The sequence below is a fragment of the Lycium ferocissimum genome, unplaced genomic scaffold, assembly GCF_029784015.1.
Source record: "Lycium ferocissimum isolate CSIRO_LF1 unplaced genomic scaffold, AGI_CSIRO_Lferr_CH_V1 ctg3740, whole genome shotgun sequence".
NCBI classification, from domain to species: Eukaryota; Viridiplantae; Streptophyta; class Magnoliopsida; order Solanales; family Solanaceae; genus Lycium; species Lycium ferocissimum.
The window spans coordinates 1-61,002 of NW_026725478.1; the positions used below are offsets into that span (position 1 = coordinate 1).

Genomic DNA, 61,002 nt, shown 5'->3' on the forward strand with positions numbered 1-61,002 from the left:
ATACACTTGTTTGCTTGGTTTATTGTTATCTTATTGAGCTACCTACGACGAATAAGGGAATTGGAGAATCTAATGGCTCCAGCCCAAGTACATACACCGCTAAGCTTTATGCTTAGCGATAGTTGTTTTCTATCGTAGGTAAGGTGCAAGATGAGATGTGAAGATGGCCGATTAGGAGTAGATTTTTGGGAGCCCTTGTGAAGATCACATTTGCATTTTGCATGCGGTTCTTGTAAAATTTTGGGGACTTGTACATGATACACGTGTGACACTTATGTATGAAATTTTTGAAGGCTTGTGGAAAACAAGACCATATGCTTGCAACATGAACTTGGTGACTTGTTTTGCCATTTTAGGGTGTGCTTTTAACTTAAGTCATGCCATGTACCGGGTCTATATTTTTGTCTTGAAATTATGTACAAAGAAAGACAATAGTTTTGCGATAATCACTAGTTTGAGTTTTATGTATTTTATGGGCCTGCAATGGTCTTGGATTTGGAAGCGAAATTTCAAAACGAATTTTCTTAAATAAGTTGAATATTTGAGAAGGGAATTACCACTTTAAAATGATACCCTGATATTACATTTTATCTAAGAAATTTTTGAAGGGCGTAATGAAAAAAAGAAGAATGCCGCACTTTTTCCCCTTTTTCGCGTGGCCCTTTTTTTCCGCTGTTAAACCTATTCGTGAATATCCTTTGGCATAAGCTTCTTCTAAAGGTCGTAAGTGTAAAATTAGCTTTGATTCGAAGGTGGCACCCTCCCAAAGGGATGCTACGGGAGTAAGCAACAATATCACGTGAGCTGGTAAGCCGCCGCAAACTCTCGCCCTCCTCATCTAAAAACTCTTCGGAGGCTCGGGGGACTCGGCGCGTTGCGACCGAGCTGCCCCAGTGAGCCCCGCCTCCGGTTTCTTCTTTGCTCCCCTGCCTCTATCACGGCCACGACCCCTAGCTTGTCCTCTTCCTCCACGAGCTTTTGCTACAGCGGCCTGAACTCCTTCGCGAGCTACGGCCCTAGCGGTCGGCAAGGGTGCCTCGTTTGCTGCTGCTGCCGCACGAGTCCTCACCATCTGTGAGAGAATAGAAAGAAAAGTCAGATACCAATTTGAATCATCTAGATACCAATTGGAATCAAGTAGCACGAAAGAAAGAAAGAAATTGAAGTTTCCTAGTGTCCCATAGCCTCCCGAAAATAAGTACAAGCGTCTCCGTACCGATCCACAGTACTTTACTAGACATGTCCTAGTACGATGAGATCAACGAACCTAAAGCTCCGATACCAACTTTGTCACGTGCCAAACAGACGTGAGTGGCACCCACACTAGTCCTATAGTGGGCGAACCAATCCCTTAACCCATTATCAAACCAATGCCAATTTCTTAAACCAAAACACTGCTAATAAATAATACCATAAAATGTCTAAAAATAAAATAAACTAAATAGTAAGTGTGGAAGTCTAGCTATTACATCCCCAAAATCAAATAGTCACCGTACAAGGACTTTAAGTAATAATGTCTAAAGAAGAGGTACTGTCTAAAAATAACATAATGTCTGGGATGAAAATAGACATCTGAAATAAAGAAAGATCTTCAGGCGGCATGGCACGGATAAAAGCTCATCCTCGATCTTGATGTGAACAACCTCAACTAGATGTGTGGTCTGAAAGACGTCTCTGGCTCAAAATCTGCACTCACAGAAAAAGTGCAGCAAGTGTAGGTCAGTACAAACAACACGTACTGGTAGTTATCATAGGCCGACTAAGATTAGTATCATAATTATATACATAAAATAAACGAAATAGGCAGACAGGCACAACAAACATGTAACCCAAATAAGATCCTCAATTTATCCACTCGCAGAATAAGTCACCAATTATCAACAATGAAATACCAATGCTTAAGCCAAAGAAAGTAATATAAACAATAAAGTTCCAACTCTGTCACAAATCTGTACACACATGCAAAATGGTAATGTTTTCCCGAAATAGCCATGACCTATCGGGGACCCATGGTGTCCATGTACCACTCGTTCCGAAAAGAACCTCAGACCACGAGCTCACAACTAGGCTACATCGTCACCCTTGTCAAATGTGCCTTAAGAGTTGTATATGTTCCATCTCAATTATCATCAACAACGTCTCATAATCAAATCACAAGGGATGACTCAAGAACACGTATCAAGTCAACATCAATGAAGTATAATCAATAACACAAGTCACAAGTTGACCCACAAATAATCAGCTCAATGAGAATATAATATGAAGCTATCTCAATCAGTCTCTGAAGGGTATATATGAATACCTTCATTACAATGGTCTAAAGAATTCAATTCAAGTTTATCAACCTCAACAATGGGGAAACACTTCACACAATTTAATCACACAACTAACAACAATCACCCAAACTCAATTTCCAAAGTCCTAGACATGCTTTCTCTAATAGATTCTACGACATATACAATCAACTAATCAAAGTCTAATTCAAGTAGACCGTAACCTACCTCAGAGCCGAACTGGAACAATGCAATCACTTCGCAATAGCTTTTTCTTCCCTCAAACCTTTGGAACGTTCAAAGTCTAGAATTACAATTCTAATTTAGTAAAGGATCATCAACTTAATAATAACAAATTAGGGATGACAATCCTACCAATTCTACCCTTAATCAAATTGTTTAATTATCCTTAGGGTCATAATCATCCTAATGCTAGTCTCAAGCATCATATTGAATCAATTAATGGGTTCTCTAATCATTTTAACCCTTCCAATCTGATTTCTAGCCAAAGTTCACAGTTTTATTGGAACCCTAGGTCTCAACAACCAATTTCCATCATTGAATATCAAGTTCTCATGCTATGAAGCGATAATCTCTACTCCTAGATAGTCGAACAATCAATAAACAACAATCAATAATACTCATTAATATTCTAGGGTTTCCTTGGTATTTGTGCTCTACCTTTCAATTCCCCTTAAATGTCCTTTGATTGAAACAAGAATCACAAAGAACATTACGCGTAGAAAGTTAGTGATTAAGGCTTACCTTTGATGAAGAATAGTGACCTAGCCTTAGAATGTCGCCTCTATGCTCTTGGGAATTATTTTTGGGATTATGTGAGGAGTGGGGTCTAAATAAGGTATTTAAATTGGGATTCTGACTTACTGAGGTCCGCTGCAGCGGTCCTCGATTTGCTGCAACGAGACACCCCCTCGCTGCAGAGACCATTTTGAAATTAACTCTTCGCTGCAGCTGTCACGACCCAACCCCGTAGGCCATGACTAGTTCCCGAGCTGGGCACTCGTACATACCTGCTAACTATAATCAGCATACGAATAACTTAAACATATACGAAAGTCGGACGCCGTCTCAGCCTGTCACATACAAACATATATATACGCACAGTAGCCGGCAAGGCTGTCATAATACACACAATATGTCCGAACATATATACACGCGACCGACGAGGGCCGCCACGCGGACGGACCGCCCCAAAAACACAAATCGCGCGGTACATAGCCGTATTTTAACTACTCACAACCCACTTATGTGTCTACAGACCTCTAACAATTATAACAGAATCATATGACGGGACAGGGCCCTGCCGTACCCCTAAATAAACATTCATATATACAACAGAGGGATCTGTACCAAAATATGGGCCCCGGACAAGGGAGCGCTCCAAAGCAGCAGAATCGGTGTCCTAGACTGGCGGGTCACCAAATCGATCGTCTGTACCTGCGGGCATGAAACGCAGCCCCCGAAGAAAGGGGTCGGTACGGAATATGCATCGAGTATGTAAAGCATGAAATACAAAGAACCGTAATCGTCCAGAAGCAAGGAGTATGGAACATGAGTACAAGAACTGTAAATCACAAGGCTTACCTTTGAAACACAAATCATGCATGTCCATGTCATAAACATAAATAAATAATCATCATATACATATGCATATACATAACGTGTCCCGGCCCTCTAGTGAGGGACTCGGTGAGTAAAATCATCATATACATATGCATATAGCGTGTCCCGGCCCTCTAGTGAGGGACTCGGTGAATGGAATCATCATATGCCATCCTGGCCACCATCCCCATATCATCACATCATCATATCATCATATATATATATATATATAGCGTGTCCCGGCCCTCTAGTGAGGGACTCGGTGAATAATGCAGAGGAGTGTGCACGAATGCGTGTCCTGGCCCGGGACTCAGTGAAAGACATATTGAGCTTTGCACGAAGTAGTGAGTGAGAAACTATATGCACATAAATCATCATTACACTAATGGATAAGTAAGTAGTCGACGCTCGAGAGTTAAAACGGCAAACATGTTAAGTCTTTCAAAAAAAGTCGTCAAGACTAAACAAAGAAAAAAATCTTGGGACCACGGATGTGCATCAAACCCATCCGGGCCCGCCCATGAAAGTTAAAGTCATTATACGTTATAGAACTTTCTACGAAGGTTTCAAAGCAATCCGGTTCTATCTATGAAAGTTACGGACATTTTTAGACATAAAATCCTTTAGGAACAAATCCGTTTATACAATATTTCAAATCCAATCATATCATAGACATAAGGACCATATTTCTACTACATTAAGAATACCAATATCATGAGATGGATAAGGATCGTAAACATAATCGGATCATAGGAATAGAATTACCTCGAAGATCGTGTCATAACTTACTTACACTAAGACATGCCAAAAGAAAGGGAGGGTAAGCTTTACATACCTCGTCCGCTTCCTAAGCTAGTCCAAACTTAAGTCTCGGGCTGCCCACGATCTACAACAACATCATTATATACCAAACATTAGCTATAGACACTTAGAACTCCAATCCCAAACTAGCACTTTGTCTACGGAAATTCGGGCAGCATTTCCCCTACAAATTCACCAACCCCGAGAATTCAACTCGGCCAAAATCATCAACAACAACACCAACAACCATACTAACAACATCAATGATCAATTCAAAACGCATTAGTTACTCTTTTCTACATACTTTGACAACATTCCAATTACATTCAATTCCACTACATACATTCAAACTAACATCAACGCATACATGTTCGAGTACTAATCCGGGAGCATTCAAACAAGATTCAAAAACGCTTTAAAGATCCGCACAATATTTCAAACAATCCAAACAATATATAATGCCACCCGAAATCACCCCAAACCCGAGATCAACACAACAACACATTTCTTTCTTCCAAATTCATCAACTACGCCAACAATCCACACATTAACAATGTCATTATAATAAATATGAAATCTACATAAGAATTACATTAACTTCCAAATCAGCCCACAACCATTACAACTTCAACTTGATTCATTAAACCTTCATTATCATCATATATTCCACAACAACAACAACAAAAAATTCTAAATAAAATTAGTTCAACATGCCTATACCAAATCAGCCCATGTTCGGCCACAACATCAACTCCAATATTTTATGAGTTTCATTCATTTCTACGCATTACAACAACACACAAACATGCTAAATACAATTAATTCATCACTCCTACACACCACCACACACACACGGCCAAACACCCACACACACGGTTCAACACCAACATCCATATTTTCATGATTTTCATTCATTTCTACATACTACAACATCCACAAACCATCCATAACATATAAAAGAGAAGATTGAACCTTACCTTTTTCACTTAGTTCTTCAACTTGGCTAAGGTTGATGCTTGAACTAATACTTGTTCTTACTACTCCAACAACCACTCCATGTTGTTATACACCTTCTAAGGAGTTGAATTGCTTGAGGAATATATTTTTTGATCAAGTTTTCCAAGGTTCTTTCTTGGTGAGCTATGGCCGAATGGCCCTATATTTTTTTCCTCCAAGTTTCTTGAAATTTCTAAGGGATGAAGATGTTGAATATGATGACTTAGTCATCTTTTATTTACATATATTAGCCCTCCATGTGGCCCTTGGCCCACTCCATAGTGGCCGGCCAACTTGCCCCTTTTTTTTTCTCCTTTTTATTTTTATTTTTTATTACCAACTTTCTAAAATTCACTCTTAACCCCAAGTTTTTCCTAATATTCGATGCCAACAAATTCACAAGCAACTTATGCCTAAAAACAAAATCGTAGTTAAAGTCTCGACTTCGTATCCCGGAATAGTTTTGTTCCTAACTTATCATGGTTAGCCCGGATTGTCCCAATGTACGAAATACGGGATATAACATCCTTCCCCCCTTTAGAACATTTGTCCTCGAATGTTCAACTAATCTCGTAAGGTCTTATAAGGATCTCGGGGGTTTCCTTTATTACCATAACATGCAGTCTCATCTACTGATTGTATTTCTTCTTCATCCCCTCTTTAGCTTCTCGAGTCATCTCTTTATTTTTAACTCGAACTCTTCTATCGTCCTTTTGTTCAGATCTTGCTCTCGACTTTCCGGTCACACATTATGTTGCAATCCTTACAAGAGTATGCGAAGGTGCTCAATTTAGCCCAAATGCCTTGGCGTGACTTCACCAATCCTTATGTTTTACTTTGTCTTTGGTTCTCCTCTCTTATAGCCGATATCGGAATAAACCTTTGGTTCGACCATAGCTATGTCCTATTGCCTCTAGTACTAGTTCTATCTTAGTGATTTAGCTCGACCCATCTTTACATCTATCTTTAATGCACCCAAATATTATCACCATATTGTTATTACCGAATCCAAACTTTTCTCATTAACTATTCGTTTGGTCTTATCCCTAGCATATAATTATTCACAGGTAATATACTACTCTTATAAGACTTGTATGAAGTATATCTCATCTTAGCCTCTAATCCAGCACCGTAGTATCACCCTTCACAACGTCCCTGTAAGTTACTCATTATCGTTTTTACTGCCATTTTCTCTTTTAAACCTCCACTTTCAATGTCATATCATTCAAAGCCTCCCCAATTAATTTTCAGTACTATCTCAAGTACCATCCTAACTTCTACCCCCTTTGTTGGTTTTTAGATCTTACTAACTTGTCTTGGCAAGGAGTCTTACCTGTAGCCCGAGCATCCGTATTAGACATATTGTAGTGTTGATTATCTCCATTTTTCCTGTGCATCTCTCACACCCGCTTCCCCCCTTTAAGGGGTGTGCTTATACTATTACCCAATTATACTCTGCCCTATGTCCGCATTTCCAACCTCAATTAGGCGGTACTTTTATTCCGACATTCTGATCCCTTTGCCATTCATCTACTTATTTTCTTTCTCTTCCAAATATCATTGTGTTAGTACTTCCCAAGCTTAACCTGTAGTGAAAACGGCATCAGCTTGCCTTGTAACATTCGTGCTATTTATTTTTCTTTTCGCTTGAACTGCGTTACCCTGTCCGATTAATACCTTCCATATACCGCTACGTTGACTGCCGGAATACACAGATCCGCTGATATTGCCATATACGGAACATCATATGCATACCTATATAAACATGATTACTACTATCTTGCTTACAAAATATTTCCAAACACTATTCAAACTCACCCTGATTCTAAAGCTGTAATGCACCTTTTTCCTCTTCAACGGTCTAATCCGCCTCGGCCTACGCGACCTCTTAAGGTTTCCACCCACTCTGTACATTCTAATTTCCCTTAGACTATTCTAACTTCCCATTTGACTCTCCTGTGGGTGACTTTATAGGATTTTTAGTAAACTTCCCAGGGGGTCACCCATCCTGAAATTTCTCTCACTCCAGCACGCTTAACCTTGAAACTTCGATGAAATACGGTGCTTTAATACTAGTATGATCGCGTCCACCTCACCGCATGACCTTCATCACCTAATCTGGAGTAAATTGAAGTCTTAACAAATTTCCAAACACTCTCATAACACAATTACTATTTTAGCCCTCCTTCAATCCTCAATATTAACTTTTCACCTATGGGTCTGACTGCTTTCCATCCTAGACTTCCAAATTCCCAATGGTGGTGAACACACCTTAATCGCCGTTACTTATAAATACTCGACTATCGGCCTTTGAATTTCTGCTTACCGCTATTACGTAACAATCGTACAGCAAACACACACACGTAAAAATATAAATTCCAAGAAGATGATCTGTATATACCGAGGCCGCATCCGGTGACGCTCCGATCCTCGTCTACGTCACAAAGCATAGATGCAAGGTTCGAAGGACCGCTAGAACCGGGGACTCCGCCGCGACCTCTACCGCCGCCCGCCGGTGTCGGATACCTTGCCCAGGGCGTACGGCCACCGAAGAAGACGAACCACAATCGACCCGCAAGGCTAAGCCGCACCACCGGGCTACCCCCATACGACACTCCTCATGATACGGCCTCTGACGGCCGCAAGCAAAACAAGCACCTCGTAACATAACGGCACCCCCGGACGCGCGCCCGCCGCACCGAGGGCACCGAGGCATAGATGGCCTCGACCGACTCGAACTCCCACGCACCCGTGAACTCGAAGCCCGGGAGCTCGACCGGCTCCCCACGCCGTGGTCACAATCTCCCCCGCCCGGAACCGTGGGGGGTGCACTCCGTGCCGGGCCGAGGAATACCCAAGATACCGCCGAGGCGCCCGCCCTCGAACTCCCCCCGAATAACTTCGCCGATCTAGCCCTTCGTCGGCCCCCCCGTAATCTCTCGTCGGCCGACGCCCTCTATGTCTATCCTCCATACCCTGGGCATGTGCCTGTACCCGTGCAATATCCATCCCTGACTGGGCCGCCATCACCAAACAGCTGTCAACCAAGTAATGATCCAGCCCCATCACATACCGGTGCATCCGGTCGGGGTCATACGCCTACTGCAGCGGGTGCATATCCGGCCAAGGAGTCAAACTCTAAATCGCATTTCGAACACCCGCCATTCTCGCCGACGCCAGAATCTATCAACTCTGGCCCGCCTCATCTCCGGAGGTAGAAAATGGCCAAGAAAGGCCTCCACAAACTCGTCCCACACTGCTGGAGGAGCATCCTTGCCCCTCAACAACTCCCAGGACTCGTATCAATTAGCCGCTACATCATGCAATCGGTATGAAGCGCGACAGACTCGGACTCTCGAAGCCTTAATCAACCGCAACGTACGCTGCATCTGCCGAATAAACTCCTGGGGATCCTCCGCGGGCTTTGACCCGAAGAACTCTGGAGGATTACAAGTCAGAAAATCACGGGCCCTCAAACTATCATGTCGGTCCGCATGCTCACCTCCTAATCCGTGCCTGTGAACCTGCCCCGCTACCAATCTAGTCAACAACTGGACCGCATCTCGCATAGCCCTATCCTCCGCCCCTGGCTGAGGAGCTGGAGGCTCGGGTACTCGAACCTCGGGAGCTGGCGGTGGAGCCGCCCGACCCGGCACTCGGCTCGTTTGCTCCAAGTCCCTCTGACAATGGCGGTGTAGCAGAACTGGCTGTCGGGGGCACAACCTCAGGCACAGGCTCAGCACGGGCCCTGGTAACTCTCCGGGCCTGGCTAGTCTCCCCCGCTGCTGTAGACTTGCCCTTCTGGGCAGCTGTCGTGGCCTTCGTGAGGCATCGCGAAAACATAGCAAGTCGTTAGGGAGGAGTCATCCTGATAAAACAGCTCTATCGCACGATCTAAGATCAGAAGGAAAGATAACATCCTAAATGTCCTGCAGCCTCCTGTTTATAGATGTGGTGCACAACACACCGATAAACAAGACTCTACTAGACACGGTATGTAGACACTCCGAGGACGAACCGCTCTGATACCACTTTTGTCACGACCCAACACCGTAGGCCATGACTAGTGCCCGAGCTGGGCACTCGTACATACCTGCTAACTATAATCAGCATACGAATAACTTAAACATATACGAAAGTCGGAACTTTCACATACAAACATATATACGCAAAAGAGGTAAAAGCGCCGTCATAATATACACAATATGTCCGAACATATATACACGCAGCCGACGAGGCTGCCACGGCGGACGGGACTGCCCAAAACACAAATCGCGCAGACATAGCCGTACAGTAACTACTCACAACCCACTTACATGTGTCGCGTACCTCTAACAATTATAAAGAATCATATGACGGGGCAGTGGCCCCGCCGTACCCCCGAATAAACATTCATATATCAACCGTAGGGATCCGTACCAAAAAATATGGGCCCCGACAAGGGAGCGCTCCAAAGCAGCAGAATCGGTGTCCTAGACTGGCGGGTCACCAAATCGATCGTCTGTACCTGCGGGCATGAAACGCAGCCCCCGAAGAAAGGGGGTCAGTACGAAATATGTGCTGAGTATGTAAAGCATGAAATACAGTAACCAGAATCGTACTGAAGCAAGGAGTATGGAACATGAGTACAGTAACCAGAAATCACAAGGCTTACCTTTGAAACACAAATCATGCATGTCCATGTCATAAACATAAATAAATAATCATCATATATATATGCATACACATAACGCGTCCCGGCCCTCTAGTGAGGGACTCGGTGAGTAAAATCATCATATACATGTACATATAGCGTGTCCCGGCCCTCTAGTGAGGGACTCGGTGAATGGAATCATCATATGCCATCCTGGCCACCATCCCCATATCATCACATCATCATATCATCATCATCATATATATATATATATATATATATATATATATATATATATATATATATATATATATATAGTGTGTCCCGGCCTCTAGTGAGGGACTCGGTGAATAATGCAGAGGAGTGTGCACGAATGCGTGTCCTGGCCCGGGACTCAGTGAAAGACATATTGAGCTTTGCACGAGCAGAGTAGTGAGAAACCATATGCACATAAATCATCATTACAGACTCAATGGATAAGTAAGTAGTCGACGCTCGAGAGTTAAAACGGCAAACATGTTAAGTCTTTCAAAAAGTCGTCAAGACTAAACAAAGGAAAAATCTCGGGGACCACGGATGTGCATCAAACCCATCCGGGCCCGCCCATGAAAGTTAAAGTCATTATACGTTATAGAACTTTCTACGAAGGTTTCAAAGCAATCCGGTTCTATCTATGAAAGTTACGGACATTTTTAGACATAAAATCCTTTAGGAACAAAACCGTTTATATAATATTTCAAATCCAATTATATCATAGACATAAGGACCATATTTCTACTACATTAAGAATACCAATATCATGAGATGGATAAGGATCGTAAACATAATCAGATCATAGGAATAGAATTACTTCGAAGATCGTGTTATAACTTACTTACACTAAGACATGCCAAAAGAAAGGGAGGGTAAGCTTTACATACCTCGTCCGCTTCCTAAGCTAGTCCAAACTTAAGTTTCGGGCTGCCCACGATCTACAACAACATCATTATATACCAAACATTAGCTATAGACACTTAGAACTCCAATCCCAAACTAGCACTTTGTCTACGAAAATTCGGGTAAAAGATTTCCCCTACAAATTCACCAACCCCGAGAATTCAACTCGGCCAAAATCATCAACAACAACACCAACAACCATACTAACAACATCAATGATCAATTCAAAACGCATTAGTAACTCTTTTCTACATACTTTGACAACATTCCAATTACATTCAATTCCACTACATTCATTCAAACTAACATCAACGCCTAAATGTTCGAGTACTAATCCGGGAGCATTCAAACAAGATTCAAGAACGCTTTAAACAATCCGCACAATATTTCAAACAATCCAAACAATATATAATGCCACTCGAAATCACCCCAAACCCGAGATCAACACAACAACACATTTCTTTCTTCCAAATTCATCAACTACGCCAACAATCCACACATTAACAATGTCATTATCATAAATATGAAATCTACATAAGAATTACATTAACTTCCAAATCAGCCCACAACCATTACAACTTCAACTTGATTCATTAAACCTTCATTATCATCATAGATTCCACAACAACAACAACCAAAAATTCTAAATAAAATTAGTTCAACATGCCTATACCAAATCAGCCCATGTTCGGCCACAACATCAACTCCAATATTTTATGAGTTTCATTCATTTCTACGCATTACAACAACACACAAACATGCTAAATACAATTAATTCATCACTCCTACACACCACCACACACACACGGCCAGAGACCCACACACACGGTTCAACACCAACATCCATATTTTCATGATTTTCATTCATTTCTACATACTATAACATCCACAAACCATCCATAACATATAAAAGAGAAGATTGAACCTTACCTTTTTCACTTAGTTCTTCAACTTGGCTAAGGTTGATTGTCACGACCCAGCCCCGTGGGCCGCGACTGGCGCCCTATTTGGACACCCAAACAGACTCTCATATCAAATCATCATAATATAGCTTGATTCAAATATCATATTCATCATTCATAGCAGAATGAAAATAAATACTGTCTTAGGCGGTCGCGCGTACAAAAGTATCATATCAAAGTCGGAGAGGCGGCGGAATATACATCGCCGAACATATATACACATATCCAAATACAAAGGCCATTATGGCCACCATAACAGACAGGACCGCGCTAAGATGCAAATCATGAACAAACGAACACATACGTGACCCATGACCCACATATATGACTACAGGCCTCTACAAACGGAACAGAACATACGAACAAATGACGGGACAGGGCCCCGCCGTACCCGTACAGTCACAAATGTACAGAAAATACATAGCAAAACATATATACCAAATGTGGGCTCCGGATCGAAGGGAGCACTCTGTAATGGCGGAATGTGTGGCCTACACTGGCAAATCACGAACCTCTGTACCTGCGGGCATGAAACGCAGCCCCCCCCGAAGAAAGGGGGTCAGTACGAAAGATGTACTGAGTATGTAAAGCATAAAGTACAGAAATCCAAACCATAACTGAAATGAAAGGTACAGAGAAGGAATACCGGATCAATATACATCAAACCTGTACTGGAGACATATGTACATAATGCAAATAGAAAATCATGCATAAGGCTCAGGAACGTGGTCACCACTCCGACGCTGGTGCCACAACACAAAGATACCCGGAAGGTTTCAAATCTCCGTACACCCCAAATACAACATATCGTATCATCAAACATATCATATCATCAAACATATCATAAGCCATATCACAGCATAACTCCATAAGCGGAACCCGGCCCTATGGCGAGGTCTCGGGAACCGTAACACAGCATACTGCCGAATTTGTCATAGTGCGCACGATCACAAACCGGCCCGGGAACCGGCGAACGATATCATAGTATAGGCACGAGCAGAGTAGTGCAGAAGCCATATGCATATACATAATTAAGTTCCAAGACTCGACGAATAAATACATATACATATTCATATTAAGATCAAAAGACTCAATGTAAATAGCGAGTCTGTCGGAATTAATATACAAAAGATGCGAGCCTTTAGATTTTCAAAACTTTCGGAAAGTACTTCACGAACTATTTTCAGAAAATTTAGCGTCGTTCACATTTAGAAGCTCTCAAATAACTTATGAAACAAAACAAACGGAGTCTCAAACTCATAGGCAAAGGCCCTCCCTTTATATCATACAAAAATAGGTTAAGTAAGACAAACGAAAGAAACCTTGGCTAGTGGGCCCACCTCGGGTCAAGTCGAGGTGGCAGACATAAATTACGAACTTTCGACTCTATGGAGTTGTTTATGCAAGCCTCGAAATAATTCTATCACATTTGCGCAAATTATGGACGTTCGAGTAGTTTTCCAACAAAACATAGGGATTATGATTCAATTGTATTGAATGAATAGTAGCTAAAATCAAACTCGGGTTTCGAGGAGCAGGATAACCCCCGAGGCTCAAATTCAAACCTAGTATCTCTAGGACATGCCAAAAGAAGAAAAGGGATAGCTTTACATACCTTGCATGCGTCCTACGCTCTCTTAAACTCAATTCCCGTTTGCTCCAAAATCTACAAATGGTCACAATTACCAAATGTGAATTCAAGCTTTAGGAATCCCATCTTAGTTCCATATTTGTTTACAAAAATTTGGGCAGCATCTCCCCTATAAATTCAACGTCCCCGAGACTTAGCTCGGCCATAATATTAACAACAGCAACCCCAACAATGACAACAATCATCAAAATTACACTAAAACGCATTTTTGTATAATTATTCTTCCTTTCTACATAAGGCAACAATTTCCATTCCAACTTCACAATTCCAAACTAATATCAATATTTCCATATTCATTTACTAATCAAAATCACTCCAACATCATTCGAAAGCATTCCACACCATTATACAAAATATTCGCAAAATATACAAAAATCCCACCGAATTCATAATTCATTCAAAACTTCCATTCTTCGACACAAACGTTCATAACACATTTTCATTTCCCAAATTCATCAACAACGACCATAATTCACCATTTAAAACCTTACTTCCATATTTATGTAATAATCATATAAAATTCACATAAATTCCCATAATTACATACAAGCAACTTTAATGCCAATTCAAGTCATTAAACTTTTACTTGCCTTACTAAGATCACAACAACACAACTAACAAACTAATTGAACTTGAATTCATTTCTCTTCCATGTCCATATGGCTCACGGCCACACCACCAACACACACACACATGCACGGCTTCACACACACACATCACACTCCCATAATTCTCATCCAATTTTAATCATTCTAACATACAAACTTATTCCATAACACAAGAAGTGGAATTCTTACCTTTTCTTTAAATTTCAACCTTCCACAAACGTCGCTCTTTCGCTCAACTAATTATACCACGTTGAAGAGCGTCTTGAGCTTGTTAAGAATTCAAGAAGAACAAGAATTTTGGATTGAAGTTGAAGACTTGGAAATTTTTTTTTTCCTTTTTCTTGTTCGGCCGAATGGCCATGGTTGTGGTGTTCTTCAAATTTTTTTCTTGCTTCTTGAATTTTCTTGAACATCACTTCTCTTTATATTAGATGGTCACATGCTTGATCACATGACCATTTAAGTGGGTTTGGGCCATGGCCTATGGCCGGCCACCCCCCTCACTTTGGGCCTCAATTTTCATTCATTTTTTTTTAGCCCAATTAATTGCGAATCTTATTTTGTGATTCCCGAAACTAATTTTCAAAATTCCAATTTTGCCCTTAGCCTTCCCCCGACGCTTCCGCGTCAACACTTTTCATAAGCAACAACATATGTATCAAATGGAGTCAAAATATGGCCTTATTCCTTACAAGTCACAATTATTCCAAAATTTCCGAATATGCGAAAGTACGGGATATAACATCCTCCCCCCCTTTAGAACATTCGTCCTCGAATGTTAAATTAGCCTTATAGGGTCTCACAAGCATGGCGGGGGAGTCTCTCGTCATGAACGGCACGCATAAGTCACCTATCAATCAATATAGCAGATTTAGAGAATTCAAATTACCTGTAAGTGTAGGGAACAAGCGAAGGTACCTCTTCTTCACTCCATCCCTTGCTTCCTTGATCGTTTCTTCTCTATTATTGTTGTGCCATACAACCTCGATAGAGGGTATGTTCCTGGTACGCGATCTCCTCACCTGACAATTCCGAATGGCTACAGGTTGCTTCTCATAAGACAATTTCTCACCCATTAAATGTCATCTACTGGAAATATCCCAGGAGGGTCATCAACACATTTACGGAACACGGATACACGGAATATCGGATACACTGACTCCGGATCAGATGGTAAGTCTAACTCATAGGCGATCTCGCCTACCTTTCAAATAGTCTGATACGGTTCGACACATCGCGGACGGGGCTCACCCTTTTTACCGAACCTCAGCACACACTTCATAAGGGACACCTTTAGAGATAGCCAGTCATTAATCTGGGATTCTAACGGTTGGCATCGTTTATCTGTATATAATTTCTGTTAACTCTGAGTAGTCAGCAACCACCCCCGAGTGAGCCTTTATCTTACTAGCTACTTGTTGAACCATACTTGGTCCGATCAACTTTGCTTTACCCATATCGAACCAACCAATCAGAGATCTGCATTTTCATACAGGGTCTCGTATTTGTATGATATCATTTGAATGTTGGGACGGTAACTATTATTATTGTAGGCCGATTCAAATTAACGGTAAATGATCACCGCGCTCCCAATCCTTCTTAAGACGATCTCCAGAAATTAGCCATAAGCTAAGCACCTCTGTTGGTTATAACAGATACAGGAGTCCCATGAAATCTTATTATCTCTTTAATATGCAATTTAGCATAATCCTCAGCCGAATAAATAGTTCTATCCGGAAGAAAATGGGCTGATTTCGTCGATCTTTGACAACAATCCAATTAAAATGGTACCTGCGCAGAGTGCGCGGTAAACTTATAATAAACTCCATGTTAATGGTCTCTCATTTCCAAACTGAAACTTTCGTTTCCTGTAGAAATCCGCCGAGCTCTTAATGCTCGATGTTGGACTGGCTGGCATTTGATCAACGAACTCTGTAGTGCCTCTTTCCATACCGTCCTTACCCACATAAACATTTAAAATAGTAATATATATATATTAGCAGACCCAAGATAAATAGAATTCTGAGTATCATGCTTCGTTCATAATTGATCGCTGCAGCCCTGCAGCGTCAGACACACATAGTCTACCTCTGTATTAGAATGGAATCCTCGAATTGACGCCGCTTCGCCTTTTCCCATGATCGACGATCCAGCAACTTCTCGGACAGAATTCCCCAATATATATTAAACTGTAATACGTGCTGGAAGAACTTATTTTTAGATTGTAAATAATGTCATGGATAAAGCCTATAATGCTTGAAAGAAAAATTCCTGGCTCGCATTATGTTGCTAAGCTGTGAAGATGTCACAAGGAATTTTACTCATAAGATTACCCAAACTCTATAGGATGCTCTCAAATATAAGTGTAGTAGCACTACGGTTACCAAACTTAAGGTCATAAGTTGACTAATGAGCACCAAGTTCAAGCGATTATCCGTTTCTTGCCTCAAATTTAGGAGCATATGAAGATGCACCTGACTCATAATAAATGTAATAGTACATTTTATGATATGAGCAACACCTAGAGTTAGAAGAGGATCGGCATAAGGCTACCAAATAAGGTGCAAAAGTGCACAAAATAATTTCTAGTAAATGGTTTTAGATGGAAAATCAGAGGAAACTGAAAAGTAAAGGCTCAACCAAATAAGAATCCTAAAATGATAACCTACAAGATGATAGAAAGTGAAAAAAAAATTGTGATTAAAGTGAAATGCTTCAATTGTGATCAAAAGAGTTACCATGCTAGTGATTGCACTAAGCCTAATAAAGCACTTCATAATGAGTCTAAAAAGGTACTTCATGTTCCTTACGCTAGTAATATATGTGTTGCTAGTTGTGTTTTTCTTTTCTTTTTTTCTTTTTTTTCCTAAGTCTAGTCTTTCATCGTAATTGACTTAGGAGTTGTGTACCACATTGTGAGGGAAATGAAGTCTTTGTGGACTTTCAATGGGTCCCACATATGTAATGTGGGTATATGCAGGAAACGACATTAAGCTTGTTAAAAGGATCGAATCATTTAGTTTTACATGAAAACCGAGACTTTATCCTACATAATACTTTAATTACTCCTTACACATTCAAGGATATTGCTTTGTGTTGGTTTATTATATTTAGGTTTCAATTGTAATTTTCATGACATTAAGTAGGGGTGTCAAATGGGCGGGTTGGGCTGAAATTGACCCAATAAATATGGGCTGAGGTAATAAATGGGTTGGGCAAACATTGGCCCAAAAGTTATTTGGGCTGAATTGGGTTGGGCTGAAATGGACTAAAAATGGGTTGGGTCATGACCCGCCCAACTTGACCCAGTTTTTTTGAAGGGTCTATTTTCTAGGAAAAAAATTTTTTGGAAAGTATTTTTTAGAGATACATTTTTCGCGAAAAATATTTTCCTGAAAATTATTTTTACGGATTTTTCGTGGAAAATATTTTTTAAGAAAACAATTTTCGTGGTAAATATTTTTCGAGAAAAACATTTTTCGTGAAAAATATTTCCCTTCATATTGAACACACCACAAACTTATAAGATACATGATACAAGAATAAACTAAATCTCAAGCAATAAACCCAAATTTAAGTAAATCTTAAAAATGGGCTAGAATTGGTCTAGTATTGGGCTAAGTTGGAGATCACTTTAAAATGGGCTATGTTGGGTTAAACGAAATCAGCCCAATATAAAATTATCTTGAGCCCAACCCATAAAAGTTTGGGCGGGTTGGGCGGGTCATCACCTTTTGGGCCAAATTTGACACCCCTAACATTAAGGCATAGGAACAACTTATTTTGATTCTGATTTTGTCAAAAAAAAATTATCTTTAATAGATTTTGGATATTATTTTCTTAATCCAATTGTTAGCTTCCCCAATTGCCTTATCATATAATCACAAGGATGATGTGAAATTTGGCGTGCTGGACTCGATCATATGGGCCTATGACTTGTGGATAAGTCAAATTGTAAATATTATCTAGTTCGAAAAGATAAAGAAAATCATTTAATAACACCACCAAGACTGATTTTTCATTGCATAGATTCATTCTAAAGTTGCATTTCCATGAATGTGAAAATGTGGCAAAGAGCTTCTGATTTCATCATATTAATTGATAAAATTACTTGTTTTGCTGATGTCCATTTGATGTCAGATACTCTAAGGCAACAAGTTGTTTTAAGAAGTATGTGAAAAAGATGGGAAATTAATTGGACAAATCAATAAAAGTAACCAGTTGATCGAGGTCATGAATATGTCTTGGACCCATTAAGCGAGTTTTTGATGATGAAAATGGAATTTTTAATAAGTTGACTATTCCAATATTTCACAATAAAAGGTGTTGTGGAAAACCAAAATAGAATGCTCCTTGAAATGATTAGATCAATAATGGCGCAAGTAAGTTACATGTTTCCTATTGGATATGTTTTGTACTAATTTGTTGCCTACGTTCTTAATCGTGTACCAACGGAATCAGTTACATCTACACCAAATGAGTTATGGAGTAATAGAAATCTCAAGTATTTTGTGAGACCTCTGTGATACACAGCTTATGTATATATTTTTTTCTCATGGCATATTGAGCCTAAGAGGAAGCAAAAGTTTCTATATGAGATACTGTAAATTACATATTTATGGAGCTACATAACATCACAGTGGGAGCGTAACTGAATTCGACTAAAGAAATTCACATTTTTAGAAAACGAATAACCCAGAATGTCGAGATAAGTTAAGACTTGTCTCCTTATGAACCTAAGGACCAAGATTAAATAGGATCCCTTCATTCGAGTGGGAGATTTTTACGTGATAAAGGATTAATTTCTCATCAAGATCAACCTTCATCATCGGATGCGAATGAAAGTGATCCTTCTCCGAGTGGGAGCGACAATAACCTTCTCATTCCAAATGGGAGTGAGATGAATATTGTTCCACGTGGGAGCGAGATGAATAGTTCTGGTCCAAGTAGGAACAAAATTAATCCAAATGGGATCAATATGAGATTTTATGAATGTCAGGCCCCGAACCATGGCCTGGGTGTAACACGACACTAGGTGCCTTACTATATGTGACTGAGCAAACCACATGGCTTGCTGAATCAACATGGGGCATGAGCTGATGCAATATAATATAAACATGCATGACTTGAGATAAACTTGGGAATCAATAGTCATAAGTCTGAAAATAATAATATATCACAAACGCGTAATAGTCTGAAAACATAGTAAGTAATGAGCCAATACTGGCTATACAACTCTGAACATCTAACATGACATAACTAACTAGTCTATGAAGCCTCTGACATGAGTCTGACTGCTAAACTGTTTACCAAGACAAGGCCGCCGGCATATCTTAACGGCATAACTAACATAAAAGTAAAGTAAGGATAACACCTCGAATGGAATAGGGCTTACCAATAGCTGATACGAGCACAATCCTAACGAGCTAATCCGTCATCCTATAACTCTGCATCATGAAATGCGAGCTCCGGGGAAATAAAAGGGGACATCAGTACACTTGAATTGTACTGGTATGTAAAGCAACTGAATGAACTAAGCATGGCACTTGAAATAATAGAACTGAAACTGAAACTATATCTATAAGCTGAACATGAACATGAACATCATCTGACATGAATATGTGTATATATATATATATATATATATATATATATAACATGAGTAAAACATTATAAATGGGAGAGCCTTTGTATAACCGACATGTAACCACCACGTAAGTACGTGGTGTCTGATTTCTACCCGACCAGCTAAGTCATCCTGTACTTTGCCGGGGTACAAGACATGAACATGAACATGAATGGATCAAAATAACCCGAAATGGGTAAACATAAAAGTATCGTCCTAACTGGGCGGAGCGATCCTTATCTTACATTGGCATATGTAGTTTCAGGCTATCTGAGCCTTCTCGGTAATCTGTGCAACTCCCAAAAATATGAACATGGATATATTTGACTTAGTAGCCCATGAAGTATATAAACATGATTCGTGATTGTATTATAACATGAAGATAAATATATAATATAACTTGTATGAAAACATGGAAACATGTAGAAGTTCATGAAAATTAACATATAAGTTCATATCTTGCATTTAATAACCCATGGAATACAAAGTATGGGTTTCATGGATTATGGACAGATTCTCAATAACCAAAATGGAATAATAAGAACACAATAACGAATTATTAATACAACATGTATATATCATGGTACATGTACTTAGGGTTATCATGAACATGGTTGGAAACCCTAGTTTTGGTGAAATTTCGTATAATCATGGAAGAACTGGGGGTGGGGAAGAACAATTATGTTCCCACACATAGATAGAAACCCCACATACATGTAATTGCTCCAATCCAACGAACTAAACTGCTTCTCTCACGAAGAACACCGAAACTCTAGCTTTGAATCTCTTGAGAAGGATTTACCTTGGAAATCCTATGCTTTGGTTGAAGAATCTGTTACTAATCAGGAATTAATGTTAGAATTACTTAGGAATCGTTAGAGCGATCTTACCCTGACGTGGCAGGATGAGGAGAGCAGGAAAATGGCTGCTTAGGGCTTTAGAACGAAGTTGGAATGTCTGATAAATGAAATTTCGAGTTATAGTCTTGAATTTATAGCACAGACATTTTTGTCCCCCGGGCTCGCTGAGCGCGATCTAAGGCGAGCCCTTGCCTCGCTTTGGAGAGAACTCAGCGAGCTCCCTTGACATTTTGGACTTAAATGATTTTTTCTCATTTTTTCACTTTTGGACCCATACCTCGCTGAGCGCGGTCTATGGCCAGCCCCCGCCTCGCTTTGGGGCGAGCTCCCCTGTCCATTTTACACTTAGTCAAAATTTTACGTTTTTCTGCTCGTTAACAGCGTTCAGTAAAATGCATACAACTCCTAGCATAGAGCTCTATTTAGCCTCCACAATATACTGTTGGAAAGGTATTTCAAAGGGCTACAACTTTTATGTTTTAAGTTTTCTCAAATTCCTAACAGATTTTCACAAACTCAGGCTAGAAGACATACCTTACATAAACTTAGTCGATTCTATCGAATCTTATGCACCTCGCTATCTGTTTTGATTCCAAAACAGCTATTTTCACCCAAAATCATTTCCATGGGACTTCATATGGCTAAAATATCACGTTAACACTCGTTTAACACATGCACACCTAATACGAATTTACGGAGTATTACAATGAATCTCAGTCAAGATATAGTGCTCCTATGAGATGGAAATGAGCCAAGAATTAGCTCTCTTATGCCCTTCAAAGAATAAAATGAATAAATTCAATGGAAGAATAAATGGATTCTAGTAGATCAACCTAGTTTAAGAACTAGAAAAGAACACAAAACTATAGAAACTAAATGGGTTTCCAAAGTTAAGCATAAGACTTGTAACACAATTGAGATATATGGCTCGACTTGTTGCTAAGGTGTATAGGTAACAGGAGTGATTGAATATGATGAGAATTTTTCACCTGTTATGCAGAATCACCTCTACTTGTCTAATTTTTGCTATAGTTGCTAGCTTGAATTTATAATTGCATAAAAAAGATGCAAGATTGTCTTTCTCGATGGAGAACTAAGTGAAGAACTGATGTCAAAATACTTGAAAATTTCATCCAAAGGCTTGTTATGGCCATGGACAATCTTCAAGGCAATGGCATATACGTTTTTTTTAGTGTGGTCAACTCTATTGACTTCATAATGATTCACAAGGGATCATTGCGTTTATACTAAAAGATCTAAGGGCAACTTTAGTTTTTTTTTTTTTTTTTAAATATTTTTATTACATAGGGGGTAGGGAAGGGGAAATGGGGAGGGGGATTAAAATGTGGGGATTCGAAATCTTAAGTAGCCAACCAACTGAGCTACTAGATCCCTACATCTAAGAGCAACTTTAACTTATGTCATTATATGTTGATGACATATTGATAGCCAAAAAAAAAAAAAAAATTGGAGTATATAAACAAGGTAAATGCCCTGTTACATCTCACTTGGAAATGAAAAATATGGGTAAAGGCATATATTCTCGAAATAAAGATTTTGACAAAATATTTAAAGAAATTATTCTTTAAATGATTAAATTTGCTAAATTGTGATCCTATCAAAATTTCAATGAACAAAGACGATGCCTTGTATGCTAGACTGTGTTCTAAGAAGTACAAAATAAGATGAACAAATAAGTAAAGTTCCTTATGCTATATACAGTTGGTAGTCTTATGCAAGGTACATTTGCTAGACTCGATATTTGTTTCTTGTCTTGTAAACAAATATAAAAAATCAACTTAAGTACAGCACCTTGAAAATACAATTAAAACGAATCATGAGGTACCATATGGGAACTTCTTATTACATGCTATGCCATAAGGGCATGACTGGAACTGAGGGGATACACTGATGCTAGTTGTAGAAGAGATATGGACATGAGTAGATCCACCTCTGAATGTGTTATATGCTCTATAATAATGACATATCATAGACAATGAAAAACAATGGCATGTAGCTTTATTCATGATGAGAGTTGAGCTTGTGGCTCTCACCTCAGAAGCGCAATAGGTTGTTTGGTTAAAAAGGTTCTTGAATCATGTGTTGATGCTGCAATTAGTAATGAACTAATGAGTCTTTGTGACCATCAAGTTGCTAATTTGAGCACCAAGAATCCTAAATACCACCATAAAATCAAACACATTGACATTAAATTTAATTTTGTGATGACATGATTGCACGCAAAGAACTGAACGAAAAGTATATCTGCACAAACGGTAGCAGATTCATTGACTCAACCATATCCTAGAGATGCATGTTTTTGTTCATGCAAGATCTCAAGGACTGTGTGGGCTTTAAAATAGAGTCATTATTTTTTGATTTACTTTTCCCGATGTTCATGTTTATTATTTTCTTAAAAATCAAAATAAGTTTGATTTGCATACATTTATTAGTTGAATGTTTGTGTACATTTTTATTGTGAATGTTTGTGTACATTCTTATTAGTCTTAATGCATATGTGACCCCCTAAACTTACTCCTTTTTCCATTTTGACACCTCAACTAAGTGTAGTTCCTATTGAACTCCTGAACTCGTTTTCAAGTGTGTCTATCAAACACAATCCGACTTACATAGTATTTCATCTTCAATGTCGCAACATGGTAATATATATTCTAATTTAATTATGCCATCTTTTAGCTAGGATTAGCAGCAATTGAGAGGAAAAAAAGAGTAGCTTTTTAATTAAGGCGAGTGGAAAACGCCAGATACATCCATGGCCTAAAAATTGCCCACGTGTCTAAAATATTACTCCAGCTTCTTTCGCCAATTTAATTTCTAGTTCTAATAAAAATTAGATTTAGGGGGTTTGATAGACACACTTGAGGACGAGTTCAGGATTCAATAGGAACAACACTTAGTTGAGGTACCAAAATGAAAAAAAGAGGCAAGTTTAGGGGGCCGCATATGCATTAAGCTTTCTTATTATGAATGTTTACTGTACATTCATACTATGGAATGCTTTTGGTGCATTCTTTGATTTTATTGAAAAATATGTCGGGTAGACAGAGGTCAGCCTTCTCACGAAGGTGACCGCCTCCATCAATTTAGTAAGGTGACCGCCTCCATCAATTTAGTGTTGATGGGAGATGCGACGAGATCTTAAGAAAATCATCATACGGATAATTTGAGAGGCTTAAAGATCTTTACCATCACACAAGTAATGACAAAAGGTTATTATAGTGTTTGATGGTGGAAATGAGTTTCACCCAGTCTACTTCGAGAGGTCAGATGTGAGTTCGTGGTTTGTTGAGTAGATCAAGGAACTCAGTTCAGATGCATATAGTGTCTGAATATCCCTACCATGTACAACAACATCTTATGAGATAGAGACATACGCTCCATGGGAAAGGATAAAATGTTGTAGCTCATGTTTCATACCATGTGTGCAAATGTCGACCAAAAAGGATTGCCATAAGTTTTATCTCGACTTATTGTTGTGTGAGACCCTAAATTGAGTACCCTTACGACTCATATCAGTGGCTCAAAGCTTGATTCGATGTTCGCTATCTTAGCATGCTACAAAATGACCATGAGAGATTCGGTTTGGCGGAGCATGACTAGAAAAGTGAGTTGGATACAAGTTGAGAGACTCGTGAGAAGAGGAAGATCACTAACAAAATCTTATTTAATTTGTGTTTGCTGGTACCGGTTATGACTTATGGGTCATAATTATGAACACAAGAAACTATGATACATGAGATCAATGTGATTCAGATGATCTAGGGCACTGAGCATATTTCTTATGATCTACTTGATGATTTTATGACGACGACGAGAGGCTACATATTCCTAATAGATGTATAGCAAAGTGCTGTCATAGTATGCCGGTCGCACGGCCTATTTATCCAGTATGAATGATGCAAGAGAGATAAAAAGTAAGAATATATTTTTCCTTAGCTCAAAGGAGCTTGAGCACTCCCTGATGCGTGAGTGAGAGATTTTGGAAAGTATTATTGGATCGGGTCCACCCATAAGTGATGCTAGATGACCCATGAGCCCATTAAAGATTCCTCCACATTAAACCCTAGAGCTAGCCTATAAAAACACTATTAAGAGTGTTTAAGAGAAGTTAATCTATCATATAGAGACGGCTAGGGTTTACACATAATATCTATCTCTGCATTAAAAGGAATATCTAGGCTGTGAAAACATGGGGATTCATCCGCTTTGTGAGAATTTTCGACGACCGGTGATACGAGTCGTGGTTGCTCAAGATCCGCTTCCGCTATGGAGGAACCCGTAAGTCTCCTAACCAGTATTTACGCATCAAAATATCATCAAATAGTTTGATGAATATCTCTGCATTAGTTTATTTAGTTTTAATTGGTGATTCTTCTAAGTAATCGAAAGAGCTTCAGATTATTGGTTGAACCAACAGAGGAAAATATTTGAGAGACATTTTCCTTGAGACTAAATCCTTAATGTTTTTCTTGTTTATGTTCACAAGGCTTTTTATTAGTCTTGAACTCATGGATAGTAGTTTTACTTGATTGTTGAGATATTATTGAATGCTTTAATCGGAAGAGAAAGTGTTTTATGAATTACCTTAATATAAATCTGATTTAGCTCATGATTGAATGATTTTATTGAGTGATCAGAAGAGACTCTTAAATAATTTATCTTGGGTTATAAGCTGACGATATTCGTGGGAAGTCGTCTAAAGATCTATTAGATCTATTTCCGTCAATAGTTTTTGAACATTCTCAAGACTTGCATTAGTTTAATTTGTGGAATCTGAATAAATAATTGGAAGACGTTTATCAAATTCTTGAGTAAACATTCCTTATTGAATTCGAAAAACTCAATAAAATATTTGAAGAGAATGATAAAACGAATCGGATCTAATTGCTAAAATCTTGCATGCGTCTTGTTACGACCCTTACTTCTCATATTAATAGTAACTTTTGCTTTCGTTGTCAATTGTCTTTTGATCACCTAAATAATACTAAGCAAGTTTGTTTGAATAATTATTTGTACCAATTCCTGTGGAGACGATCTAAATACTATACTATCTTCGATTAGTGAAGTGCTTAAATTATACTGTGTTTTGCTCTCGTCAAAACCTGATAGAGCCATATGGCTGTTTTATAAAATAAAAATATTTTAATAGATAAATTGTAATCCTAAAATAAGCTAACTAATACAAAGAAAACTGACGGACGCAATCAGTTTATTTATTTCAACTAAATATTCTTTTTGGTTAACATAATCGATGTGATTCGTTAATTTTTTGTTGTTTTTGTACGGAGTTGTCAGAAAAAAAAAGCGTTATGTCCAAGCTAATGGTGACCTTGACATGTGTTTATACTTGACCGGTCATTTCAAATGGTTTGAAATTGTGATTTGATATAAATTTGTATTTCTTATATTAAATGTTTATTGCATTATCCCTCCTTTTTTTAAGTACTTATTCCACTTCATAGTTAGACAGTTTATGATTTTATATAAACTGTCTCACCCCTCATTTTATATAACTAGATAAGAATTGGGCGTGCTTTATTCTAGATTTGAACCGACTTATGACTCTCTAACCATACATTGGAGAATTCATTTGGGAACCCAATTTGGATGTTCAAAGAAGCAGTAGGACGTAGCCACCGGACAACAGATAAGAATGACCGTAAAGGATTAATTCCTGCTATATTCATTATCCAAGTATAGAATATTCGAGGTTCATTATTCTCAAATTTTACAGAGTCAATCACCACTAAACAACATCCATCGTAGTGCTGGTTGCAAATATATATCAGGACAAAACTTGCAGATCAGTATCATTTGGTCTCTTAACAAAATAAATGGATCTTTATTTAATTATCAAGTTGCACAGTCAAAACAGTGCGTGCATCAAATATCCAGTTCCTAACTTTCCTTACTATACTTCTCCTGCAAAACAAAGGAGTTTGATTTTTTTGTGGCCTAGCTGAGTCACTGTGACTTAGTTTTGATTACACGAACGCACATATATTACTCAAAACTCAATCACTGTATTAAGAAGCAAATATCTTTAGCCAAAAAGAAATCGGGGAACCTATTAATGAGTTGGTTCTAAGTCATAAGGACCCTGTATTTATGTCGGTATTCTACTATTGCACACAGTAGAAAACTACATTTTCTCTAAATATTTATAACTTTTGAGCTGATTGTATTGTTATTGTATTCAACTCCGCCATATGTGATTCATGTAACCAAGAATAGCTAATTATTAGACATGTAATTACAACTTGACATCAATCAAAAAGTAAAGAGTCTCACTTTTTAAATCTTACCTTACTAAAAAAAAAAAAAAATCAAAAAAGTAAAGAGTCAATTCAATATAAACCAACGTGCTAATGTAATCATTCATAGCATTATCTCTCCCTATATTTTTTCACTACGCTGAAAGAACAATATTAGCTAGCTCCATAAATTACTATTCTGAGTTTCTTTCGAAAATCATGTACTTAAATTGCAGCTTGTTGTAATCCATAGTGTCACAACATGTTATTCTCTGGTAGTCAATTATAACCAGTAGGACTTAAATAATTAAATGTATCAGAAAGACGGACAAATAACAATAGGTTAACCATGATATTTAAAAGGGAAAGAGCGAACAAGGCACACAACTATTTATTCTACTTTTTTATTATCTTATTTGAGCATTGAACATGTCCATTGATAAGCTAAATTGTAGCTGAAATATGACATGCAACACCTTGCAAATTCAAATAGGTAGACACCACTGAACCCATAATATTTATTTGGTAAGAATGGATACTCTGAGATGTGAATTGAAAAAAGATACTCAATACTGAAATGCAGGATGAAGTTCTCTAAATTACAATCATGATAGTTAAAGTAACTGATACATCATAATGCATTCTTCCTATTCACACCAGCAGCTACAGAAGCAAGCAAAGGACCAAAATCAACCATCTGCAGTCTCTTTATGCTGCCTTAGCAGACGAGCTAATGTATGCAAGTACATCAAAGGTGCAAGCTGATGGAAATATGGGAATAAGGCTTTCTCCTCAATTTTTTCCAGTTAAAACATAAAATGACTCAAAAACCAGTCACCAATTTATCACCTTTATAATCTTAAAATCCCATACGCTGCATTGATTACACATTTGACAACCAATTAAGCACATTATGCAACTCCTGAAAATATTTTAATAATTGAAATAATAAATAAAGAAGTAAAAGTCAAGAAATGTCGTTTCAGATCATGGTCTCAAATTCAAACTTCATTCAAGAGGAGGTTTAGAAGAAGAACCAAAAGAGGACAATTGAAAGCACATAACTCGGTGAGGGAAAGAACATGGCTATAAAAGCATAGACGAGGAATCAATGCGCAAAGCAGTCGGGCAATGCAAACAAAAATCTAAAAAGGGGTCATACACCAAAATTAGCAGAGCCACGAGCAGAACTATTGAGAACGATGAAAGAATCAGCTGGGTAAAGCATCTAACATAAAGCCACGAGCAAATCTAGAATACGAAAAGCCAAATGAGTAACACATCAATGGGAAACTTGCCAATAAAGCTACAGAGGGGAAAGACACCTTAAGAAATAGTTGGCTCAGGTCTACCTCATTGTAAACATGTTATTTGCAGTAAGGCTATACCTGAGCGAGTAGACGATCATGATGCAAAGGTGCCACAGTCCCGGCCGGATCAAATCAAGCATTAAACAACCTGATATCCCCATCTCCAGCAAAACAATAATTAGGAATAACATTATCTTGTTGTACCTCTCATATCTATATTTAGCTACCACGGTAAGCCGTTGATTCCAAAACCATAAGTTTTAGATAGAAATAATATAGAAAAAAAAAAAATATATATATATAGAGGAAAACAATACATGATGAATTAACTGACATAACTATGTAGTCTCCACAGAGGCGCTACAATTCAGCTGGATTCTTCCAAGTAACTCAGAGAATATAATTGGCTCTTGCAACCATCCCGGGCGCAAATAGTTCTTTCAAATCTAAAAGATGTTTTAACTCAACATCCAGTTTTGATTGGAGAGTAGAATATACAGTTTTAATGTCTCCAATATCAAGTGCACAACGACTCATGAGGATAACTGAACTATTAAGTTCAGTTATTTCTTATATTCTTTCTCTTCTTTTTTTTTTTTTTTTTTTTTTTGTGTGTGTGGAGGGGGGTTTGATTATAACATAAAAGTAAAGCTAAAACTATTCAAACGTGCTTCAAAGTCTCATCCATATAAAAATAAGTATTCTCTTCTTGGTCTGTTGTGTCCCAAATCATGGCACTTTCAGTCAATGACTAACAAAATCTACTCAAAGAAGGATTGCAGGCAAATCCGGTGAAAGCTATCCCAGGTCATATACACTCATCACCCAGGTCAAAATCTCTATATTTCAATTTAAAGTCACATTTTCCTTTTTAAGTTTTTTATAAAGCTAGAGAAAATGTGATCTGAATATCGACTGCGAGCTGAACAATTAACAAAAGTAGATTGCGAGTGACGAACTCACCTTCGCTGCGTTAGCTTCTTGAGAAAGAAATTTAATCTTGCATTCACCTTTTTCTCCTCAATCTGCCAAAAAAGCTAAGAGATCACTTCCTGCTCTCTTTTTACACCTTTTCGATTGTGAGGTTCGACTCATCTATATGCGCCATTCCTCCCATGATAAGCCCCATATGAAGAACTTGAATGGTGTGAACGAAGTCACCAGCAGTGTAATGAAGCTCTGCATGGCATATGCACAACCCAATGTCATGGACCGGACTATAACTGCTCCACCATCAAAGGACACATATATATTCCAAGAGTGAACCAAGAGATTTTAGAAAAAGAAAGAGAAAGAAATGCATGAAAGTCAATGGAGCAATCATGTGAATACTGGAGTGTAGAGTTAGGAATACTACAATCAAACGTAAATAATTAGCAAAGTCTCATTTCCTTTCTGTTTCATTTATAATCACCATAATGACCCCTTGTTCCTTGTATTTAATTTAATTTTTTCCACATTTAAAGCATATGCTAACATGAGCTAACTTCCAGATCCAAGCTATCAGTTCCACCAACTAAAAGAAGCAAACAGACACACATAGAGCAGTCATAGAAGAATTTAGCTAAAATAATTCGAGTGAAATGATCCTCATATCCTTACAGATAAGGAGACATGTATACAAATCAATGAATAGAGCACAACAGAATGCACCTAAAAAATAAAGGACTGGATTAAGACTATAGCAACTACTTAAATTTACAGAATTTTAAAAAACTTACAATAGTCAAAATTTCTAAAATTTGATTATCAAATCGGATTTTTTCCTTTTTAGTTTTTTTCTAAAGCGTAAAGAAAAATGTGATTTTAGCTATTGATTGCATGTTGAACAATTAGACAAAAGTAAATAGCGAGGGGGCCAAATGATATTCGGTTATTCACATTTCCTAGCCCTTGTAGTGGCATGTATTTTTTCAAATGTTTGATCATTTTTATGATTTATCCTACATCTTAGCAGGTTTTATCTAGTTACAATTACATTACTATATTTCACACATAACAAGTTGTTTGAAACTCTATCACCTTTTCTTCTAAATTGTTACCTGCTTCTTCCTTGTATATGTTGTTATTGGGGTCACTGGGTGTATTTGCTCGGCAAAATAACGACATGTATGTACATAATCCAGTGAAAAGAAGGATTAGAAGGATAAAATCAATACGTACCCATAAAATTTTCCATAATCAACACACTGATACAAAGGGAAATTCAGAACAAATATAAAGATCATACAAAAGGTACATATCAAAGCCAGAAGAGAGTAAGAAATTTCGCATAGAACATTGAAGAAGAGTTCGACAGAATAATAACAACATTAGCATTGAATTTCACAAACAATTGGGAAGTCTGAAGATATATGGAACAAATTTGGGCATAATTGAAAGAGAAACATACCTGAAATCTTAACACCCAGTTGAGTTAAGAAGATGAATAGGACCAAAATAAAAGAAAACAGAGAGATGGAATCAGGAATTCTGATGTGCAAAAGTTGAAAGATATCAAACCATACATTGATTATTAGATAGTCTTCCAAAATACGGAGGTAAGTCGGAAAGAAAGAACGATGCTTCTAGAATTATGCAGCTGCATTTATGATACCAATATAGATTACGATTTTACCCCTGCATAAGTGCTTTAAATGACAGCTCTACCCTTGGTCGTCCTCTTCTTCACATTTCTATGTAGTAGAAATTTCAGGGACAGGTCACAAGTGTGAGTTGTGACATGCAAAGGGACTAGTACTGTTTCACTCCACATCTCATTTTGGTGAGGCTCCACTATGCTTTTGTGGAGGCTAGATAACTTCACTTTTTATATCACCGAGAACGTATCTCGGTTGACTGTTCATTCTTTATCATAGAGGTTCAATAGACAATGTTTACGTTATATTTATGATTACTTTTTTTGGCATGTATGCATGAATGAAAAAGTGTCACACATTCGTAGTACAAAATTTGTTTCAGTTGCCTGAAAACATGTAAATTTGTTCCTATTAGACACTTTTGTTTCAAATTTTTGAAAAACTTGTGTCATATTCTCAAGTTCCCATTACATAAATAAGTTAACTACTTAAAGTATGTCAACTTCTTTAATTATACGCATTAGTCTTAATAAGCCATAAAATATCAGGCATGTTCCAATTAAGGCTAACTTGCATAATTAAAGGAGGTGAGATATTTTATGTGGTTAACTTAATTACTAATAAACACTTGAGAAGACGCGCGCAAAGTTTTTTGAAAATTTGAACCAAAAGTGTCTATCATGAACGTTTTACCATGTGTTCAAGTGTCCAATAGTGACGGAGCCAGGATTTTAATAAAGAGGGTTAAAAAATATAAAGAAGCAGACAAACGAAGAAGCCAAGGGGGTTCAATGGCTACTATGTATACATGAAAAATACTTTTTACCTTGTATATACAGTATAATTTTTTGTCGAAGGGGATTCGGATGAACCTCCTTGGCTCTTACTAGCTCCGCCACTGGTGCCCAATTCGACTAAATTGTAGTTGAGTGCCTAGATGAAGTTTACCGACAAGTTTTAAGGATTTATCTATGTATTAAGCCTTTTATATTATTTCATGCTCAATTTTTAAATGTACCGCAGTTATGGGTATTCATGGGTCGGTTTTGGATTAAAACCGAAACCAAACCAATCTAGTTGGTTTTAAAATTATTAAAACCAAATCAAACCAAATAATACATATCCCATTGGTTTGGTTGTAGTCAGTTTGGTGTGGTTTGGTTTGGGTTGGTTTTACGATTTTAAGAAAACGAACGGTATTTATCTCTTTCATTTTTGTTAGGAGAGAATTTTCTATATTTTTTCAACTTATAATTCGTTATTACCCTTTTATTGTGGCAGCATTATGGAGAAAATATCTTAAGATTTATGATTTTAATTAAGAGAATAAAGTTTATAAGAAATACAAAAAATAAATCTTGTTAAATCTCATAGTTGTTTCTTTGAATAAATGAGTTTGAATTCATGGAATTCTTTTTAGAAATGGGCTTAAGGTATAAAGCTCAACAACATACCGAGTAAAATCTCACCAAGTGAGGTTTGGGAAGGGTAGAGTGTACGCAGACCTTATCCCTATTAGAGATAAATAAAAACTTGTTTAAAAAGTATATAAATTATTTAAAAGTATTTATAAAATTAATATATTGAGTATATATAATTATAAAGTTATATAAATTGTTTAAAAGTATTTATAAAATTAATATATTGAGTATATATAATTATAAAATTATGTATAAAATTTATCGGTGTGGATCGATTTTTTCTTCTGTTTGTTTTTAGTAAAACCAAAACCAAACCAAATATTATTAATTTTTAAAAAATTTAAAACAAACCAAACCAAACCGAACCCGGATAAATTTCAATTTATTTAATCGGTTTGGTTCGATTTTTGGTTTATCTTAAATACATATCATCAGGGTGTATCATATGAATTGATTCGCTTTGTGCGGATAGAGTCATGAGTACCAACCATGTGATTTTGGAGCGTGACATTTTTCTCCTCTTTAGGATAGATTAGGAAGAAAATCCATAATTTGATAAGAGTTGAATTCGTGATTATGTAACGTAACAAATAAGCTGAAGTGAATTATTGCAAAATCGATTGAACCTATCGAAAGCAGACTCACACCAAAGTCTAATGACAACTCTAGGTTAAGAACAAATATACCTAGTGAAACCAACGAAAGCAAACAAAAAAAAAAAAAGGGGGTCTTATTAGCAAGCTAAATCAAACAAGCAGCTTAGGGTTAAATGATACAGGAGTTCCTGAAAAGCTATATACCTTTTTGAGCATTTGATATTAATTAAAACTATATAGAAGTATGGGTTTAGACGCATGCTTCGTCGTCCGTCCATCATCATTAAAAAAAAAAAGTGTGAGCCCCATATTAAACACCAATCTATTATAAAAAACAAAAAATTAAAAAAAAGTAGATCCCATATTTACAAAATCAAGCAATATCAAAAAAAAAAAAAAAAAAAGTGAATCTCATATTAAAAAATCAAATAATATTCATGTAATTTCCAAAGTATCTCATTGAATCAATAATGATGGATTCATTACCACATGCGTATCAACCTATTAGTGAGAGCAAATGAAATTATTGTGCAGCAAAAAACATAGACCTCATATTATTGCTTTTCTTCCAAAGGTTAAGTAGCCAAACCATACAATTTTCTTTCTTTTTTTATATTAATTGTATTGTAATCTAGATATTGAACTGTATTTGTATTCCGCCATGTTATTTATTTGTTATGTTTACTAAAATAAATAGACTTAAAATATTCATATTTTAAAATAAGATAGAATTTAATTACTTTTTTATTTTTTTCCTTACTCTAATAAATGTGAAAAGAGATTAATATCATAAAAGAAAAAATAATATTAAATGGAGATCAAATAATTAATAAGGTAAATTAGTGAAATTATAATTCTGATTGACATTTCCTTAAAAAGCCGTGCAAAATATAACATGACAAGTAAAATGAGTTAAACCAAAAATATTTATCAAAAATTAAAAAATAGTAATTCCTCATTTAAATAGAAAATCAAATTTCTACTTTGTTTCATTTTAAACATGTAAAATTAATATAATAATTTGAATTTGAATTATCCAAATCAAAATTTGATAAAAAAATAATAGGTGTTGTTTAGGCCCAATCTACATACATTAACAATAGAATATTTTACACCTTTAAATTAATTGAATTAAAATTCAAAGTATCAACTGATGCTTAAATATTACTATTGTTTTATCTCAAAAAGAGGAAAATAGCTTCCTTTTAAATAAGCCTTCTCTTTTAAAAAGTATTAATAAATTTTTGCCAACTTTGTATTCATAGCAAACACTAATATAATAAAATTTTGGATACGGAGCACAAACTACAATGTTATATTAATCGTGTTTTGAACATATATATATATATATATATATATATATATATATATATATATATATATATATATATATATATATATATATTACTTTACTTTACTACTATAGAAGGGTAGGTTTATAAAGCATCGTCGTCCGTCCTTTGATCCCACTTTTTTATTTAAGGGCAAAAAAATTCTTTGCGGCCCCACCCACTTTTTTATTTAAAGGGCAAAAAATTGACACTTTATACTTTATATTACCAACTCTTCTAAAAAGTAGATAGAAATACTTTTTAATATTTCTATTTTTCTACTATATAGAAACATCGGTTTACCCATGTTTCGTCGTCAATCACTCTTAAAAAAAAAAAAAAAAATTGGACCCCATCCTCTCCAAACTCATGAAAAAAAAAAAGTGAATCCCATATTAAAAAAACAAGCAAAGTCAAAAAAAAAAAAAAAAAAAAACGTGCACCCCATATATTAAAAAATCAAACAATATTCATGTAATTCCCAAAGTATCCCTATCAAGTCAATAATAGTGGATTCATTGCACATGCGTATCAACCCATTAGTGGAAGAAAATAAAATTATTGCACAGCAGAAAACATGGACCCCATATTATTGCTTTTCTTCAAAAGGTTAAGTAGGCAAATACATACAATTTCCTTTCTTTTCTTATATTAGCCTGAGATCTAATCTAGATATTTAATTGTTGTATTTGATATTCTGCCATGTCATTTATTTGTTATGTTTACTAAAATAAATATACTTAAAATATTTATATTTGACAATAACATAGAATTTAATTACTTTTTCATTTTTATTCTTACTCTAATAAATGTGAAAAGAGATTAATATCAAATGGAGATCAAATAATGAATAAGGTAAATTAGTCAAATTATAATTCTAATTCACGTTTCCTTAAAACCATGCAAAAGACAATATGACAAGTAAAATGAGCTAAACCGAGAATATTTACTAAAAATTAAAAAATAGTATTTCTTCGTTTAAATAGAAAATTAATTTCTATTTTGTTTCGTTTTAAACATGTAAAATTAATTTAATAATTTGAATTATAATTACCCAAATCAAAATTTGATAAAAAATAATAAGTATTTTACACTTTTAAATTAATCGAATTAAAATTGAAAGTATGTTGATCTTAAATATTGCTATTATTTTATCTCAAAGAGAGAAAAATAGTTTCCTTTTAAACAAATCTTCTCTTTTAAAAAGTATTAATAAATTTTTGCTGACTTTGTATTCATAGCAAACACGAATATAATAAAATTTTAGATATGAAGCACAAACTACAATGTTATATTAATCGTGTTTTGAACATAGTATATATATATATATATATATATATATATATATATATATATATATACACACACTATCACTATCCAAACACAACTACATACACATAGATACACTATAATCCAAAGTGTTGTGCACGGGCATAAGCCATCTAGTTCAATTAGAGAGGGTAGATGGAAAGTCAGTTTATGCTTTTAAAAATGCAATGTATATATCCAAATCACGGTCCTAACTTGTTCACCAACCAGAAAAACTAACCGGAGTTTCATTCCTTGGCAATCATCAACCAAAAATCAAGGATCAGTACTTTTAGAGTGTCCAAAATGACAGTCTGAAACCCTTACAAACCTAGCCTTGAATTCCTTGAACTATCTAATCTTTCTAATTTTAAGTACAAAAGGAAAATCTCTTACAGCCCAAAGAACAAGGAACACTTTCAGGGCTCCGATAATTCCTGGCAGAGGCGCCTACCGTCAGTTGACAGAATAACCCCACAAAGATACATGGTTCTTGAGACTTCTTGACCTCATAGCCAAAATGGAGGACATTGTCAGAAAATCAGTCACATTTGATGTTTGTATAAATCCTCCTCACAAATAGATTAGAGCCCAAAAATCCAACAGCACCTGCCCATAGATGACATCATGACGTGGTTGATTAGAACAGCATAAAACAAAACAAAAGGCCATAGTAATTTCTCACAAGCAACATACAGAAACTAACTTATTAATAGATGCATTCTTGTCCAGAGCAATGGGAGAGACATAAAACCACAGTTAACATAAACCATCACACTAAGGTAAACCTCTAAAATGAAAAGCAGACCCTAGTCAAACACAGTATCACATGAATGATGTTTAAAATTGGAGCGGATATGCTCACCGCAGAGAATCCCTAAGCCAAGACAAAACATCAGTGTGTAGCCAAAGTAGAAGCTGGTCTGGAAAAACCCTGACATCTTAGTCTTCACATAGTAATAATATACTGAGTACAGGTATACATAGACAGCTGTAGAGGCAGCTGAGAAAAACGAAGTCCACTGCCAATGATAATTTTCAGCATTTAGTAGGAAGTATGTTCCCACAATAGTCACGCAGACAGTGACAATAATAAGGATCAGAAAGACCAGAAGCATAAATCCATAAACATAGTACACCTGCAGAAGAACACAATAAAACAGATTAGCAATGACTTCAAAATTTTGCAAAAGTCTAGCAGCTTCAAAGAAAATTGCATATGTCACTACCTGATAAAAGGCATTACTTCACATATTCTTCTTCAATTTGAAAAAGTGGACATGTGAAAATTACAACAAATCATGACATAAAGGGAGTAGGTTGAAGTCCCTTAGCAGTTAGGACCCCCCGCCCCCTTCCCGCACTCGCCAAGGATGAAAAAAGTATGATCCTCTCTCCCCTTTTATTTTCCCTCCATAATCGGGGAGGGAGGGAATGAATTGAAATAGGAGCATCTGATGAAGAGGTGAATAAAAAAAAATTGCAACCAATTTTGCAGGTACAAGAGAATAAACTGAAGAGGCCTAAAGGGATGTAGTATCTGCCTGTTCAGAAGCAAAGCCCTTGTCATTAAACTATGCAATCTTTACCAGTTATTCTCCAGGACATCTTCATTGACATTAAAATGAAAGAGCATCCTACAAACCCAGTTTATACAAACCAAATGACATAGATTCCCATTGCCATGTATATATGAACATAAATCATGACCCTCAACTTCCAATCATATCTAAGCAGTGGCAGATGAAACACTAAGAACTAGTCAAAACGGACAAGCAAACTAACCAACCAAAGGGAGGAGGGAGTATGCTTTAATTAAATTTTATTTTCCTTGACCCCTCATTGCATTTTAAATCCATGAATCAATTCACTCATATTAATTAGAAACGATTTCAAATCAATTGAAGGATTTTATTTAAGTTCTTTGTATCTATATCTGTCAACTCTTCCCTTCAGTTTGTTATTCAAAGTGACTCAGTGAGTAGTTTACAGTCCACGCAGAAGGTTAGACTTTACCTTGTAATTCCAGAAGGAGGTGAAGACAAAATACATCTCAATAAATATGCTTCCAAATGGCAGCAATCCTCCCATCAAGGAAACTACAGATGGTGTTAGATACCATTTCTTCTCAGGAATAGGCCGAGGTATGGTCTTGACACGGCATGGATTGTTTGGAGCACCACTCCAGTTTCTTCCAAAAACAGTACCAAGAAGAGCCAGGGGGAAGGAAATGAATGCCCAGATGACAAAGACAACTACCATTGTACCAAAGGGAATGGCTGCTAGTGACCCGTAAAATATTGCAATCGTGTTTAGAATAAAACCAATCCCAAAGCACAAAAATGGGAAAAGTGAGGCTGTGAGAATCATTGATTTTATCCAGCTTTTCCCTGCAACCAGGAAGCAAACACCGTGACACCTTTATCTAGACACTCAGACAGAGAGAGACATACTTTAACCAAATATATACTCAGTAAACCAAATGTAATATCTTATATACTCTCTCTGTGTGTATGTAATATATACACAAGGAAATGAACCTAACGATGGAAATAAAAGCTGTGCACCCAGATAATGTTGGTACCAGAAATGTCTACTGTGTCTACAGTACACACTAATAAACATGAAGGCAAAATACTCTGTTCATCTAAACTTTCTTAGTCAGATGAACAAAAATGGCAAGCCTTCAAGAAGGTGTCTGGTAAAAGTAGTGGCTTGCATGCAGAGATTCTAATAGATAAGCAAGAGCACATACCACCGTTCCTTGAGTACATTGCACCACTAACATAGCCCGAAATGAATGATGTCAAAGCATAGCATACTATGAAAGTCGTGACAATAGCTCCTCTCCTGCAAAAATAATATACATGTGCCACTTAAGCTTTTCCCCAAAAAAATCAATGCTGTTTAAGCTGATAATTCTGTCAATGTAGCATATAAATAGAGTTGTTAAAACAAATGGTACAAGAAGAATAACAACAGTCTGCTAATAAATGTACAATCTAATGCAAATAATTTGAAAAGTAAAAAATAGGTATCATCAAATGGCCCTGTGAATCGCCTCTAGGCGTCATTAGGCAACAACTAAATCTCAAGGAATGATATCAAGTATTCCAACATACCCAACATATAGTGTCCCCACAATTGCCAACAGAATGACAAGGAGAACAAGCAGTGCAAGCTGTGCCCCAGTACCAACAAGAACTGAAATTAGCGTTAGATAACGAGGAGGCCGAAACACATCCCCATGAACAAGTTTCCAACCAGACTCTTCACTAACATCTCTTTCCTGAGACAATAACATTAATGTTTTAGGACAGAAAGCCTTGTATGGCTTAGTTAAACAAGGTTCTTCAGCATCAAGTCTTTACCAGGGTTTCGAGATCATCCTCTTCTCGAGCATACTTTGCATAATCATTCCTCAATGTCCGCATCAAAATCATAGACACTAGACCAGTAAGAAAGATGACCATCATGAAGGAATTAAATATGGAGAACCAATGGATCTGCAGAGTGAACAATACAATTATAACCATACGAAACTCGAGCATGATAATGAATTTCGCTATGCTACATCAAACACGAGAGGATTTTCATAACTTTACATTGATCTATCTCTAGTGATACAAAACACACAAAAGGTATATATTCTGGCCAGTAATAGACAACAAGAACATATAGAAACTAAATCACCATCTCTAGCTCCATCTTTGGGATGGAACGCATTCTAATAAGTTTGCTTGAAGAAATAATGTGTCAAAGTAATGCCCACCTGGTGCTCAAAAAATGGGTAGTCCAAGTAAACATCAAAACGACGAGCAAAACTGATATTGGTAGGTTCCCATTTGACAGAATATGTCATGTCCAAGGTTCTCCCAGCTTCCAAAGGCTTTGGACTCTCCTGAGAGAGATTAACATGAATGATCTGCAAGAAAGAAACCAGGGACATCAGTATGCGGACAGGCTACCATAGGTGAAATAAATAAGCCACTGACCTGGTCCTTGTTGTATTTAATGTTAATATTCTTATGAGTGTAAAGCACATGCTTGTTATCACTGTTTCTGTCGGCATGTAGCTCACCAACAAAACCTACAACACCAAAATAAAGTGTAAAGTAGAACCACTTACCCGTATATCAAGTAAATAAAGGAAATTTGCAAGAACAAGGGAGAAAGTTTAGAGAGCACATACCCCATAAAGGCAGGTCATCTGGAAAAAATATTCGGCACACCGCAAGCAAAAGAAGGTAAAAGTTAAGACAAGCAGAATTAACACAAAGTAAATTAGAAATGCTAAAAGACATAATTTTTTTATAAGACGGGTTAACTGAATAATAAACAGTGCTGGAAACAAAAAGGTACTAGTCAAGGAGCAAAATCAACATAAATTCAACAGGAATGTTGCAAATAAAAAAAGGGAAGAATTAAGGAGATTTTTTATAATACATGAGAAGTTGCTGCAGAAATCCATCTCTCAAAATGTTAAAACCTAAGTTACTCGGACTCGGGTGCGGGTGTCCGATACGGGTGCGAATCTAGATGTCGGATCCTTCATGATTTAAATTTTAAGATTTGGGGATACGGATCCAGTTATGGATACGGGTGCGGCGATTCGGCTAAAAAAATTTAAATATCTAAAAATAGAGTTATAAAACCTAAATTATGGAATATTATGTGGAAAACTTGAGGAAAAAATATTGATCAAGAGGAGAATGCCCAAAGGAGATAAAAGGAAACAGAGTGACATAGAAATTTTTAGATACAAGGTATTCCATTTTCTTCAATTTCACCTTAGCTTTAGTTTTGATTAAAGAAATCATTGAATCTGTCCAGAATTTCTACGTCAATTTTGGTCAAAGTATCCAAAATTGGTTGACCAAATCGGGTACGGATCCCACACCCACACCCATGTCGTGTCGACACGGGTGCGGCACCGAAAGTGAAGAGTCCGAGTAACATAGGTTAAAACCACAAACAGCTGAAGTCTCCCCAAAGTCACTTCATAAGCAAAAGGTATATATCTCCTCAAGCAAAGGTTCCACCCAAAATTAAAACGATCACAATCTCTCCACAGCAATAATTATAGGACCACAATTGAACAAAGAAATTGAAAAGCTGCAATTAATTGAAATATGTGGTAAAACCCATGGCAAGTTTAAAAACCATTTTTAATTTTTCCAAGATGTTTTTTTTTGTTGCAATTTTTCCTAATTCAGATTTAATGACCAATTTTATACTATTAAATTTCTAATTTCCAACTCCCAGACACTAACATGTTCATCAATAACGTAAACCAAACAATTAAGATATTGTTTTTCCATCTATATTTACTAGTTAGTGAAGTCCTCTCCAATACAGAAGCCATGTGCTCGCCTTAGTACCTTGGTACCTGTACTAATGTGCCACCTAAGCAGAGGTGAATTGCTTAACCTTTCACTCACCAAGCTTCAAGCATAAGTGCATCTCAAGAACATCTTTACATCATGAATTGAAGTACACCTACATTACTTCATGCATTGTCCCGTTCTACAAATGTAGAAATTCATGGATTAAATCTTGCACTTTGAGTAAACCCTTGATCATCAAATTGTGTTACCTTGGAATAGGATGTAAAGCTCTCTGGAAATTTAGCTCGTATCTTGTAATGCATTTTTGGTCCACTGTAAGAGCGTTGTGGGAACATGCTATAGCCCAGTGTCTATGTTGGATAGGACAGTATTCTACGATTTTATGGTTAGTGTGTTTTTTTTTTTTTTTTTTTTTTGAGAAAGATTTTATGGTTAATGTTGTACCATTTCCACGCAATACCTACTTCTTTGACCAAGTAACTTATATTTGCTTGCAGTCCACAACAAAATTCGTGATCGCTATCTTGTATAAAAATCCCAAAAAGATTTTTTTTTTTTTTTAAAATGCCACATTTTGTGTATTTGACTAAATCCCAAAAAGATTCTAAAAAATTCAATCTCGATTCTTTACTTTCCAGTGTCCATTGAAAAGCTTTAGGAGATAATTAACTTTCTAATTCGGTAATTCATTAAAAAATTAGCAGGCGAAATGTTCCACCAATCACCTATCTGTGAGACCATCCATGATCTTTCTTCATTTCTTTTTGATGAAAACCATCCATAGATTATTATACAGGAATTATAAAACCAAAAGAGAGAACGTCGATCAGCACCAATACTTAGTCCCCAAAAGCTACATAAATAATTAGTTTAATTGCCACAATAGACACTAAAGGGCAGCCTGGTGCACTAAGCTCCCGCTATGTGCGGGGTCCGGGGAAGGGCCAGACCACAAGGGTCTATTGTACGCAGCCTTATCTTGCATTTCTGCAAGAGGCTGTTCCCACTGCTCGAACCCGTGACCTCCTGGTCACATGGCAGCAACTTTACCAGTTACGCCAAGGCTACGCTTCTGCCACAATAGACACTATGTAACAAATATGACTGAACAAAAGATGTTCTTATTGGAATATTTCCCAGACTTCTGCCAAAAATAAATTAACAAAAATAAACTATGATCAATGTTGGAATGATGGGATTACTAGCTTGAAATAAATCCAATCTTTGACAACTTTGATTGTGTAATACGTATTATATCCCATCCCATTCCATTAGCTATATAATGTTAAAATATATCAAAAAGAACAAACTTTGTAACGTACCAATGAAGAATTCAAACCAATAATTGCTCTCAATAGCATCCTTGAATTGCTTAACCTTCGTCTCATCAAGCTCAAGCTCACAAATGCTACCCTTGTCCACATTTTCTGTCAAAATAGAATAGTCCATATCAACTCAAATCAAACTAGAAAAAACTAGGAATCAGATTAAAAGAGATCCACATACTTTGAAACTTTAGGTCAATCTGACTATCGATAAGCTCATTTCCACCCAAAACTTCACCAAGGCCACCCCATTTGTGAGTAGAACCAGATGCATGACAGAATGGAAGGCTGTAATAGTTATATGTTTCCTGTGGGTTATTATATGGCCCAACTTTATTTACCCAGAGGGTAACTGGATCATCTGCTTGATACTGTTGGACAAAGCATAGGGATCAGAGAAAAGTAATTTTATATGACAAATAGTTAGACAAGAAATGATAATTACAGGTGTACCAATACATTCACTTTACTGGTGCATTCATTAATACTTTGCAAAAGTTTACAGGATATATATTTTCTATATTCTAATAGATTTATCTTCTCCCAGTATTTTTAAAAACGAACAAAGCGTGGAGCAAAGACGTAGGCAAACCTGTATTGCAAGAAATTATTATAAGCTAAAAGAACAATATAGGATTAACATCTTACAAACACCCACACAAAAATAGACAACTAAAGGGAGAAAAGAAATGACAAGTTTTAAGCGCATCAGACTACAATAGTTCCAATTGGCAGCGACGAGTAATAGAATAGAATGAAGTGTGAAAAGAACCATAAAGCCTCCTGAACAATAAATCATACACCTTGTTTTTTATGAAGAATAAATCATATACCTTCTCCAGAGAGAGACTATGAATTGCAATGCTAAGAGCAAACGAGAGTGCATGTAAGACTGAGTCAGCCTCGTTAGAGTTAAGCTAGTCGCTCTCCAGTAGAGATGTTTTTACAGCAATACAGAGGAAAAGATCCAATATTTACTATAATATACTACTCCCTCCATTTCAATTTGTGTGTCTAGTCTTGACTTGGCACGAAGTTTAAGAAAGTAAGAAGACTTTTGAATCTTGTGGTCTTAAACTAACGATATTTAGAATGTACCAAAATGCCCTTTAATCTTGTGGTCTTAAACATGCCATGTAGAAAATTGGAATTAAAGAGTTGCCCAAAAGGGAAAGAGGCATTCTTTTTTAAACTTTGTTATTTGTGAGCCATTATAGATTTGATTTAATAAAATTTTTGTTGAAGAGATTTGATTTAATAAAATATAATAATAACAGTAACTATGCACCAATCGGATTTATAGATCTTCTATTATTCATTCAGCTCCACATGGATTCAATTTCATCAAATTTTTTGTCTTTTAAAAACAATTACGTGTTCTCTAACATTAGATGTCACTGTACAGTTTATACTGACATGCAAATTTCTAAACAAAATAAAATGACTCGTACCAAAGTCTTAATGCCAATAATGGATGAAAGTAAATACTCCCTCAGTTTCAATTTGTTTGTCTGGTTTTGACTTGGCACGGAGTTTAAGAAAGGAAAGAAGACTTTCGAATCTTGTGGTCTTAAATTAAAGATATGTAGAATGTACTAAAGTGCCCTTAAATCTTGTGGTCTTAAACATGCCAGGTAGAAAGTTGGAATTAAAAAGTTGCCAAAAAAGGAAAGAGGCATTCTTTTTTGAAACAGACAAAAAAAGAAAGTAAGACAAACAAATTGAAACAAATTGTATTACTCCCTATGTTTCAATTTTCCTTTTTAGTGAACACGACAGACGATTAACACGGGATATTTTCAAAAATATACAGCTTTTGAAAATATTTACGCCACGTAGCCCAATATACAATACTCCCTCTTTCTCAATTTATGTGGTACAATTCAGATTTTGAGAGTCAAACCTGTTTAGTTTGACCGTGAACTCGGACATGGAATCTTTAAGTTTTTTGAAATAAAATTTACATATTTGAAAACTACATAAAACATACTATAAGTCACAATAATTGACTATTCTAAATATTTAAACGAGATATTAAAAAATTACGGTCAAAGAAAAATTCGTTTGAATCTTGAAATCCAAAAGGTACCACATAAATTGGGAGGGGGAGTATTATACAACATTATACTGGGGGAAAGCATTACACATAATGCGTCAACCTTGTTTAAAAGGTGTTTATACACACAAATATGTTGAAAGTCCGGTGTTTAAACATAAAGTATGGGCTACGTGGCGTAAATAGTTTCAAAAATGGACATAGGGCATAATCTTGGCGAGTAAGATCCCCAGCAATAATCAATATCCGCATAGATCTGAATAAACACAGGAAGAATTCAACGAAAGTGACTGAATTTCGACAAATGTGAACCATTAAGAACATAGAATTAGGGTTTCCAGTTGCTATGTAGAATTGTTACCTTGTGATCGGACTCGGAAGCTAGGGCCGGCGAAAGGATGAGAAAGAATAGGACAAGAGAGAGTGATCGGACGGTCGGCCGCATCTGTATCGCCCGGCGAAGATATGGGATCCAACGGTTCAGGTGTCCTGTTTTCTTCGATAGATAGAGAAAGAGAGTGAGTAGTCACTATGGTGGTGCTAGAACTGCTGGTTCACAGCTTTCCTAAGAAAACAGAAGAGTAAAATATTACGTAGTACACCAGAAAGAAAATCAAGTCAACCGTAATTACATTATTTGTCGTTAGAAAAACAAAATAGTACTCATAATTAGGGTGTCAATCGTACTGTTGCGGCCATTATTTTATAATATTTATACCATATCGATTTTTCCATTATCTGATTTTGTAGAACTAAAATTAATCTTTTTAAAATCGTCCCATCATCTCGGTTTCTCTTCGAGATCGGTACGGTTCGATTAATTTAGGTTTTTGTTAGAAAAAGAACATCATGTTATAATCACTAGTAAAAGTTAAGACACAATATCATGCATACTTCTATAGGGCTTTAGCAAAAACTCTCTAGACATTTTTACTAGTTAAAGGGCAATGAATCAACAAAACATGAAAGACGGCAAGAATAAATATTAATCCTACTATTTTATGATAGTGTAAAACAATGTTGAGCAAAGACAAAAAGGATAATTTAGATCGCGCGAGGAGGCAAAAAGCAATCAAGATGGGACTCAAGAACGGAGTCTACTAAGATTAAATGATACAATCCAAGTTGCATCAAGACCTTTCACAAAGAGCCAAGCAAGGGAACTTCAAGCTATGCAATGGTTGTTCATGAGGAGAGACGTACTTGAGTACACTCTAGAGCCTTCTCGGGGATTCCAAGTATTCATGGTAGCATGGGGGGATGGTTTGGAGAAGAGTGTTGAAGATGGTCATGCTTGCAATGTGGCTATTACTTGAAGATTTGCAATTTCAAGTTCCTTTGCCCAAAGAAGACATCCAAACAAAGTCCTTACTTCATTAAAGGTAGAAGTGTAATAACTTAGTTGTCTTCTTTATATTTCTATTATAAATAGGAGTTTATTCATTTTGAAGACTTAGACTATTTTTATTATTGATATTTTGAGATTGTAAAACTCTTTTGAGTGTTGAGAGCTTGCTAAGCTTGAGATTGTGAACATTGTGAGAGGATTGGTTATTAGGGTGTCAAATCCCTATTGGTCATCCTAAGAATTTGCCGCTCTTTAGTTCCTAAATTAGAGGTCAAGTTAATTTAAGAAATTTGGTTGCTAATTTGGGTCTTTAGTTGTGTCAAATTATCTATCCTTTAATTTCTTGTCATTTTCTCTTCTTTTTTGTTTTAATTATTGCATCAATTGGTATCAGAGCTTGATTTAGGTTTGTTCCAACAAATCTAATCTTGGGTTTTATTCCAAAAAAAAAAAAAAAAAAAAAAAAAAACTGGAAATTTTCCACCAAAAATTTCGTGTTTATTTTGTTGTTTTGACATTAGATTCTTGTTCCTTAGTGTTTTAGGGTTTCAAATCTTCAATTTCGAGTCACTTGGATCATTATTGAGTCATCCACCATTGTAAAACTTTCAAACTTTGAAACTTGAAAAGTGGGTCTTGTGAAGAAGGTGAAATTGGAGGTTGAAACCTATTGAGCTTTGTTCTCCACATCAAAGAGAACTTAGATCCGAAATTTGAGCGAATTTGGAGTTGATTTTAGGGTAGTTGGGTTTTTGAATTACTCTTATGTTCTTGAGGGTGTTCATATCTTCAAGAGGAAGAAGGTGACATAAAAGAGTGTTTGATCCATAAATTTTGGGCAAAAGGGTCAAAAGGTGTTTTTGTACCCAAAAAGTGCAAATACTAGGTTGTGTGGGTTCAAAAGTCAAGGCAAAAATCTGAAAAGGAGAGGCCACGTGGACCACATGTGAGCAGCCACACAGCCAACCACGTAGGCAACACCAGCCACGCAAGCAAGTAGCTACGTAGGCCACTACACACCCACGTTGCCCACTCACGTCCAAGGCACCCCCAAATTTTAGCTACTGGAAATGCCCACGTAGCTCTACGTGGGCCACGCAGCCTCCTTCACCCTCACCCACGTACAACAAAACGTGGCCAAAGGCCACTCACGTCCTTCCTCAACGCCACCCACGTACCTAAAATAGCCCACCCACGTCCCAAAGCCAAGAAACTTCTCCACCTACGTCCTCCACCCATGCAAATCAACTAAGCCACCCACGTAGCTCCACCACCCCATGGGTCCAACCTCCAACCACCCACGCATCACCATCCACACCACCCACGTACCACCACCAAGCCACCCATGTGAAGGCTTTGACCTATTTCTACATAAGTTCACCCGAATTCTCTTAGCTTTCTTTGAGTCTCTAAACTAGTTAGCATCAAGTAATCTTTCTTATTTGTCGATAACTAGCTCTTGAGTTTCACTTCTTTTCGTACCAATTCTTTTCATTGTTTTCTCATTTTAACCTCATTGATACTTCTTGGTTCAAGTCCGTTAGTTTTAATTGAGTCGTCCGTTCTTCAAAGTCTAACAAGAATCTATTCCGACCAAGAGTAGCATTTGAACCCTTGTGACTAATCGACATTACAAGAACACAATCTTTGGCCGAAGCAATTTGAGAGGTAATTAAAGGTGCGCATACTTGAGCGATTGTGAGTTGATTTTACTTACCTAACGTGTTTCCTTGTTTTGTTGAGTGTCTTGAATAGGTACCATGGCTACGGAGGATAAAACACAAGTTCCCACCGGGGAACTCACACTCGTTGATGTGATGAGAGCGTTGCGAGCCTTGAACGACAAGGTAGGGAGTATGGATGGTCGAATGGAAAACTTGGGAAGTAGGGTGGAAGCAATTGAAGGAGGCAGTAGGGAGGTATCTTATTCTCCCCGAGTGCAATACCAAGGAGGTACAAGTGGAGTCACTCGAAGCACTTCACTTACATTGTCACCCGACACCTTTCATCAATTATATAACCCCACTCCCCAAAACACTCCTCAAAACACAACTCCCACCCCACCAAACAACATTCCCATAGGCTAACGGAACAACCTACCTCCACAAGATCAAACTCCAAATGACCCATATCCAAATGACCCACCTCCAAATGATCCACACCCAAATGCACCAATGCTACCCCAAAACCGTCCAAACATCCAACAACCAAATAAGGATGATATAGAAGAAGCTATGCTTGAGCACGAATATTATAGTGACCAAGGTTGGGGGCAATGAGGGAAAGCACAAGGTGGTTATCTAAGTAGAGGTGGAAGGCATGGTCCTAACCCTCACATGGGTAGGCAAAGAGGGTACCAAGCTCGTGAAGGGTACCAAGGTCGTGACCATCAATGTTATGATTATGAAGGGGAATTTAATGGGAACTACGATTATGGACGAGGGCGAGACACGAGTCTCAATTCCATCAACATTACTCTCCCAACCTTCAAAGGGGGAAGTGACCCCGATACATTTCTTGATTGGGTGATGCATTGTGATAGAATCTTCTTGACAAATGACATGTCCGAGGTGAAAAAAGCGTCTTACGCCATTGCTCAATTCGAAGGGTATGCCTCCACATGGTGGGAAACTCAAGTGAAAGCAAGGAGAATTGTTGGGCTTCCTCTCACACCTACTTGGGATGAACTAAAGGATGCCATGCGGCGTAAGTATGTCACCGAACGCTACAAGCAAGAACAACTCAAGAAGGTGTATACTTGAGATAAAACAAAAAGAGCATGGAAGAATACTATGATGAGTTCCAACTTGTAAAGATGAGAATGACTTTGAAGAGAATGAATTGAATCCTATGACTAGGTTCCGAGCCGGGCTAAATGGTGACATTGTCTCCCAAATGAGACTCTACAACGATGGGAGCATTGGAGAAACCCTTGAAGTGGCTATTGAGATAGAAGAGGGTCTCAAGGAAGACAAAATCAATAAGTCAAGGGGCTATGTGAGTTCATGGAACAATAACAAAGAAAGAGGAACTTTTTCCTTCAATTGGCAAAAGAACAAGGGCACCATGCAAGAATCCAAGAAGCCCTTTGTAAAGAACACTCAAGTTGAGAAGTAAGTTGACAAACCACCTCAATGGTTCGCTCCAAAAGAAAGTGGTACGAAACCAATCTAATGTTTTAAATGTCATGGCTTTGGCCATAGAGCAAGTGAGTGCCCCAACCGTAGAGCTTTTGATTTGAAGGAGACTTATAGTGATGATGAGAGGGAATATGAGGAAGGAAATGATGAGGGTGATCATGAGAATGATGAACTTGGTAGTGATGAAGGTGATATAGAGGGTGATGGTGAGTTCACCGTATCACTATATTTATCAAGAAGGGTGTTGACATGTATGGCTAAGCCTCAAGAAGGGGAGATCACTATTCCAAACTATGTAGTAAGGAGAACAATGATAAGCAAGGCCATGGATGATCCTAGTCAACGGGAGAACCTTTTTCATTCCAAGTGTATCATAAATCAAAATGTGTGTGTCATGATCATTGATAGTGGGAGTTGTGCGAATGTTGCAAGTACGACTCTAGTTGATTTCTTGAAACTCTCCACCACCCATCATGAATATCCTTATAAACTCCAATGGCTCAATGAATATGGATAATTGAAGGTGGCACGATAATTTATTATCAAGTTCAAAGTTGGGAAGTATCAAGATGAGATCATATGTGACATTGTTCCCATGCAAGCTTGTGACCTTCTACTTGGATGGCCTTGGTAATATGATAGGTCAACCAAGCATGATGGTAGAACCATCGATATACACTTGTCCACAATGGAATCAAACATGTGATATGCCCAATGTCTCCTCTTCAAGTTGGTGAGATCTATCACAAAATGAGGGAGTTGAAGGAGAAGGGCAAGGATACCTTGTAATCAAAGATGGTGGTACAAGGGAATAGTGAGGAGAGTGGTTCTCAAGAAGGAAGTGCGAAGAAGGAGTCAAGGGGAAAGGCCAAGGTGTCCCTCTTGGCAAATTTTGGGGAAATTAGGGAGGAATTAGAGAAGCGTCAACCGGTGATTCACCTCACGCATAGAGGTTATGTATTGAACACTAATGAACTAATCCCTTCTTTTCCTAGTTCTATTTCTTCTCTTTTGCAGGACTTTGATGATGTATTCCCAACGGAGCTCCCAAAAGGGTTACCACCCTTAAGGGAAATTGAACACCAAATTGATTTTGTTCCGAGGTCCCAATTGCCAAATAAACCGGCTTAAAGAGCTAACCCGGATGACACTAAGGAGCTTCGAAGGAAAGTGAATGAGCTCCTTGAAAAGGGAGTTGTGCGAGAATGTATGAGTCCATGTGCCATGCCCATGATCTTAGTGCCAAAGAAAGACGGATCATGGCGCATGTTTTTTGATTGTCGAGCCATCAACAAGATAATGGTAAAGTATCGCCATCCCATGCCTCGTCTTGATGACATGCTTGATGAATTGAATGGTTCATGCATATTCTCTAAGACAGATCTTAGGAGTAGGTATCATCAACTTCGGATAAAACCCGGGGATGAGTGGAAAACCGCATTCAAGACCAAGTTTGGTCTATATGAATGGTTGGTGATGCCTTTTGGTCTCACTAACGCTCCTAGTACTTTCATGTATTTGATGAATCATGTGATGAAACCTTTTATTGGCAAATTCGTGGTTGTTTACTTTGATGATATTTTGGTGTGTTACGGTTCACTTTTACGCGGGTTAAGGCATAAAAGTAATCTGAGATTGTTGGTGCTCTAAATTGGATATTTAGTTTCTTAGAGTCGCCACCTAATTTATTCAAAAGGAAAATTAGGAAAACCGGGTTTAAAGAGGTTTTCAAATCGAGAAAAAGTCTTTTTGGACCAGAGTTCAAGGTAAGGATTCTGGTGATCCCCCGGGGAAGGTTTTAAGCACCCTGGTATTGAGGATCCATAGAATACGGTTGACGTACGAGCTTCACTGTAAGGTTTATTTATTTGCTTATGTGTTGTAAAATATTTTCCGCAAAAATATAAGTTATTTAGCATCATATAAGTACAAGTTTTTAGGAAAAATTCGGCAAAAAGTCCCCTTATAAATAAGGGTTTTTTGGTTCAAAAATTCGCGCAAGTGTTCAACTCATGTCGTTTTCGGACTAGGACACACCCGGGGTCGCCCCCGAGTAGAGTCACTACTATTCTGGTCCTAACAAATGTGTTTAGTATTTACGAGTTTTTAGATATAAGAAAATAAGGAGTATTCTCCATTTTTATATATATATATATATATATATATATATATATATATATATATAGTCTTTTTTTTTTCACCAAATTAAGTCCGTGTAGCTCATAGGTCAGCCCATAATCCAATACTCCATAGTCCAACAAACCAACAATCTGACCCAGTCTATTTCTTCTCGGCCCAAATACTTAACCAAAAGGTATCACTTGTTTTTTTTGGGGCCAAAATCACAAAAGAGAAGTCCACTTTTATATCACGGACTGGGCTGGTCTTTAAAATCAATTTTTGGCCCATTTATTAAATCCAAAATTTTAAATTTCAGGCCCAAAGGCAAAGTCCATTTTATACAGAATCAGTCCAGTTTTAAAGCTCAGCAAAGACGTTCCAGTTTTTCTGAGGTAAAACAGTCTAAAAATGCTTTTTTAGTCCAAGATAGTCTAATCCAGTTACGATGGACTTCTAGGTCCAAATAATCAAGTTATTCATCTCGAAGTTCATTGAAATCATTTTTTGCAGTTTTGGCTTAGTGTTATTCTGATTATTTTGAAATCCACAATCATAAAAATTTCACAATTTCCATCTCAAGAGAAAATCCTTTTATCCTTTTATTTCAGAAATCTGTTCTACTTAGTCAAATATCTCGCTTCTTTTGAAAATCGGTTTTGAATTCAAAATTGAAAGATTTGATCCCCTTTTATCTTTAACTACCTACCAACTAGGTGATATTCCTAAGTCTACATCCCACAAGGTTTCATTATAGTAAGGTTTAATTTTACAGACCCAAAAAACATACAACAAATAATTATAGAAAGGGGAAGAAGAAATACAAATTACTAATGGGTACCTACCCCATTAGTACTATTTTCACCCATAGCTGGGCCTTCACCATTTTCACCCATGATTGGGCCTTCAAAAATATTAGCTTCCCTTCCACATATATATATACTCGGCAATGGATAGGTTGGAATTGGGCCGCAGCCCAATCCCTATGCAAAGAGGATGACCGTAAAAATGCAAGGAGAGTTTTCCACAAATAAATAGAGAAAAGGATTAATAAACATGTAGAAGCAACTAACAATCAATCAAATAATCACGAAAAATGGGCTAAGGCCCAACTAATCAAATGTGTCCAATATTCAGTCCACAGAGCTAAACAAGGTTCTGTGTATATAATGTGTATATTCTGAGTATACAGGGTGTATACATCTATGAAGATGTATATGTCACGACCCAACCCCGTAGGCCGTGACTAGTGCCCGAGCTGGACACTCGTATACACACCTGTTAGCTATAATCAAGTCCAAAGCTAAACATAATATAGCAACTTGTAAAAACAAAACGTCATCTTAGAACTGTCACGTATCTATCAATATAACCTGTCTCCTGAGGAGTCACAATGCACCAAAAGATGACATAGTACACAAGCCGACAAGGCTGTCATAACGCATGGGAACGTCCCAACTATATATACGCAAGCCGACAAGGCTGCCACTACATACAATATCCCAACATATATATATACGCAAGCCGGCAAGGCTGCCACTACGAATGGGAACGCCTCAAAATATGAGTCATATTAACACAGCTGAATAACACCTATATACGACCCACACATATGTCTACAGACCTCTAAGAGTATCAACAATGACATATGACGGGACAGGGCCCCGCCGTACCCCTGGATAAACATATACATATATCAATAGATCTGTGCCCAAAAGTCTAGGCTCCGGAACAATGGAGCACTCCAAGACAGCTGAGTAGAAGTCCTAAGCTGAAGGATTACCAAAGCGAGCATCTGTACCTGCGGGCATGAAACACAGCCCCCCGAAGAAAGGGGGTCAGTACGGAATATGTACTGAGCATGTAAAGCATGAAATACAGTAAACAGGATCATACTGAAATAAGGAGTATAGAAAACTAGTACAATAACCAGAAAACCACAAGGCTTGCCTTTGAAACATAAATCATGCGTGTCAATATCATACTCAACCCGTTATGGGACTTAGTGACATAATTAGATAATCATCCTGTACATATGAATGTATAACGTGTCCCGGCCCTCTAATGAGGGACTCGGTAAATAAAATCATCATATACATATACATATAACGTGTCCCGGCCCTCTAGTGAGGGACTCGGTGAATAAAATCATCATATGCCATCCTGGCCGCCATCCCCGTATCATCATATCATCATGTCATCATATCATCATATACATATACATATAACGTGTCCCGGCCCTCTAATGAGGGACTCGTGAATAACGCGGGTGGAGCCGTGCACGAGAACATGTCCCGGCCCAAGACTCGGTGAAAGATGTAAGATGCACGAGCGAGTAAGTAAGTAACCATATGCGCCAAATCATCTTTTCGAGACTCAACAGATAAGTAGACTAATTAATTCTCGAGTGTCGGGATAATAGCCATATTAAGTTCTCTCTAAATGTCATTACGAACTATATTAAGGAAAGTCTCGGGGATCATAGACATGTATCAAATCAATACGAGACAACTTATGAAAGTTAAGGACATTATTCATTATAGAATCCTTTAGGAATAGGAACTTTTATGCATCATTTACTATTCAATCATATAAAAGACTCGAGGGCAATAGCTCGACTATCCTGAGAGTTCTAACATCAAGAAGTGAATAAGAATCATAAATCATGCTCGGAACTTGTGAATAGAATTACCCCAAAGCTCATATCGTATCTCACTCACATCTAGGACGTGCCAAAAGAAAGAAGGGATAGGCTTTACATACCTTGAGTTACGACCCTCGAAACAATTATGACGGATCAGCCCCTTTTAAAACTTTATCTACAAGATAATGATAGTAACACGAGCATCGACCAACTTGTAATCAAGCACAACCAACAAGACGAATATATGGGCAATACGACGAGCCACGAGCTCGCTATATGACAACTATTCGGCGTTTCACCTTGCCCTTCCTCCTCCAAAACTCCATAACAGCAATAATACAACTAGGCTATGTACACATCGGCTCAACATCATATTTGGAAATTTAATTACAATAAGAGCAGCCCGGCTATAGCCTATACAAATTCGGGCTCTACAAATTCAAATAATTGAACTCACGGCTTTCGAGTCCGTCCCGAGTTCTAACTGGAAAACATATTACATCGCTTATATGATTTAATCTTGAAACTATAGGAGAGGACGTCATGCCTCACTTGATATATTTATGAACAACAATATTGGTATCAAGTATTAACTATAGTACACTTAGAATCCAAAGTCTAAGCTAGCACGTTACTTAACAAAATTAGCGACATTTCGAAAACTTAACAATCCTCGAGATTCCAATTGACCAAAACATCAATTAAAATACCAACAACGACAATACCAACAATTTCATATCAAACTAGAATTAAATCCATTCTTCATTCACTTCCAAAACAGCCCAATATACATTCGTATACCGACGCTTGTATATACTTCTTTATTTTCGTATATTCATAGTATAACAACAAACCCAACGACAACAACTACCGCCAATCCCACGATATTCCATCCCGCAAAACAATTCATAACAACCACCAAACAGCCCATATGATAACAACAATAATTTATCCGATTTCCCGTAATTAATTTCGAAGTTCCCATCTCACAATTAGCTACGACCGGGATGAATTTATATATATCTAGTAGAGGAGAATTATTACCTCATATACCAAAAAAATAATCTTCTTCCACCTTATTTCATTTCAAAGAAAGCCCGGATCCGACAACACGATAAAACGGAACGATGAGATAGAAATAGTGAGCAACACCCGAATATTTTTCTTGAGAAAATTACACTTTTCTTCCATAAAGTGCCAAGCCGTGTTGCTTCTTCTACAATTGAAAGTCACGTTGATGCTCTAACCATTTAAAGTCGTATTGCTACTATATCAATGGAAGAGATCAGATTTGTTTTTCCCATTTCAAATAAACTCTTTTCATAATTACTAAACCAAGAGCAACCTTTAAACTCTTTTCTTATTTCGTTGGCTTCCTCTCCAAAGAGACCCAAATGGATTTAAAGAATTTACTTCATAAAGATATACCTCATATCATTGATCCACTAAGTGGGTTAGCCCCCTTCCATTCTTATCTTATTTTGTGCCAGCAAGTTGGTCACGTGGCTTGACATGAAGCCACTCAAAATGACTCTTATCTCATTGGTAATAAATATGCACCATTCTCATATAATGAATCCTCATAATTAATTTCTTGACCACGATTTATTTATATAGTAATCATTTTAGCGGACCTCCAATACTTATTATCATGGCCATGTGTTATAACACTAGTCCATAGCCTCATTTGCCACACATAAAATATTATTTTCAATCATCGTTATCACGCCTTTTTGTCTTAAATCATTTCGGGACTTCATTCCTCGTATACACCGAGTTCTTGATTTTCATGCTTGAATATGACAAAGTTCTCAGGGCTCGGCTAAATTTGCTCATGTTGGACGATTAAATTTTTTTAGTCCAAAAATACGGGATATTATAGCTTGGACCGTATTTCACTCAAATAAATGTTGAAACTCGACAAAACTTATTTTCATCGATTGGTTTAACTTCAAATCCTTACGATACATGTGTACCATCACTCTAACCACCTATGATTTGGGATAACCTCGTGTCCGTTACTAATATCATTTAACTCGCACACTTTCCAATGCATGAGAACACGGGATGTAACAGTATAGAGGGTTCATACTAGAAAGCTTGCACCCTCTTCATCCCAATATTGCACACGTTCCAAGGGAATTTCGAGAATCCCAGGCATGGCTAACATTAGGGAGGTTTTAAGCTTAATCCATAAGAACCCTACTAACCTCTTTACTAATGTATGACACTAATATATTGCATGTATACACTTTATATACGCAGACATGCAAAGACATACACTCCACAAATATATACCTTCCAACTTGGACAGTATCCAAATTCTACAGCAGTATATCAGTTGTGCAGATAAGGTATACAAGTTTCAACATGATAGGTATGTCAGTTTTAAGTTAAACAAAAAAAAAAGTGATAAATTACTTATGGAAACAAAGAGGAAAGAAGACAACTCAACAACAAGAACAAGTAGTTAACAATGGCATTAGATAAGAAGACAAGTGAACCATCAACTGAGTATGATAGCCTTAAGACTTTAAACAAAGCACAAGCACTTAAATAACTTGTCTTTGTTACACCCAAGCATACTTATCATATCAAGCATGTCACAAACTTCACCTCAGCCTAAACTAAGACACAGAAAATAGATCCTACTGATGCCAATATACTAATCAAGAAACAAACAACTAAGAACCATACCAAATGAAGCACAACTGATTTGTCAGATAGAAGTTTAGACAGATTAATGAAATCACAATCCTTTCCAAATTACTTTAAGCTTTCCTAACCATCCCAACATAGTAAGACACTTTGGGATACTGATGACTTTCTACACTTAGGTACAGAAAGACAATCAAAAATTTAACATGTTTAGACCTTCCCTTTTAACTTTTAAAAATATATATCAGACCCCAAATAATCAATTATCTTTGATGCAAGTCTAACATTAATCCCTGTTCCTTGCCTAATCAGTTGACCAAGATGATATCTGATCCTAAGTTTTCTTTTAAAGCCATTCAAAACTAGTGATTAAGCCCCATATTTTACCAATTACAGACATATCAAGCAAGCTCTTCACACAAGCCACATCAGTCAGCTTAGACAGTCCATTTTCAACTAGTTTGATACTTAACCAAGTCTTCTTAACCACTTAAACCTCAACAATATTATAAACCCTCAAGCATTCAACTCTATGGTTTGATTAATTCTATCTTGTCTATCCTAGCAAATTAGTTCAACACCAAAACCACATAGCATAACTTAAGCCAAAATAGGCAACTCAATAACCAAATACATGCCCAAAATCAAGTAAACTCTATTAATCACAAGCAAGACATCATGCAGTGATGCTTAGACTAGAGTGTGACTTGATGCAGAACGAACAACAATACATAGTAGTGATGGATCAAGGTACGAGCTACTCGATCTTAACAGACTATGCCAAAGAAACCATAACGACGAAATATAGAACAACATAAGTTTAGGTAGACTTTGAGCAGTATTAGCTATAAAACTGTACTACACATGATATTAAAAACAAACCTACTTAATCTGAATATCAATAATGACTCAAATCACAAATTTACTAAACAAAAGACTGCATAATTAAACTAAGTTATACTAAGCACACACCAACATGAAAATGAACTAAACCTATGCTAAACTACACATAACAACAAAAATAACATACAGAAAATAAAAAATGAAGAAGGAATGAAAGATTACCTTTTTTGAGTGCAGCTTTGGTCAAGAATTGGACTTGGAAAACTCAGTTGTTTCCCCCAAAAATCTCAAACCAACCAATATTCACCACACAAGCACGTAAAAAGGGAAACTGAAATTTTTTAGACTTAAACTCGAACTCAGAAAAATTAAGGGTCTTGAATACTTCAAAACCCCAAGTATTTTGAGTTCTTTTTGCAAAAAATGAGATTTTTCAGATTGCCAGCCTTCTCCTTCTCCTTAAAAAATTGAGGCCCTTTATATAGGAAACCCTAAAACCACCAAACCCTAGTTTGACCGATGTGGGATAAATCCTAAAATTGGGATTTCCTCCAACACACCTTAACATTGAAGGGTCAGGATTGATTTAAAACAAACATCCACGGACAGATTTCAACCCAACAAGTGAATACCCAAAGTTCTTCAAGAACAAATCACAAATTGGAATTTTCAAATGCATACAAACAAATGTAATTAAAGATTTCAGAGTTGACCGTTTGAAATCGCAGCAAATCACAAAGAAAAATAAAAAAATAAAGCACAATATACCTTGTTTGGTTGATCTATGATAAAAATAGTTGAATGCATTTAATGTGTTACCCCTTAAGGTAATACAACCCTGGAGAAAGCAAAAGCTCTCTGAAATTATGCCAAAAATGGCGTTGTGACGCAAGAGAGAGAAGGCCGCCTCTAGGCGGCGCTTAGGGTTTTAAAACCCTCTCAACTGAGAAACACGAACAACCCCTTAGGGGTTCGTTTGGTTGAATGCTCAGCCTTTGATATTGGGGCGTGATGGGCTGGGTCTGGCCCTTCATTGGGCTAGACTCGGCTGATTTTTTTAAAGCCACAAAAGGGGCGGTGTATATATACATGATATATATGCATATACATGTATATTGTGTATATATCATGTATATATGGACGGGAACATGATTTTAAATAAATAGCCTCATTTTGAAAAGATGTCCATTAAATAATAAAAACCCCATTTAAAACTAATTAGTCAGATTTTAAAAGAGAGAATAATAAAATTATCCAGATAATAAAAGTAATTAAGAAATAATAATAATAATAATAATAATAATAATAATAATAATAATAATAAGAAGTAACTCATATTTTAAAAAGATAATAATAATAAAAGGTAACTAAGATTTTAAAAGAGATAATAATAATAATAATAATAATAATAATAATAATAATAATAATAATAATAATAATAATAATAATAATAATAATAATAATAATAAAAGAAGCTAAGTTTTCTTTTCCTTTTTCTTTTTATCAAAAGAGCTTAATTAAATTTGGCCAGTTGCCTTAATTGGCTAATAATTAATTACTTTAATTATAGCCTCTTAATGACATTTTCAAAATTAATTACACTTAAAACTCAATTAATTATGAAAAAAATGCCAAATTTGGTAAAATGAGAAATGAGGGGTAAAATGGTCAATTTTCTTAATTGATCAATTTTCCTTGAATTTAAACAGAGTGAACACTTTGTAAAAATGCCATTTTAACAACTTAGACAATTAAATGAAGTAATCATGGAAAATTATCACTTTCTTCTTGGTTAGTTTTAACAAGAGTGTAATATTTGTAAAAATACTTAAATTAATTCAAATTATTACAGAAATCATCCTATCAAACAAAATTGGCAAAAATATAGCCTTAATAGGTTTTAGAAAATTATTTTGACTTTCTGAAAAACATATTTCCCTCTGTCTAATATTTCAAGGACTCTGAATAATTAAAGTAAATTATGGAAGGTAAAAAATTAGCTGTCAAGATAGTGTAGAGTAAAACCATGGATGAGCATGTTATTCATTTGAAATGTGTGTTTAAAGTGCTTAGACAAGAACAACTTTATGCTAATGTTGCTAAATGCTCTTTTTGTGTTGATGAAGTTGTTTTCTTGAGTTTTGTTGTGAGTTCAAGTGGGGGTTGAGGTTGATGAATCCAAAATAGACGCTATTAAGAATTGGCCAACTCCTAAATCCATTGGCGATATAAGAAGTTTTCATGGGTTGGCTAGTTTTTATGGGCGGTTTGTTAAAGGGTTTAGTACCATGCCGCTCCGCTTTAGGTAATCAGGAAGGATAGCCTTTTCTTGGGGTGTGGAGCAAGCAAAGGCTTTTGAAACGTTAACAAATGCTTAACTTTCCGATTGTTGTTGCAATTGCGATTTTGACAAAATCTTTGAAATTGAGTGTGATCTTTAGTAAAGTAGGTATTGGTGCCATTTTGATGCGATACCAAAAACCCATTTTTGTTTTAGTGAAAAGCAAGGGTGCAATGTTGAATTACTCCACCTATGATCTTGAATTGTATGCTTTGATTAAAGCTTTGGGTAATTGGAAACACTACTTGTGGCTAAAGAGTTTGTGATTAGGACCGACCATGAGTCAACTTAAAGCGTAAGGCCCGAAAAGTTGAACAAAAAGGCATTAAGTGGGTTGAATTCCTTAAAACCTTTCCTTATGTAATCAAATACAAAAAGAGAAAGTAATGTAGTGGGGGATGCCCTATCAAGGAAACATGTTTTAATTAATACCTTGTCTTCTAAATTGATGGGTTTTGAAAGCTTGAAGACATTGTATCTCGAGGACCCCGTCTTTGGCAAAATCTTTCTCGATTGCAAAGAATGGGAAAGGGAGAGATGGATTAGGGATAGGTATTCTACTCCTTACTCTAGGTTTGATGGTTTCTTGTTAAAAAAATAAACGTTTGTGTGTGCCTATGAGATCTTGGAGGGAATTATTTGTGAGGAAGGCACACAATGGGGGATTGATGGGACATTTTGGGATTGATAAGACTTTGGGAATTCTTGAGGAGCAATTTTATTGGCCTCATATGCGAAGAGATGTGGCTAAGATTTGTGGCCAATGCATTGGGTGTGCGTGGTGCTAAGTCTAGACTCCTTCCCTGTGGTTTGTATACCCATCGACCCGTCCTCGACAACCTTGGTTTGATATTTCAATGGATTTTGTGATGGGATTGCCTAGGACCAAAAGGGGTAAAGATAGTATCTTTGTTGTTGTTGACCGGTTTTCAAAAATGGCTCATTTCATTACATGTCATAAAATTGATGATGCACCTCATGTTGCATCTTTGTTTGTTGAGCATGTAGTGAAGTTGCAAGGTATTCCCAAAACTATAGTGAGCGATAGGGATCCTAAATTCCTTAGTCACTTTTGGAAAGAATTGTGGGGACGACTCGATACTAAATTGTTGTTTTCTACCTCTTGTCAACCACAAACCGATGGCTAAACCGAAGTTGTCAATAGGACCTTGGGTTCTATTCGTAGGTCCATGGTTAAAGGGAAACTAGCATCTTGGGAAGATCATTTGCCTTTAGTTGAATTTGCTTACAATAGAGTCATTCATAGCACAATTGGCATGTCACCTTTTGAAGTGGTTTATGGATTTACCCCACAACACAGATCTAACCCCTCTGTCTCAAGATATGTTGTGTTGAATTTAGATGGCAACAAACGTAGGATGAAGAATTGCG

General features: G+C 36.9%; 1 protein-coding gene and 2 long non-coding RNA genes across 6 annotated transcripts; 1 reads left to right on the forward strand and 2 right to left on the reverse strand.

Annotated features, from left to right (window-relative positions):
• Positions 1-27,621: 27,621 nt before the first annotated feature.
• LOC132044149 (uncharacterized) lies at positions 27,622-31,319 on the reverse strand. 4 transcript variants are annotated; one of them, XR_009412045.1, is made up of 2 exons: positions 31,062-31,319; positions 27,622-29,733 (listed from the first exon to the last, which is right to left on the reverse strand). It is a non-coding gene; the product is annotated as an uncharacterized LOC132044149 (long non-coding RNA). The 4 variants fall into 4 exon arrangements; XR_009412042.1 differs by having other exon boundaries at positions 27,622-29,777; XR_009412044.1 differs by lacking the exon at positions 31,062-31,319 and adding an exon at positions 30,947-31,004.
• A 4,702-nt stretch (positions 31,320-36,021) lies between these two features.
• On the reverse strand, positions 36,022-45,142 carry LOC132044150 (transmembrane 9 superfamily member 1). The gene is made up of 12 exons (XM_059434645.1): positions 44,880-45,142; positions 42,644-42,833; positions 42,460-42,564; positions 39,982-39,999; positions 39,785-39,879; positions 39,562-39,714; positions 39,161-39,295; positions 38,912-39,078; positions 38,545-38,639; positions 37,806-38,179; positions 36,655-36,928; positions 36,022-36,398 (listed from the first exon to the last, which is right to left on the reverse strand). The coding sequence occupies exons 1-12, from the start codon at positions 44,961-44,963 to the stop codon at positions 36,331-36,333; spliced, it is 1,758 nt and encodes a 585-aa protein (XP_059290628.1). The 5' UTR covers positions 44,964-45,142; the 3' UTR covers positions 36,022-36,330.
• LOC132044151 (uncharacterized) lies at positions 40,006-40,878 on the forward strand. The gene is made up of 2 exons (XR_009412047.1): positions 40,006-40,270; positions 40,751-40,878. It is a non-coding gene; the product is annotated as an uncharacterized LOC132044151 (long non-coding RNA).
• Positions 45,143-61,002: the final 15,860 nt, after the last annotated feature.

Excerpts from the sequence above, each read along its gene's own strand:
- LOC132044150 (XM_059434645.1), bottom strand. The coding sequence starts at position 44,963 with ATGCGGCCGACCGTCCGATCACTCTCTCTTGTCCTATTCTTTCTCATC. Across the intron at positions 42,565-42,643 it reads GATTGACCTAAAGTTTCAAA|AAAATGTGGACAAGGGTAGC; the intron begins GTATGTGGATCT and ends CTATTTTGACAG. Across the intron at positions 39,296-39,561 it reads ACCCATTTTTTGAGCACCAG|ATCCATTGGTTCTCCATATT; the intron begins GTGGGCATTACT and ends TTCACTCTGCAG.